Genomic DNA, 72089 nt, shown 5'->3' with positions numbered 1-72089 from the left:
TACCCCTACCCCAGCTACAATATATTATGCATTCCTATTTGTTATATTCATGGTGTTTCTTACCGTAGAACAACTGCTGCCTGAGAATCTGTCAGAATCACCCACTAACTCTTCTATAGTTTCATCATTCTCAGTCTGTTAAATAAAGACAGAATACATGTAATAACGTTCTATCTATTTTTTTTTTTTTTGGGGGGGGTGGGGGTGGGGGCTGGATGTTATCACTAGAAAACATTACAGACAACTTCCAATCAATTTGTGAATATAACTCATGCAAAACTAATGACTGGATACTTACCAAAGGCACCTCTGATAAAGCAATATTATGTTTTCTTTCATGCAGCCACAGTGTTGAGCGAAGCCTGTAATTTTCTACTCCAGGTTCTAAATATCTTTTATATTTTGAGGCCTTTCCATTTTTTAATTCTGCTGAAACATATACAATATTTTCGTTTACTTTCACTGAACAATTATTATTTTATGATAAAAATACTTAAGGATTAAATACTCTGACAAAACTACAAACAAAAGGGTATTTAAGGTATTATGTTTTAATACACTGTATACTTTTGTTAAGTATTGTGACTAGTTTTTGGTTTATACCTTTTTGAAGTTTTTCAAAACCGCTGGCTCCTCTTGTCTCTGTCGTCATTTCCTGTAGTCAGTTAATGGTTATTACACGCGCGTTACTGATGCAGCTTTACAGTTACAGTAAAATTTGAACAGCAGCGTGAGAAGTCTTGACATTTTCAGACCAGTTCATCTTCACTAAAAGCTAGAAGGTAAGTTGTGTTATCTCTATTTAATGGTATTTAAAAATGATGCAACTATTATTGTGAAAACGGTAATTTGACTTTTTTTTTTTTTTTTTTTTTTTTTTGGTAATTTAGGATGTCAAAAATATTGGAAATAAAAAAAGGCACCAAGGAAAAGAAATCCTCTATTCAGAGAGCCGAAGCGAACGAAAAAGGATTATGTGGAGGAAATAGCATCCAGCAGCTCTGACGACTCGAACACAGACGTTGTACCGTCCAAACCGTTTAAAGAAATGAGAGAAAAATATAATGTAACAGAAAAAAGTATGAAATCTTAAAAAACTAAAAGAGAAGAAATGTCACTGTTGAGAAAAGAAAATCAATTGCTAAATACTGAAAACAAAACCCTGAGGGATCTCAACATTAAGTTGCAGAGCAACTTCCTTAGCAGATTGTCAAGATGTAAGAATTATTTTAATGTTTACAGTTTAATTTATTTCATCTAACTCTCCTGATTTCCACTACATGAGAGTAGATGTTAAACTTCATGCTGATTTCAACTTGGCACTCACCAAGATAAGCACCAACTAATACATAGCTTTGCAGTAAACTAATGTGATCGCATCTCCATCCATTTGCGTTGTTTTCCATCTGATGATGTAGATATCCTTCTGTCTGGTGTTGATGGCTGAAGTGTAATGATGGCTCCAGGTATCAGCTTATTTTGCCTCTCCAGCGAATCAGCTCACATAACGGCTGTGATGCTGGCTCCAGGGATCAACCACAGTGCGGTCTCCCCAGCACATCAGCATGACAACCGTCTGGATTGAGCTAAGTAGGGTACATCTCTGGGGTCTTCAAGTGGGAACCTTCCATCCTCGGTGTTTCGTTGACTAGCCCACGACACCTCTAGAAGGCTCAACAGTGATCTGGCATCCCAGCATCATCCCCCTCCATCCCCCACTCAGCTCAGCCCAGCTTACCAGCTCTCCATCCTTGCTGTTCCGCTTCAGCAGCTAGTTGAGCATACCAGTTTCTTCCTCTCATATGCCTCATCCACAGCATCCTCCCATGGCACTGTTAACTTTACCAGATGAACAAGGCGTGTGATCTAGACCACAAGAAAATGTCTGGTTGAAGGTTAGTGGTGGCAATTTCATGTGGAAAAATAAGCCGTTGACCAACATCTGCCAGCATCTTCCATTCTCTAGCAGCTTCTAGTTGTCCTGGGCGAGGCTTGGTTTTAACACTTTTTCTTGGTGGCTGCTCTCCTGGATGGAGGAATATTGTCTGTTGTGTGTAATGCTTTGATGGAACTGGTGGCATCTTATTGGTCAGATTACGCTTGTCTTCCAATGCTAAGCCCAAACATTGCAGCACCTGGTCATGGCGAAAATAGCACCTAGTCATTCGCCAAAATAAATAGACAAACAAAAACGGACTAACACTACACAAAACAGGGTGAGCAGATATTTTAACTATTATCCTTACAATTTATCACTATTACCTCCGTCTCCATTCCCATTGTCCACTCACCGAACACACAACCCCGAGTGGGTGAAAACATGTAGTTTTTATGTAGCTGTACCAAGACTCGATTGCTAATCAATCATTCAATTGGAGTCTCGGTACAACTGCATGTGAATTAATAAAGTGCTATTCCCCGATCTCACATATTATTACTTTTTATTTGCATGTGAAGTACTGTGCAATCCTCGTGCCTAAATACAAATATACATTTTAAACACTCGTGTTGCACAGACCCATTTATATCCCGTGTGCCAATGACTATACACCAACATTAAAACACACAACAGATAACACAAAATACACACAGGGGCGGGCACTTTGCCACAGCAACACAGAGAGGTCTTACAGTACCAATCGTGTGAAGCGAAAGAGAGCGAATCTCCCCTGCATGACAGTTAAGTACCCTGGGGAGGCGGGATCGAGGGGGTCACCGAGGGGAGAGGGCCTATCGGCAGCTTTGATAGAAAGAGCTCAGTGACACCTACCAATAGGCAGGAGTGTATCCCATAACGATGTTTTGGCAGCCATCTTCTCTTTCAGGGATCCAGGTTTACGGTAGGTAAACTAACGTTTTGTTAAAGAGCTGTGTGGGATTAGTTTACATCGCAGTGCTCACGGGGCTCAACCAAAGACTCCCTACTATTCAAGCCCCTCACCCGGAAATTCTATGAGATATAAGAACACAGCAGACTGTTGATTTTATTTTTTAATAGTGTTATTTATTTCTCATTAATATCAGAAGTAGGCCTACCGGTATACATGCTTGATCTGCATTCTATGCCATTGCCTGCACTGTGCCATGTTATGGGCAGGGGGCATGGTGAGTTAGTGCAGTTGGAAGGGGGAGACTTTCAACAGGAAAATGATTAAGGGATACACATGCAGATCAGAGCTTCCAAATGGATGACTGTTTTCGGCATTGTTGATTTGTTTTACAGGCTATACTTCTATAAATATGTGTACTGTATAGTGTTGACAGCCACGACAACAGGTTAGTGTTTGTAAGCAGAGTAATTCTAAGCTACTAAAAAAGCCGACTCCTTCTTGTGACATATTTTATTAGCAAGTAGCTACAATATATTTGTATAAATACTGTATTCTAATGCTGCAGTTCGGTGGTGCCAATGCTACTGTTATATGTTGAGGTTTGATTCTGAATTCCGTGTGCAGGTTACATTTATGTGGAGAATAGGTGGATATTACATACTGTACACTATGATAGCAGCTTGTCTGGGTAATGGTAACGGTCCATCGTTCTGCATTCTCATTTGACTGTTGTGTCCAGTTGCTATATTGGTAGTGAATGCGCAGACAGTTTTGTGAGGAACAAACAGATTTGCGTGGCACAAGCAGATTTGCGAATTGCTCAAAAAACTGCTATATTCCAATGTAGCACAACTGCTTTGTGCCGTATTGGAATATCTCTCTTTTTGTGCCAAGCGGTATTTTTTTGCGAGGCACAAATTTTGTGAGGGGATTGCGTGAAGATCGAAGATCAGGCCCCATATCTCTTCAGAAAAGACCATATCCATGTCCTTTGCCTTTCTTGGCTATGGTTTCACTTGAATGAGTGTATCATTTGCATGCACCCATTTTCCAGTAGCACCCACAGCAAGAAGAGACACACACGCACAGAAAAAGAACATGCTGTCCAGTGGCCACGCCCCCCTGCTCGCGCCACAGTTCTGACAGGTCTCAGCTGTCAGTCTCACTTGCAGGAACACACAGAGTGTGAGTGGAGCAGTGCGTGTCAGTTGTATATGCAGTGGGGGAGCAGAGCAGTGTAGTTCATTGAGCTGACATTTCCGGCTGCTCCTTTACAGCACTGAGAAATTTTATTTGTCTTAAATATATGTTCGGCCGTGGATTTTGGACAAAAGAGTTATATATATAAAAAAAAAAAGGACAAATACAGATGCAGTCACTTTACAGTATTTTCCATCATGCCTGTGCATGGTAACCATTCATTTTCTAGTTTCAAACCACAATTAGGCACTTATGTTTTGCATTGACTTGAGAATTGCATTTTTTTTTTTTTTTAAAAGGTTTTATTTTTCTTTTATATTCAATGTGATTGATGTGGCACTTTATTAATTATGAGATATCATTGATCTACAATAGACACTAATGAAAAAAAACAAATATGTTATTTATATATATATATATATATATATATATATATATATATATATATATATATATATATATATATACACACACACACACACACTCACATAAATGTTTAATCCCATACAAATAAAAGTCCCATAAGACTAGATTAAGTAAAATCAAAGCTGAGCTGCAAAATCAATTTATTCATATTCTTATTTATAATCAAAAGTGGTATTCATGAAATCACAGTTACCTCAGATACCCAAAGTAAAAAAAAAAAAAAACATTTTATAACCATGAGAGGGTTATTCCAAACACTAGTACAGTATTGGAAATGAAATGGAAATAATACATAGATTTGCAAATTAAGCATGTGAACTAATATTGCGGGTATTTTACATTTTGGAGAAAGGCAAAAAGTCCAACATTGGTCCAGTTTACATGAGTGCTTTTTCTCACGAGAATTGGCATCGTGCACGTTGACTGGAAAAACTTGTCAAAACTGGCCCAAAAACTAGTATTAAACCAGGAATAGTCTTGAATCTCAAGTGAAATTTGGACTTTCATGGTTAAATACTTGGTCCATATTTTGGGCCAGTTTCACGAGTTTTCCCAGCCAACGTGCACGTGCAATGCCGATTATCGTGACAAAAAGCACCCATATAAACTGGCCCATTGAAGCAAGGGCAAATGCACAAAGAGCAATAACATTTATGGACATAAAACAATTAAGACAAAGTTTTATTATAAAAAAGTTTAATAATCTGGTGTATTTTTTCCTTTTAATTTGCCTTTCCATTTGCTTAAAATAGGTAAATGCTCTTTGGGCTTGTCAGGTTTGACTCCTTTCATTACAATTTTTGTCATCAAACTGGGCTATATTCACATATTGTCATCAATATTTGCATTTTAGAAATATGGTAATATATACATAATTCTTATTCATTCATTCAGTAACGAGTTGGGGTTAGATATTGGAATCTTTAACCAAACCTTAGCACTATTCTTATCAGAATATGCAAGATTTACGTGTCTCTTAATATTATGTAATTTGTTTGCAGCCTGATATAAATTGGGCTTAAAGAATTACGCTTTATGTTTAACAACTAATACTAATGAAAAGCAGATCTGTTTAACAGTACTAACCTTAATAATAACTTTAGTGGATTAACCCTACAGTAGTTGATTAAACTTTATAATAGTCTGTTGCTCATGTTATTGAGTTCGCTGATCAATATACCTATTGCCATATCTTTAGTAGTTTCTTTACTTAGTCTTTTCTTGTCAAAAAATCTATAGTTTGTTTCACTTGAGATTTCAATGCTGTATTTTGATTGTTCTGGCAGAAATTACAGTCCAACGTAGTCGATCGAACCACAGTTGAGGTATTTGTTAATTAAATAAACAGTCTAAAATCATACCTAAACATAAATCACTGCATATCCATCATAGTTTAGTGTGAATATGTTGGAGATTTCCATTTTATGGACCAGAAACTACTTAACCCTGTGAGAGAATGCCAAAATATCTGTTTAATTTTGATTTGCTATTTTAGGATTACCTAAAATATGACTGATTATTATAGTTAATTGCATTTGCAATCTAGGTGAAACATTACAGTTAGTTACACTTATAGGTAGGTCTGTAATATACAAACCACATTTTAATCACAAGCTTATGGAATTAAGCTTATGGGATTAACATGTAATAGAAAGGATAATCTTTGACTTTAATTTTACTGGAAATTAAGTAATATTTTCAAGTGTTTCACATCTTGTCAGTATTCAGTCTTAGTGTATCCCCAGTCCCCCCTGCTATTTCTGACATTCCATGTGAAATGTTAATTACAAATCTGTACTGTTAATAAAAAAAAAAAAAAAAAAAAAACAGAAATACATACACAACCATTATTATTATCGCAGAGATTTAGCAGATGCCTTTAAGCAAGGCCACTTACAGCGTTAATCAAACAATATAATCTCTTTTACAATGTAGCAATCTCAACATCACTATAACAAGCTTAGCTATAAACAACAGTGAACATTAAAAAGTATAGATGTAATAAATTGATATAACAGAGCATATAAAAATATGTGAGCAGGTTAAAAAGGACGGATCAGAGCAAAAGTAGAAGATAAGTTTTGCTGGATCTACAGGTGGAGTCTGAACAGCGGGTGATTAATTTATACCTGTTAAATTTTGTGAGCCAATTCAAAGTCTGCTACATTGTATACTTTTGGTGCTACAGACTGAAGTCCATAGTCCCAACACAGTACATCTCCCAGTCAAGCATGGTGGTGGCAGCATCATGCTATGGGGATGCTTCTCCATAGCAGGGACTGCAAAGCTTGTTAGGATTGAAGGAAAAATGGATGCAGCAAAGTATAGGCAAATACTAGAGAAAAACTTGTTTCAGTCTGCTAAAGACTTAAAACTGGGGCGAAAATTTACCTTTCAGCAGGACAATGATTCAAAGCACAAGGCCAATGCTACACAGGAGTGGATTAAGTATAAGAAAGTAAATGTCCTTGAGTGGAACAGTCAAAGTCCTGGCTTGAATCCTATTGAGAATCTGTGGAAAGACTTGAAAACTGCTGTCCATAAGCAATCCCCAAGCAACTTGAGAGAACTTGAGCAAATCTGCCTAGAAGAATGGACACAAACTGCACCAAGCCGGTGTGCAAAGTTGGTAGAGACTTACCCAAAAAGACTTGCAACTGTAATCACTGTCAAAGGTGCTTCCACCAAATATTGAGTTGACGGGTCTGAATACTTAAGCAATCAACATATTTCTGTTTTTTCTCTTTAGTTTTAGCTGACATTTACTGTAACTTATCTTACCCTTAGTGGTATTCAGTTTGAGCATTCAAGTTTTTAATAAAATATTAAGTTTAAAAAAATGTGTATCCATGTGACAAAGAGCAAATGAATCTGAATCAACAATCTCCCTCTCGACCTGTGAGAGCACTGCACAGCAGGAATTACGTGCCCCGTACTGAATGGTTGGTCAGTTTATTCCGGGGGCTGTAAGAAGCTGGCCATTCAGGAAAGGGACGGCGTCACGGTACCAGGAGTCATCGCCCTAGTATGGTGAGCGAAGTTTCATTCATGAATTGGAGGAGACGTGATTGAACTAGCTATCGAAGGGGGCGTGGCTATGGGTACTTTAGGGGGAAGTGACATCGTGATCAGTTCCTTCTGTTGTGGTTGATGAGAGTAAACGTGGACTGTTTGGAAGCAGAGTTAAATGTTTTGTCATGTTTTGCAAACGTGTGTTTTGTGTTGTTATTCTGATCGAGCATAGAGCTGGGAGTTGCAGCCTTGGGCTAGCAATTCACCCAGACTTCACCAGCACCTGCACTTAACCAGCATCACTGTAACAGCACCGCACCTGCACTTAACCAGCATCACTGTTACAGCACCACACCTGCATTTAACCAGCATCACTGTTACAGCACCGCACCTGCACTTAACCAGCATCACTGTTACAGCACCGCACCTGCACTTAACCAGCATCACTGTTACAGCACCGCACCTGCATTTAACCAGCATCACTGTTACAGCACCGCACCTGCATTTAACCAGCATCACTGTTACAGCACCGCACCTGCACTTAACCAGCATCACTGTTACAGCACCGCACCTGCACTTAACCAGCATCACTGTTACAGCACCGCACCTGCACTTAACCAGCATCACTGTTACAGCACCGCACCTGCACTTAACCAGCATCACTGTTCCAGCACAGCACCTGCACTTAACCAGCATCACTGTTACAGCACCGCACCTGCACTTAACCAGCATCACTGTTACAGCACCGCACCTGCACTTAACCAGCATCACTGTTACAGCACCGCACCTGCACTTAACCAGCATCACTGTTACAGCACCGCACCTGCACATCACTGTTACAGCACCACACCTGCATTGTAACACAGCACCACACCTGCACTTAACCAGCATCACTGTTCCAGCACAGCACCTGCACTTAACCAGCATCACTGTTACAGCACCGCACCTGCACTTAATCAGCATCACTGTTACAGCTCCGCACCTGCACTTAACCAGCATCACTGTTACAGCACCACACCTGCACTTAACCAACATCACTGTTCCAGCACAGCACCTGCACTAAGAGCAAGCACTGGCCAGGGATGTGTCTGTGTTTGCATTGTGTCTGTACTTTTTGTAATTATTATTTTGGGACTGCAACCCTTTGTTTTGACACTGGCAATACCCATTGGTGGGTAGAGCCAGCTTTATTATTTAAACCCGGTCAAGGAGACCAAAAGGAAATTCAAAGAAATAACTTGAACTGTGAACTTTGTGTTTTGTCCTTGTTTGGAGCACCTGCATCACCCTTTCATAATGCACAGCAACCCACAAGTTCACAATCCATCATTTTGTAATTTCACAAAATGGGACACCATAGGAAGTGTCTGAATACTTTTGCAAAGCACTGTAAATGTAGGTTACACTTGCAGCTTTTATTGCTATAAAAAACTGAAATGCTTATTTTAAAATGTTCAGTTTAGCTTTGTGTGACATACTAAAATACTACTGGAAAGAAAAATGACATACATATTGGTCTTCCAGGCTAGTTCGAATAGCCAAATTAATATCGTCATGTTGTGTCCACTGCACATAGTTTCTGCAACAAGTATCTGATAATTCTTGAGAATTAACATCAATAGGAAGAATCATTTCTGGCTGTGGTTGTTCATTGCATGTATCACTGTCAATAGATATGACTTATCAAAGAAACATGTACTTTGTATGGCATCAATTTCTGAACAGAGAGAGAAGTTCAAGTTTCATTCAGATGCAGCTGATAAACTTCAGGCAAGTTGCCACTACCATGTGTGATTGATGTCAAAGTGATACAATCCTGTGTTAAAGTTCCTTGAGGATTGCAGTCATCATCAGGAATATTGACCACCTCACTAATGTTGTGACTAAAACCCCAAGACTTGCTTTCACAATGTCCCTCTCTGCTTGTGAATTGTGTGCTTGTACTTATCTGTGGTTGTGGACTTGTTGAGGCATCTTCATCTTCTGTGTTACAAATTTAACATAATACAAATACAAATTTAATATAATTTATTTATTTGAAGTAGGCTTCATGTTACTAACTATTAAGAAGTCCCGCCCCTAGCATTGATATGTTATCATTTCACACTATGTTTTGAGATTATCAATGAGGAACACAATGTTCTCAATTACTGGTATTTAAATGTGTCACTTTTGTCAATGCATTTAGATTATTGTATGTTAATGCTTTTATATTTAAACATAAAATTAATCAATTTAAAGATCATGGCGCTTACTTTCACCTTAGTATACATTGGAAAAACAGTAAAGTGTTTATTACTTTGTTTATATGTAACATGAAATTGCCTCCTACAAAACATAGGAAGTGAAAAACTGCAGTAAACTCAAAATATACCCCAGTATTAAAATGTGTTAATTTGATCTGGAAAGTCATTTTTAAATATCTTGGCAGCTACAGTGGATAAAAGGTTTATTTCCACAGGTGACTTTTTGAGGTGGACTACTTTTTTGTACTTAAAATCGGTGTCCTTGATGGTCGTAGGTAGACAGCTTTTTTTATTAAAATACTTTGTGAATCATCAAGCCAGTTAAATCTTGTTTTTCTGATCATTTAGGACCAGTTTGTTGCCACAAGCCATCAACATTTGAAAACTTAAATTCAAAAACAATACGCACAACTGATTATACTCAGAATATAACATGTAGTAGTCAAAATATTTATTACTCATTACTCCTCTAAAGGTTTGTTGTTTTAAAAATTCACAATCATTTACTGAATATAACCTCATTCAAAGACCATTATAAATTAGAATATTGTACTTGACTAAGAAATAAGCTTCACTTTAGCTGCACCATCCTCATAAAGTACGTACAGTATGTATTTTTCATGTTTCAAAAACTGAAATGCGCTCACTATATAACATCTTTGTTTTTTTTCCCTGTTTCATGACTTTATCCTCCTTCGGATTTGGCAGTAGTATAACATATTTATGAAAAAACAGGGTGGGAAACATTGGGTGTCTTTGGCCTGCAATAAAATTTTCACAATAAATATGTTTCTGATGCTATCAATGTCATTTTTATACAATTATTAAATTAATACAGTGTCTCCAACCCTGGTTCTAGAGTGTCCCAAACCAGTTTGTTAAGTTTGTTAAATTTGAAAAACATTCATATATAACCCTGGAGCGTACCTTCAGGGGACTTTACATTGAGTACACTACATTTTATTATACCTTAGCTATTATGGGAACATGGTGTTTTGTCCCCCTAGGGTATGTTCCAGGTGTGTGTGTGTGTATATAGACAGAAGATAAAGATGAAAAATACAGTAAAAATGTATCTAGTCCATATTTTAATGGCTATAATACAAAATTAATCTTGTTGACACATCGTATTTTTTTCCTGCAATATTTACTGTACCGTAAATGTTTCCTCACACCCTGACCAAAGTATTTTCTCAGTGCATAACGAGGAGGTGGCAGAGGACACAGTGTCCACTGACTCTCCTAATGTGTTTATAGGGGAAGCTTGGAAAACTTCCAGTTGGCTCACTTCCTCCCTGATAGTTCTATTGACAGGCCTGCTTCTTTGTGCCTCTGCCCTGCTCTCTGATCTAACTGAAGTTAAGGCCTCACTGAGAACTTTGAGGAAATTGGGTTGGTCTAATATTTCCGTCACTAAATCTTCTGCATTCCTGGCCATTTTTTTTTTTTCATTTTTTCTTTTAATTTAATCATCTCTAATTTTTTACCCTGGTTTTCTCCCCAATTTAGTGTGCCCAATTATCTGTATCCTCGGCTCAACCCTCACAACCCCTGCGCCGACTCGGGGAACGGAGGCTGGAGCACACTTCTTCTGAAACGTACTCCTTCCACGGAATAATTTTTTGCACTTTGGATCCACAGTGAGGCCACCAGACCAATAGTGTCAGAGAACAACACAGATCTGGAGGCTCCACTGCAGAACCACAGATGCCCTATTGGCTACAGGGGTTGCTGATGCATGGTGAGCTGTGGATTCCCCTGCTGACCTAAGCCCTCCCTACCTGGGCAGCGATTGGCCAATTGTGCACCGCCCCTAGGAACTCCCGGGTCACAGTTGGCTGTGACATAGCCTGGACTCGAACCTGCGATCCCCAGGGTATAGGACATGTCCACGTGGAGCGCCTTTGCTGGATGTGCCACTCGGGAGCCCCCATTCCTATGGAAATAAATAACAATATGTACATATGAATAATAGTATTTAAAACAACTCAACTGTATGTAAAAAAAAAAACTTATATACTTCCTTAATTGATGTACAGGCAAATACAAAATATATATTACAGCATACTTTAAGTACTTCAGTACCAACTGTGCTAAACTGCAATTAAATCTAGAAGAACCACAATACACAGGGCAGTATTGATAAACTTACCTTGAATAATCGTTGGGCGTCGGCAGTAAGTTCAAACAGTGCACTCCTCTATTCCAGGCGTCAAAAAACGCCCAGTATGGTTGCCTCAATTAGTGCTTTTGAATATCCCTTTTGCAAATGAATGTACTTTTAATGTTTTATTTTCTCCTGCTGTAAACCAGCACTGAAAATTCACCACAAATTTTCTAAACAGTGTTACGGACAGAACTTGTTCTCTTTATACATCAGCAATCAGAGTATGTAGAGTCCTCCGAAGTTAAGAAGGTTTTTAATTCCTCTCTCAGTTTGTACAAACGTGATAAAACTTTTCCACAGGAAAGACAGCTTATGTCAGTGTGCTAAAGCACAGTGTGATGTTCTGCTCCCATATCCTCATACAACAAGGAGAAAAGGTGACTTTTCAAAGGGTGTGCTTTTATGAAGTTTGCAATCTTTATTGCTCCATCCAACACTAAAGTGAATTTTTTGGGCAATGTTTTGGACAAAAGTGCTTCCTGGCACAGAAAACTGCAGGTCACCAACACAACTGTGTTTTGTTCTTTGACCCTGCTTACAAATCCTTTCACCTTTCCCGTCATTGAAGCAGCCCCATCTGTGCAAACACTCAGGCATTTTTTCCAGTGCAGTTCTTCCTGCTCAAGATAGGCCATTGTCACCCTGAATATTTTTTCTCCAGAGCATTATGGCAAACACCTCTAAATAATAAATGTTGGAGTGATACAGCGGCGTGTATCACTCGTAACTGTAATCCCCGGGTTTGACCCGTAAACCAACAAGTCCAGGGTTTACACACACACACCCACACTAAACACACAACATAAACACTGTTAACCCTCCTATTAGGTTTCGGGTCTATTTGACCCGACTCTAGTTTCCAATTAGCTTAAATGCTATTTTTCTTTTCATTTTCTGTATAATGTTTTATGACTTTTCCTAAGTTGGGGTCAAGAACTTATACACAGAAAACAGAACCTTTGAGATGTCTAGTTTACGTATACAAATAAGATGTTTTGGGTCACTGTGACCGGTGGCATTTATCTATGTAGATTTGTGTGCAGGAATAAAACAAACTTCTTTAATTTGTTATTTTATTACTATTATATTTGTATTATTATTTCTGGAAATGGCTGCACCTGTCTGGAGATATTTATAAACAAAAAAACAAACAATATATATCTACAAGGCAGAGCCTAATATTCTCTGTCAGTATTGCAACAGCATCTCACTGGTAAAGACATTCCAAAATGAGGAGCTCCCAGGTTGGCAGTCAAATAAGTTGTATCACAGCTCCTGGACTAAAAGAGCATACAAGAGTAAAACCTTTGCAAATACAAACATTTAATCAATTTAAGGCTGTTTAAATTGGTTTGAAATTGCATCGCGTCAATATGACACAAAATTTAACATATGTACCTAAATTCTGAAACATACTATGAGAGTTAATAGTGAGTGATATTAGGTGCTAGTGGTGTAAATACAGTTCTCCATGAAAGGTAGTGGTGAAAGTGATGTCTGGGTTGATGCTGACTTGTGCTACGGCTCCCAATCGTGTTACTGGCAGACTATTGAGACAAACAACAATTACAGCTGACACTAACAAACACAAGACAAACACTCACATTTTTTTTCAGCAATACGGCTTTCCTTTTAGGTCAATTCCAACCATTTACAAAGGAACAGATTACTTGCTACGGCCCCTATTTATACCGTCCCTCATGACCCCTTGGTTAATGAGTGCATCCGCTTCTCCAATCCGTGGATGCCACGGTATTTCCCATCCGGGTCATTGAGTTCGGGTACCGTAGCTCCGCCCTTTCTAGTTTCCACCTACCCATGGGAATAAATTGTCATGCCTTGTAGTCCAGGGTACTCTGTTCCCTTTACATAGAGTCCTCACAGGTCGGGAGAGAGATGTAACACCAAGCATCATGCGATCTCTATCACACCCCTGCACCACAGAGATAACACGGGCATAAACAAAGAAGATAGCTGCTTGTGCACTCAAAGAATATCACAGACATTTGCAGAGCTTTTTGAGATGTTATAGTAACAAAATAATGACTTGGATCGCATTATTGAGGAGTTTGGTGATAAAACAAGTGATCAGAAGAGGATTTATCAGTATGCACGACTATGAAGAGGTATGCGAAAAATACAGCAAACCAGGGGTGGGGTTTGGCTGGAGATGCTGGAGTGTCCTTTGGTATGCATTGCCTTTTAAACCTGTTTTCCTCTGAAAAAAAAAAAATTAAACAGCGCATGTAAAATAAACAGCACGTGTGCAAATAAATTGGACTTGATGTGCCTGACAAGCGCTGAATAAATGGACTGCTAAGGGTTAAATAATAATAATTGAAAAAAACTCCCTGCCTGCTACGCAGCACATACGTTTTCAGAGTAAGCGTGAAAAAAATAAAAATAAAAATCTAGAGAAGAGATTACAGATATAGGCCACATTTCAGGATCATATTTTGCTAGTTAAACTGTCAATTTAATTTAATTTAAAATAATGCTGTCAGACATTTGGAAGATTTTCACAAAAGAACAAAATGGAAAGGTAAAATGCACTGTTTCTGGAGTTTTAATGAGCTTCTCTGGCAACACTACCAACCTGCGGGATCATTTAATAAGACAGCACCCAACAAAATAGTGGGAACACAAATAAAAAACAAAAGGAAGCAACACCTTCAGTGACAGCTTATTTTGGAAAGAAAGTTGATCCAAAAAGCATCAGAGCAAAAGAAATAACAGGCCTGATAGTGGATGTTGTCACTCAAGATATCAGACCTGCTAGTATAGTAGAGGGAGCTGCGTTTAAAAATCTGATTGTGAATCTTGCTCCGGGCTATGAAATGCCCTGTCGAAAGATAATCTCTGGTTACGAACATGACGGTATAAGTAGGGGTCGAAGCGATATAATCTGTTTTCTTTCATTTTGGTTTATGAACAAGAACCCGGAAGGACCTATGCTTTGTGTATCCATATTGTGAGTGTTTGTTTGTTTTGTCTGTTTGTTGCTTGTTGTTATTAGAGAGCTGACACATTCCGGAGCTGTCACCAGAGGCCAGCACAAACCCGGAACAGCACTGCACTTGTATCACAAATAACTATTCACACCACAAGCACTAATTCATGCTCTAACGGACTTGTGTATGTGTTTTGTGTTTCATGTGGGGGTACAATAAACAGGACTATTATTTCAGGACCAACCAGGGAATTATAAAGTAAGTAATACACACCGCTGTATTACTTACCATCATTATTGTTTATTTTGCCGTCAAGCACAGGACATAAAAATCATTAAACAAACTTTGCACCTGGATTATAATTGTTTGTCTTTTCATTGATCACCTGCACCTACACACTATTAACCATTTTGCCACAGTACTACATACCCATGTTCAATTGAAGTGATAGAGCCCATTGATGCGGGCTCTTCCGTGTGATAGATGCCCGCGACTGGAGTTATGTGTCCCGAGCCGAAAGCGAGGGTGCTAACGAAAGTCAAGGTAATATACCGCACGGTAGCGCCCGCATTGAGACGGCTCTACCACTATTAGAAAAAGATTTATTTATTTATTTTCTCTTACAAAAAAACTTTAAAACCTATATTTACCTTGAACTTCTGATATTTCACCAGTTAACATTCCACAGAGAAAAATAGTCCCTAACATAATTAGAATAGAAAAACGACATACACGTAGAGAAAACATTATTAGTATTAAAATTATTATTATTGCTAACATATTTATTTATTGGGGTCTCGCTCTTTCTTACTATAATTTATCTGGACATGTACAATTGTTGAATAATCTGTGTAGTATTGAGTCTGACTCAGGCGGGAGGCGGGGCTTCATTCAAACAGACCGGGAGAGGATTGGCTGGTGCTGAAAGAACTGAAACAGGGTTGGGAGTTGACTGGCTATTTTTGATGGAGGGTGTTGTTTAGAGCCAGCCGATGACAGAATTATGGACCAATTGTGTCTTCCCTGTTGATCTGCTGTCCAATAGCTGCGAATTGAGCCTTCATTACGGTGTCCTGTCACAGACATGATTTCCCTTGTCTCTTGACCAACATCAGAAAGTATGTTTAAGTAGTTTTTTTATGTTATCAGATTAGTTGTACATTAGAATGTTAAGGGAAAAAGCCAGTATTGCGCAGATTTGTGAGGATTGTAAAAACTTCATGATACTGAGAAAGTGGTTTCTGCTCATCACCTCTTTGCAAAAGGCAGGGGGGCCCCGCATCAATAGGTGTTGTGACAAGTATGCAGACATCCGTGGCATTTGTTTATGCCCATCAGAAACACATCCACATCCTGCCATGTCAAGCCATTTCCTGTTTGCAGCTGGCTTACCTGTAAAGTAGCTGCGTGCTCTTTTGTTTGTACAGTCACAAAGGTAAATGATTAGCTTTTCGGGAACAAAAGCCAAAAAGCACTCCAACGGAGAATGCAAACTCTTAAGTTCCACGGCTGGGTGGACATCTGTGTAAACAGGTGCAAAATCAAATGATGGAGGACTGGCATCATGGTAGGGATGTAATAAACACCCAGTCCCCTTCTGTTCTTGGCTTCACATCCTCTTCATCATCATCGTGAGTGATAAGTCAGCATCACTGTCGCTGGTATCAAAATCCTCCGAACCAACTTCGAAATATTTATCACTCCCATTGTCAGTCTCCACGTACGTTACCATGTTTAGCTTTCACTAAAAAACATAAACTACAACTAAACAAGTAAAACTAATAATAAAACAAAAAAAAAAATAATATAAAACACTTATATACTGTATACTTGTAAAAGTTGAATGGCTTCCTGCAATATAGCTCAGTGTTCCACAAGTAGATTGGAATCTCTACACAACATGCAATTGGATACAAATGTCACCTGACCCTCCCGCGACTTTCATTGCACATTCCACAGTACTAGCACTGCATTAGGAAATGAAACGCTAGACTGAAAAACCGATTATAGAATAGAATGGGAAACTTGACGTATGTACGTACGGCATGGTACTGGAAGTGGGCTTTCATTTGACGTACTGTACGTGCGTACGTCATGGTGTGGAAATGGTTAACAAACACAGAAGAAGCACCACTCAAGTTAACACAGGACGTACAAACAAGGTGGAACACGGTTTATTATGTTTCCACGCCTTCTTGAATTAAAATGGCCAGGTATTGCTGTTTTGTCAAACCCAGATTTTACCAAAAAGTCTGACGCAGCTACTTTAATCTCATGACTGAGCAGTGGAAGCTAATGGCTGAGATACTACCTCTACTACAGCCATTCGAACTGGATACAGTACTTTTGAGTGTAGAGAAAAACATTACGGCTAGTTCTTTGTACCCACTTGTAACAGGGATAAAACACAGACTGACTGAAGTTCCTGATGAAAAGGAGACACCGTCTTCTTCAAATTTAACTGATTTGCTAATTCCAGTTACACAGAGTTTGAGAGATAAGCTAGTGTGTAGTTTGTCTCAGCGACTTTGTTTACATCAGCTGAATGATGCAAGTAATGAGGTTATGCCACTGCTTTTTGTGTCATTTCTTGAACCCACAATTTTGCCATCTGGATTTCCTATCCAAACAGGCCAAAGCCTGCATGTTTAAAGCACTGTCTTCCGAACTAGTGAGGCTGGTGGAGGACAACTTCGAAAATGACAGAAATCGCGCCTGTACAAGTGAGTGCCTCACAGAGGACTTACCTGTTAAAAAGAAAATAAAGACTGAACAAGCAATGGAATTGTTACTTCGTGGATGGCAACAAACACACTACTTACAAGGAAACCTTAATCCAATGAGATGACAATTTATGCTTTTGAAACTCCATTAAACATCAGCGAAGATCCTCTGATTTGGTGGGAAAATAACAAGACACATTTTACCAACCTAGCAGCCTTGGGAAAGAGCATGTTAAGTATCCCTGCAACATCGCTTCTGAGTGATCGTGTGTTCAGCAAAGCAAGGATGCTTGTGAACAAACTCTGTTCTTTGAAACCGGAGAATGGGGATGCCATAATATTTCTGAACAAAAACAAAAAATAAGCTCTGGAGAGAGCACAGACAAAATAATTTGAATAGACAGAGGGCTGACTAAAGTCTAAATATTTGACAATCACATTTACCTGTAGACAATTAAATTCAATTAGAACCTATAAGGTAAGTTAGCCGTCACTACCATAAATAGCAGACTCCCTCACTATCTTGTAAAAGTGTTTTGTGATGGTGTCCACTATGAAAGACGCTATATAAAAAAAAAAAAAAAATCTGCATTACTACTAATATAAGGTGGGCATTACTTTTATTAAAAAGTAATTTAGAATCAACTTTCTAAGAAGTCGGGTCTTTTAAAGTTGATATTTTACTTATTTTTTAATTGTTGATTTTCTACCATCCCCTATCCCTCATCTTAAGCATTTTAGCTTTGACTTTCTACACCCCTCCCCCTCCCAAAACCTTCCCCTTGCAACTTGATTGAATATAAAAGTAAAACACAGCAGATACCTGCTGCTCAAAAGGGAGAGACAGTGCGACGCCAAAGTTACAATAGGCAGCTCATATTACAAGACAACATTCACTGGGCTCACTGATCTTATCACAGTTTAATACAATGCCTGCAGATTCACGATTGATAAATAAAAAGAAATTAAATGAAACACTGCACAGTGAAAGGTAATTACTACAGATAACTAGAAAAAGTCCTACTATATATGTGGAGTAAATTAATCGTGCTTGTGAGCGATATAGTTGTCGTCAAAGGTTTACATACTGCAATGTATGGAAATTTGCATATATTTATTGTAGTCCTAACCATCAATTATACCTCTTGTAAAGGTAATGAACACTCATTAATTTAGCAAATGATAGTTAAAAATCTGGTGAATTAATTTAAACCGACACAGAGATTATATACTGTGTGCGTGTATGTATGTATGTGTATATATATATATATATATATATATATATATATATATATATATATATATATATATATATATATATATATAAAAATTCTACACATTGCGCTACAGGTGTTCTCCAAAACATTTAGATTATTTGTATCTTCATTTAGGTGCTGCCAAACAGAGCAAACATATAAGACCACATTCACACTTGCGGTTTAGGCTGGCCCGGGCCTGGTGAAATTTAAACCAGCTTTTTGATGCGGCCTAAAGTAGGCAATACCGTCTCAGGGCCGGCCTATCTGTATGTGTGAACCCAACGCAGGCCCTGGGCCGGCCTTAACGCGTCAATGCGGTGATGTAGCTCAAACCACTTCCGTACTAGGTTGAGCGTACTAGATCAAACAATGTCGGTTTTAGGAGGTAGCAGCTGGGACAATGCAGAAATTAACACTTAGTGGTCCATTTATTTAGCGCTTGTGAGGCTTGTCAGGTCTAATTTATTTTCACACGCGCTGTTAATTTTACACTCACTGTTTTAAATATATATTTTTTCAGAGTAGCACAGGTTTAAAAGGTATTGAATCGTAAAAGGACAGTCCTGCATCTCCAGCCAAGCCCCACCCCTTGTTTGCTGTATTTTTCACATACCTCTTTATAGATGTAGATACTGATAAATTCTCTCGCAATCACAACACGTCCTTGTCTGCTGCATTTACACATGATCCAACACGATCACTTCTTTCCACAGTAACCGACTGCACTGTCATCACACGCTTTTATCGTATCTTATGCAATAAGTACAGTACCAACAGTTTAATTGCCATGTTTACGTTTGCAAATTTCCCAGCTCAATCTCTTATGTTGACTTCCGGGAATGCAGTGTTTACATCACTGTTTACATTCTCGACAAGCACTTCACCGCAATTTAGGCTTCCTTTTGAGCCACATATGTGAACGCACTTAGGCCCCCTAAAACCTCTACTGTGAACGGAAATTTTGAGGTGGCCCAAGGCCGACTCAATAAGTGTGAACGGGGTCTAAGCTGTTCTGGACTTGCATTAAGTTTTTAGTGCCACCTAGTGGTAATTCACATTATTCTCCAGCAAAGCAACTACTGCCAGTGTTATGTTAGGTGAGAACCAAGAAGTTCAGACATTTACAATTTATACATGAGGCTAGTGTTGTGCAATGTTTGGCAACAATCCTGTGTAATACTCACTGTATAGTTTTTAAGAGGGCAGTATCTGTAAGTACTTATTATTTATTATTATTTAGTACTTATTATGTTATTATTTACACGGATATCTTTGATATTATTATATTATTTCTGCATGAAGTCATTATTTTTGATATGATTTAAGAAGTTTATCATTGATGTTATTTAGCATGTAAGCTTCATCTGATAAGCAGCTAGTTAGCTAGCTCGCTATTTAGTACTAGCTATTTGTATCTACTGCAATACTTACCTTACACTCATTTGTTTTATGTGTAGTTTCATGCTGTTATTTTACTGCACTTAGGCAGCGTCATCTGAATATTACTTACATTGTTGTGAATATGTATACTTATTCGAGTACGCATTTGTGATTTGTATTTGCATTTTCATGCTTTTATCCAAGTAAAGCCTTTAAAGATACACCCTGTCTCTTGGAGAATCATTTAGTGTTTAGCTGACTGGATAGTTGGATAGTGGTTACATTTAGCGAGGCCAGTACATAAGCCATTTGACTTTTTGCAATTGCAAAGAACAAATTTATGGCACACACAATATAGTGTATTCAATATGCTTTATTGCATTAAAAAAATATATAAAAGTCTACCGGTTTCAGCACCACAGTGCCTTCATCAGGATGCGTCCTAATGAAGGCACTGTGGTGCCAAACCCGGTAGATTTTTATATCTTGCGGACCCTGTGACATACATTTCTTTACTTCGGGTTACAAACGTAGCACTTTGTAAAAGGCACAGTCTGGTAACAGGTGTTACTGCAAATGAAAATTTGTTCTTAAGGGTTTTTCTTGATTAAAGAAAAGGAATGATTGATTTGTGTGATTCGTATCAGCGTTATTCCGCAATTAAAAGGCTAAATTTGAGTGCTCCCCGTGTAATATTATAAGATAAGCACACAGTACTATTGGATAACAGTTAGTTTTTACAGGAAGCATTAATTGGTACTCTTTCAAATTCGAGGGAAGTTCCACAAACTCACCAGAGTGCCATCAATCAATAATAAACAAACGTAGGCCTACCATTTTACTTTACACATTACAAATAGTATCTATATTAGTTTATCTCAAGTTAATCTTTGTCATCTGAATATATATATATATATATATATATATATATATATATATATATATATATATATATATATATATATATATATATATATATGATATATATGATGTATCCACTTATTAAGAGGCCGTTTATTTACTTTAACACACGCAATTAATACATTAGGTCACATTTTGATATGTTATAAACAAAATATGACCCTTTAAAAAAACTCCTACGCTTTGCTGCAGTACGGACTGCAGCTGCTCAGTGAGTACCTCACATTTTTAGAGTTTTTAGAGGCACCTGTGCAACCCAGCGATTTGATATTTTTATATAAATTAAAAAAAAAAAAAAAAAAAAAGGTATCACACTTATTTATTTTTATTGAATTGTGATGGTATTTTAATATAACCGTTTTTATTTATTTTTTTAATTATTAAAATTTAAAGTTAGTTCATTGTTCACAGTAAAGCCAAGATGGACTTCTGGTTAAATAATACGCGATTTTTGCGCATAAAAATATATTTTTTAGTGGTTTAAAACAAACAAAAAAAGTTTTTGTTTCAGATATCTTTGTTAGATTAAAACTGATTAATAAAATCAATTTAAATTTGTCTCTTAAAAAAAAAAAAAAAGTTTGACCAACCTATATACAGGAGGACTGCACTAACTGATGCCAATGCCATGCAGTTTTTGTTCTGCATACTTTAGGTTAAACAGTGCTAACAAGATAAAGCACACACCCCTGAATTTCTTCTAAAATGAAGTAGGCTTGTGTAATCATGTGTACTGGTTATGAATCCAGTTTCACGAAAGTCTAAACTCTCAAGAAACTCGAAATAATATTTAGCTGCTTAGCAAAATTAGGAGGGGTGGGAGCGGAAGTGCGTTTGGTAATTTTAAACTTGATATTTCATATCATATTTCAGTCACAGTGTACAATTTAACATTATAATTGTACTACGCTTAGAGCAGGACAATAGTGTATAGAAAAAACATTGAATGCACATTGATATATATTATATGTGAACTTATATATTATATATATTATTTATATATATATATATATATATATATATATATATGATATATATAGATAATATTATATTGGTATAGGCGTGTTGTTCGATAAGTGTAGCCCGTTAGTCCGAATTGCACATAAGGTAATATAGGACCACAATGGCAAATGCAGGCAAGTTTCCTGTGTTTCGGGTAAAGAGGTAATAGCACAGGTCTCGGTTACCATTTGAGGTCATTATTTGATCGTGGAAGCGTGGTACTGCGTGTAGATTATTACCGGGCTCAGTATAGTGTGTGTAGGTCTGTAAGAGCAATTTGTTAAATCCACATATTTAATCTGTTTTATGTTTTGCCTTTTAATGAAAAAAAAAAGATAATTTTTAGATTACAATTCTTTATTTCAGAATATTGCAAATACGAACTGCCATTCACACATTAAAACCTCAGCCTCTGCACTCCTCCTGCAGGTTTGCCAAGAAAGAACTGACACTCAGTGCACATGCTCAGTGCGTCTCCGCTGGCTCGGTGCTGAAGTTGGGCGGACGGAAGAAAAACACCCCTTCGAGAAATTAAACATCAGCATACTGTACTGTACTATACAAAAACAACAAGACATCCAAAATAAAGCGGTAAGAAAATAATGTTCCTCAATTGCTTGACCTAATGTCTCTGTAGTTATTTGTATATAATATCATTTTGTATGAATAACAGAATATAGTTTTATTGGTAGTTTCATCGTTTACATTCTGAATGCATTGCTTAAAGAGAAATGCTAGTATGCATTTCGTGAAAATTGTAGAAATGCATAGAAACTGCTATTGTGCTAACAGCTATACGTATATAGTTTGTGATACCCTACCATAGTGAGAGCGGTGTTGTGCATGTACAAACCTGTAAAATCATAGCGCTGCAACGGTAACGAGTCGGGAATGCCACTGAACAACAAAACATGAGAAAATATTATTAGTGTGTTGTGTAGGTCTTATTGATCGAATTCCTTGCATTGTTGTTTAGTTTGTTTGTCCTGTAAGCCCGGTTTTGTTTTTATTGCATTATTTGTTTCTTTTAAACGGGTTTGGTGTTGAGAGTAATGTAGCCAAAGACATTTTGTCACCTTATGCACGCTGTATTTATTGCTGCGGGTTAGGAAACACGACATAAAACGCCCACGGTATATGTTGCACTGATATGTACAGTACATTACAGTAAATCCCGAACATTCAATAAAAATACTGTTTCTTGTATGTGTTAATCCTGGAAATTACATTTAATCTTTTTTTTTTTTTTTTTTTTTCTATTCGGGTGGTTTGCACAGTGTTGATCAAAGCACACCAATATTGAAGTTTTTTTTTTTTTTTTTTTTTTCCGAAATAAAACATTTTTCTTGAACATGTGATAGTCATATGCTACCTAAATATGAATCACGACAGTTTTGGGAGATATTTTTAGATAAACCAGTTTATTAACGACATATCTACAATCACTCAGTCACATCCAGCATTCTCACCATAGTTTAGATATGTTTCAACATGTTTTATGTGTGACCACTGTTGATCTGAAAAATGTATCATCTTTCAGTGGCTATTTGGCTTTTTCTTGACTGTTTTGCACCTGACCAAAGCAGTTTCCTCCTACTAAAACGGTTGGAATAAATGGTCAGTTCAGTTGTAACATGTGACATCATGACAAAGTTAAAAGATAAAGATAAAAATATGAAACATAATAAAGTTAATTTATCATCTATTTTAATAACAGTACAAGTTATTGAAAAGGTGATCCAGGTAGCTGGTAGTGTGTCTTGATTAATTGGGTCATTTTACATTAGATCTTTCATGAGCTTTAAAAAAAAAAAAAAAAAGAAAGTAGTATTTGGCCATTTCTATACTATAATGTATTTTTGCACATGGCCAGGTTAACAAAGCTGCAATTACTCCTTGCCCCCATAGACCATAAATGTAATATATAATTTAAAATTAGAAGAAAAACTAATATGTGTTGATTTTTATAATGCATTTCTGCTGTAGTTCATGTCTCACTAGTATTAATGAAAATCCACCTTCATTTTCAAGAAGACAAAGAACAATAAGATTTTTTCCCATTGATATTAGAGTGCTGCATGCAATGTTAAGTGTACTGCCTTGACATGAACAATATGTGCCAATAAAAACTGCTGTTTTTGTTTTTCATATGACATTTTAGGAGTAACTAAAATACCTTTGGAACCAGTTTAAAAACAGGCAATACAACATCTCTAAAATTTCAGCAAGCCCTTATGTTGTTTTTTATGGTAGTGAACTGCATATGAACCATTTGCTACATGTTTTAAAAGACACTGATCATTATTAATTCAAGTTGAAAGAATAACAAGTTAATATTATAATAGTAGCAAGAAACTACTTATTTGTAGGAAGGAGCAGATTGTTTTGAGTTTGTTCTTGTTAGTTTCATAACATTAAAATGTTTTTATTTCTTTTATACACAATAATAGGGTAAACTTTGCTTAAGCACTTTAGAGCCAAGCATTTTTGTCGTAAATGTTACCTCACAGCAGAAGAGTTTTTTTTTTTTTTTTTTTTTTTTAACACAATTTAATATGAATTATTGAACCTATAGTTAATATACTCAACATAACTAAACAACTGCAATGAAAATGTCACTAGGTTGTTGAAATTACTTTACAATGAAACATTAACTAGGTTGCATAACAACTACAAGTAATTGATCTATATATAGATATATATATATATATATATATATATATATATATATATATATATATATATAGTACCAGTCAAAAGTTTGAGTACACCTGCTTGAAACAAAGTTTTTCATGACTATCTATGCTTTTAACTGTATAAACTTGTCTATAAACACTTAATATTTCATTATATGATACGTGTACTTATATAAGCTGATAATCATAAGTGAATTGCATTCAAAAATTTAATTTTTAAATTAAAATGTAGATCTTGTAAGTTTTAATGAAATGGTCACCCAAAGTAAGGGGATTTCAGTCTGAAGCCCAAGTCAGTTAAAGTGTGAAGTGTATAACACAGTGTTAGAAGACTGTGCTAAGTATAAAGGTGTCTTTGTTAAATGTTTTCTGAGTTAACTAGCATGTTACTTAATTAACCTTTTGTCACCAATTATTGTCAACAGGTGAGGGTCCATGATTATTATAAATATAGGTAGCATAGGCACAAGTTTGTCATTCCTGAATGTAAGGGAGCAGAAAATGGCAAAATACGCTCAGTTAAGCAAAGAAAAAAGACAGTCTGTAATTACTTTAAGAAATGAAGGTCAATCTTTAAGACAAATCACAAGAACTTTGCAAGTGTCTGTAACTGCTGTGGCCAAGACCATCAAACAATTAGAAGAAACTGGCACTCATGAGGACCGAACAAGGTCAGGCAGGCCAAGGGTGACATCAGAATCAGAGAACAAGTTCATTCGAGTTACAAGTCTGCGAAACCGGCGATTAACTGCCCCTGAAATACAAGCTCAGCTAAATGCTACTACAAGTACAGATGTTTCAACGTCAGCTGTTCAGAGGAGATTCTATGAAGTTGGTCTAACTGGAAGAATTGCTGCAAAGAAACCATTGTTAGGATTGCAGAATAAGAGGAAGAGACTTGCCTGGGCCAAATTGTAAGACTCAGAGAGTGCATGAGTTCTGCATGTGTGGTTCCCACTGTCAAGCATGGAGGAGGCAGAGTCATGGTCTGGGGTTGCTTTGCTGGTGACAGAGTTGGTGAGCTTTACCAAGTCCATGGCAAGCTCAACCAGCATGGCTATCATAGCATACTTCAGAGGCATGCCATTCCATCAGGATTACAGCTAGTTGGGCAGTCCTTCATTCTTCAGCAAGGTAATGACCCGAAACACACCTCAAAGTTGTGCAAGAACTATCTGGCAGAAGAAGAAGGAAAGTGAAGGACAACTCAATCTAATGACCTGGCCTGCCCAGTCTCCAGACCTCAATCCCATAGGACTTGTATGGGACGAACTGGACAGAAGAGTCAAAACAAAGCTACCCACAAGTGCCCTACATCTGTGGGAGTTACTGCAGAAGAGCTGGGAAGACATGTCGGGTGATTTCCTGTTGAAACTTGTTAACCAAATGCCTTGTGTTTGTGAGGCTGTTATTAAGGCAAAGGGTGGCTATTTTGAGGAATCCAATATTTTGAGACAATTTTCAATTTTCTTGAACTTTGCTTTGATACTCCTTATGTTTTGTTTTGTATATTGTAACATGTGTTTTCATTTTCAAGTATTTACAGAAACGTCTACGACGTACATTATTGTTGGCTATGAAAAAAACCTGGTTTCAAGCAGGTGTACTCAAACTTTTGACTGGTACTGTGTATGTATATATATATATATATATATATATATATATATATATATATATATATATATATATATATACACATACACACACACACACACACACACACACACACACAGTGGCTTGCAAAAGTATTCAGACCCCTGACCAATTTTCTCATATTACCAAATTACAAATGGTACATTGAAATTTCGTTCTGTTTGATATTTTATTTTTAAACACTAAAACTCAGAATTAATTATTGTAAGGTGACATTGGTTTTATGTTGGGAAATATTTTTAAGAAAAATAAAAAACTGAAATATCTTGCTTGCATAAGTATTCAACCGCTGTGCTGTGGAAGCTCTCAGTTTGCACCGATGAAAGAAATTGCCGTAACGAGGACACAACTACCTTACCATTGGCCTCCACCTGTGAACCATTAAAGTTGCTGTCACATTTTCTGATAAAAACCCCACTGTTGAAGGATCATTGGTAAGGCTGTGAATCTGAAGGAAAATGAAGACCAAAGAGCATTCTACAGAAGTTAGAGATAAAGTAATACAAATGCATAGATTAGGGAAAGGGTACAAAATAATATCCAAGTGTTTGGATATCCCAGTGAGCACAGTTGGATCAATAATCAGGAAGTGGAAGCTGCATCACACCACCCAGGCACTGCCAAGAAAAGGCCGTCCCTCAAAACTCAGCGCTCAAACAAGAAGGAGACTTGTAAGAGAAGCCACAGAGAGGCCAACAATCACTTTGAAGGAGCTACAGAGTTCAGTGGCTGGGAGTGGAGTAATGGTGCACCAGTCAACCATATCAAGAGCTCTGCATAACACTGGCCTGTATGGGAGGGTGGCAAGAAAGAAGCTGTTACTCAAAAAGTACCATCTGAAAGCACGTCTGGAGTTTGCCAGAAAGCATGATAGTGACCCAGCTGCGATGTGGGAATAGGTTTTGTGGTCAGATGAGACCAAGATAGAGCTTTTTGGCCAAAACTCAAAACGCTATGTGTGGCGCAAACCTAACACTGCCCATGCCTCAAGACACACCATCCCTACAGTGAAGTATGGTGGTGGCAGCATCATGCTGTGGGGATGCTTCTCATCAGCAGGGACTGGGCATCTTGTTACAATTGAAGGAAGAATGGATGGAGCAAAATACAGGAAAATACTGCAAGAGAATCTGCTTCAGTCCGCTAAAAATCTGAAGCTTGGGAGGAAATTCACCTTTCAGCAGGACAATGATCCCAAGCACAAGGCCAAAGCAACATTGGAGTGGCTCAAGAACAAAAAGGTGAATGTCCTACAGTGTCCCAGTCAAAGTCCTGATCTCAATCCCATTGAGAATCTGTGGCACTATTTGCAAATTGCGGTCCACAAGCGTCGCCCAACCAACCTGAACAACCTGGAGCAAATCTGCCAAGAAGAATGGGCCAAAATCACTCTGACACTGTGTGCAAAGCTGGTACATACTTACCCCAAAAGACTTAAAGCTGTTATTGCAGCGAAAGGTGGCTCTACCAAATATTAATGTGTGGGGGTTGAATACTTATGCAAGCAAGATATTTCAGTTTTTTTTTTTTTTCTTAAAAATATTTCCCAACATAAAACCAATGTCACCTTACAATAATTGATTTTGAGTTTCAGTGTTTTAAAATAAAATATCGAACAGAACGAAATTTCAATGTACCATTTGTAATTCAGTAATATGAGAGAATTGGTCAGGGGTCTGAATACTTTTGCAAGGCACTGAATATATATATATATATATATATATATATATATATATATATATATATATATATATATATATATATATATAATATAGATACACACACACACACACACACACAGTTGTAGTCAAATGTTTATATACCCCAATGGAAATGTATAACTTCTAGCAATTTCTCGAAAACAAATAATTTTAGGAAAAATCTTTTGTAGCAAAGGTTTTGCTTTTGTGGATGAGGAAAAAAGTTACAAGAAATAGATGCCTACAGTTATTTATTTCAGCAATTGTTTTTCAAAACTCCGAAAATTATAAAAAAATCTACATCAGAGGAGGAACTGGATGAATTGGCTGCCTTATAGTACACAGAGAATTTATACTACTTCAAGTTACTTGTTTTCTTTTAATAAACAGTTCAGTTCATTGAATTACTTGCTGCTGTCTTTTTTTGGGAAAACACCACAGTGTGGTGTTTGCTTACGAGGCTGACAATGATTGGTATACACTGAGTGTACAAAACATTAGGAATACCTTCCTATTATTGAGTTGCAATAGGGAGTCCCCCTTTTGCCCTCAGAACAGCCTCAATTCATTGGGGCATGGACTATAAGGTGTCGAAAGTGTTCCACAGGGATGCTGGCCCATGCTTCCCACAGTTGTGTCAAGTTGGCTGGTAGTGGATCTCTACTCCAAATAGCTCGTTCCATCTCATCCCACAGATGCTCAATTGGATTGAGATCTGGTGACTGGGCAGGCCACTGTCATGTTCGTGGAACCATTCCTGGACAATCCTAGCCTTGTGGCATGGGGCATTATCCTGCTGAAAAAATACATTAGCAGATGGATAAACACTGCTGACATGAAGGGATGAACCTGGTTGGCAATGATGTTCAGATATCCTGTGGCATGCAAACGTTGCTCCACTTTTATCAAGGGGCCCAAAATGTGCCATGAAAACACACCCCTCACCATCACACCACCACCAGCCTTCAGTGTTGACACGCAGCATGATGGATGCATGTACTGATGTGGTTCACCCTAGTCCTCCCATCAGCGTGAAACAGCAGGAACCGGGATTCATCAGACCAGGCAATGTTTTTCCAATTCTCCAGTGTCCATTGTTTTCATTCCTTAGCCCACTGCAACTGCAGTTTCTTGAGTTTTGTTGAAAGAAGTGGAACTCTGTTAGGTCGTCGGCGGCCATACCCCATTTGTGTCAAGGTACGACGAGCTGTGCATTATTTTATGGGTCTTTTGGCACCAATGTTGTACTGGACTGTCAGTTGATTAACTGTAGCCCGTCTGTTGCTGTGCACAATTCGTGTCAGCCTCCTTTGGCCTTGTGGCAAGGCGTAAGCCCTGCACATGAGGAAATATGTAGTTTATTGTATGTTTTTGGGTTAATTGTTAATATATTGATTTAATTAATTGTTTAGCTGCTGTGGCTCTCCGCCGGGGACGATTACCCGTCTTCGTGGAGCAGCAGCTGAAAGCAATCAGCTGTTCCAGCAGGCGGGTAGGCGTGTCTCAGTGGAGCGTCACTATAAAAGCATGGCGATCGCTGTGATCGGGGCTGCTGCAAGGCTTGCTGTTTTCACGGCACCTTTGATTTATAGTTTGTTGCATTGTGTTTTATTTTTGTACAGCTTGATGTACTAGTCCTCTGTGTTACCATCGCTGGTAACGTCACATGACCACCTTTATTTTACTTTAGTTTTCGTTTGTATTAATAAATCCTGCACACCTGTGCCGTCGTTTCAACATCAACACCATGGCTTTCTCTCTGTGTGCTTGAAGAGCAGCTACCCACACGCGTGACATGAGTAAGTGCCTCTTTCATCAATGAGCCATTTTCGATCACTGGCCTGCCGGTGGCTGGATGTCCTATGGGTGGTGGACCATCCTTGATACACACGGGAAACTGTTGAGTGTGAAAAACCCAGCAGCGTTGCAGTTCTTGACACACTCAAACCGGCACGCCTGGCACCTATTACAGTACCCCGTTCAAAGGCATTTAAATCTTTTGTCTTGCCTATTTACCCTCTGAATGGCACACATACACAATCCATGTCTCAATTGTGTCAAGGGTTAAAAATCCTTCTTTAACCCGTCTCCCCTTCATGTACACTGATTGAAGTGGATTTAACAGGTTACATCAATAAGGGATCATAGCTTTCACCTGGATTCACCTCGTCAGTCTATTTCATGGAAAGAGGAGGTGTTCATAATGTTTTGTACACTCAGTGTATGTAGGGTTTGTTGTATCTTAATATAAAATAAACTTCATTATATTGCAGTTGTATTTTTAGCAGAATTAGCAATAAAAAATATTTCTCAGCGAGCGTACATTATTTTTATTTTAATCCCACGATATTGCGATATGAAAATTATTATTGATATTAATGCCCGCTGCTAATTAAAATATTTAATATATAAAATGTGATACAGTGTTAGTATTTTGTATGTTTGCACTCATAAACAAAAACTAATAAATTATGTTAATATAAAAATAGTTATATAAAATATATATAAAAAAAGTTTCCACTAGTTTTTGATCCACTGATCTTTGGCGTGCAGGCAAACATGCTAACCTCTACACTACAGACTCCAGCTTCATGCCAGCTCCTTATTATTAACCATGGATCCGGTGGTGGTTAATGATTATTGTTTTGGTTTTCGCTGTAAAAACTAAACAAATAAGTTCCATATGCCAGTAGAGGGAGAGGAACAAAATGAGGGGTCTCTTGTCTTTTTAAATCGAACAGAGGCTGAGATATGAGTAATCCAGATGTGAGAGAGGTACCTCACACTGCTGCCCGAGGAAGTGCTGTCTGTCTCAGGTAAACCTCTCCCGAGGACTTGAGGTAGCTGTCCTCAATCATTTTTTGAGAACGAATAACATCACGAAAGAAGATCCCCTCACGACTAAAGAATACAATTCTAAATTCTTTTTTTCTCCAGATTACTTCTATTTCGCCAGAACAGATTCTTTTTTCTTGAGACGCGTGGTGTAATTTGTTTTTAAAAGATAAACACTCCCACTCACAAAATGAAAAGACAATGTTACAGTCAATCGTATGGTCCCAATTATATACAGACATGTCATGGTTTACAAAAGATATATGATTTTCAGGCAGTTTTAGTTTTTTCGAGATCAAACATCTAACTGCAAGAGCAGTACTGAGCATATGCAACCAAAATTTTAAATCCTATTACTCAGGAAAAGATTAATATTTTTTAACCAAAACAGAAAAAAGCCACTATTCTGGGCCGTTCCTTGTACTTTAAAATTGTCAAACAAAAATTCCAAACAGTTTTGGAGCTGGAGACCAGCAAAAATCAGCAATAAACAGAGATTTTTCATTTGTTTTCACTACTGGATCATGGAAACCGCATATCAGAGCAGAACAAAATGGCCCACATCAAGAGACCTAACCAAAGGGACCAACACATCCACATTTTCATGCATATCCATCGAACATGGTCAAAGTTATTAAAGTACAGAAACTGGCGTATAACTTTGAACTCCCCACTCAACCCTAACTATAGTGAGCTTATGTATATGTAAACAAGCTTATATCTGAGAAGTTCCTTAATTATTACACTATATATCCATACACAATACCGCCTTAGAAGTATGAAGAAAAATACTAATCATTTATAGCATCTCCTTCTACTTTCTCAATCAATGAATTTTTATTTTATATAGCGCATTTCATAGTGGACCACCATCACAAAGCGTTTTACAAGACTCAGTAACAACAAGAAAATCCATAATACTTTAAATGCAGAGAAATGCATAATACATGCTATACAGTAAAACAGCGTTTGACATTTATATGTCTGTATAATAAACTAACAAAAAAAATCAAATACGGTTTAGAACAAATGCAGTTACTGTAAAACAAGAAACAAGATTAGATGTTTCCATTTCTTTGAAACAGAAAATTCAAATAGGAAGTTTTTGTTGGGCTGAAAAAAAAAAACTCCATGCAGATGATGTGGGAATGTGGGTCTATGAGAGAGCAACAGCTGCAGCAACAATCAAAGCCAGTATCTTCAAAGCAAGCAGCCACTCAATCAAACTGTGTAAGTTTAATATAGAGACACGTCTGGCAGCTTCAGTAAGGGCTTGACTGTCTCTCTATAAAGTTTGGTGCAGTTTAGTGATGGAGTGCCGTAGTTATAAAGTCGCAGGACACCAAATTGAAAATGGTCGATGGTGACTACCCAAAGTAGGGCAATTAAACATTGCTGATGGAGGCTGCAAAAGGGTTAAAATTATAACTGTGGTTTATTCTAAAATAAGAAGCAATATTTAAAGGGTTGGCTTCATGTTTTATTTACTTTAGAAATAGTTTAGCAAACAAAACCAGTTACATAGAGTAGAGTAAGCATCTGACGAAAAACAGACCTTAGTAGATTTTAAAGCCTAAATACACATGGGGTTGGGGTGTGGAGAAGTGGTCTTAATACCCCCACCTTTATTTTTTTAACAATAATCCAGTTGGTGTTTTCAAAACTTATCAAGATCAGTAAATACAATACAGTGCACAAGGTCTGAAGTAGAGCAAGGTTGCAAGTTTTTAAGGATCATTAAAAAGACTATCATTTAAAATATCATTTAAAAAGACTCCATGGTGTTTTTGCACTGTGGTCTTACACATTAGTTTTTTGTGCAGAGGACTATGTCACTAGTTCAGTTTTGTAACCAAACCAAAAAGGTTTTGGTTAATTCAGTTTTTTATTTATATTTTTCAGATTGTACTGCCTCTGCGACTCCTCTGCGACCCAGAGCCTGCCAATGCTTGCTTCTGATCAGGGATGAGACATGCAGTTGGTGGTTTCGGTTGGTGGCTACAGTTTTATTGTCCTTTCGGAGTGCAGCGGTTTACCTCATCACCATGACTTTCCTGTTTGACATGATCCAGAAACTGTAAATTCAACTCTCAAAACAAACTGGTGATGTTGGAATGCAGGCCCATAAATCTCAGTTACAGAGGGTAACACTCTAGTTGTCTAGTGTGTAGAGCCAATGCATTGTTCATTGTTAAATTTACTAAATTATGAACAAGACAACTGTTCTATAAAACATACTATTATTTAAGAATGTTAAATGAGAATATGACAGGGGGATAAGCATATGGCTAAATGGTATATTCAAATTAAGGAATTTAACAATTAGTATTCATTACCTTTGAAAATCCTGTGAAAAAGTAGGCATGCAAACCAGTAAAGAAAAATGCAGACTTCCATATTGGTTTTTAAGACGCAAAGGCGTACCGTCAGTACATTTTTAACAGGAAAGTATTTTTCATAAAGGCAACGAGGGTGCTCACGCTCGCAAGGTGAGCCATACCTGCCTTACCTCTGGGTTTTTTTCCAGAGGCTCAGGGTCTCCAGGTTCTGTCAACAATCTCTGGGAGAGTTCCAATTTAACTACAGTCCCTCCCTGTTAACACTATCATTGGCTGCTTCAAGCTTTTATTAAAAAATGAAGAGTGATAGGTGGAACCACTCCAGTTCATAAGGTCTTTTTCTTTTAATGGGCACTTGAAACAACCAGTGACAGTGGAGATCTATTAAACGATCTATTGAGAGAAGAAGGATGCAGTTACAGGGAGTGGCATTAAAGTGAGCCGGGGTGAGATGTCGAGGTGTCGATGTTTGAAAGCTGTTACATTTAAATGTGAGTTTAAAAAAATGCATTTAACCATTTTACTTAAATTAATATGTTATTCAGTTACATCCTTTTATAAATACCGTCGTGCCATCAAGCTAACGTATTCATCATCAATAATAAAGGGATGAAGTGTTTGGGTTTCTGCTTTTGAATCCCCAGGTAGGCAATGTGGTGGTAAGGTATCGAAATAAATAGAGAATGCATGATGAGTTGTTAAAAATTGTATGAAACAGCAATACGGACTCCTACTTAAGCATTCAGAAACTATTGTTGTAGCCTTTGACACTATCATCCCAATTGTTGGAGCTAGACAGCGACTTGGATGATGACCCCTAATTTTGGTGCGTACCAAACCATTTCTGCTGGTACTTCCATGAGAACCTAATGATATAAGTTATGTGAACTGCTGAATAAAACAAATAGCAGGCTATACCCATGATTCAGGTTCTGTCCTGAGAGATATATATATATATATATATATATATATATATATATATATATATATATATAGTTTAAAACTGATGTAAGTTACATGCAATTATAACTCTACCCTAGTTCCTCATAAACAAACAAGAAACAAACATTTAGTTGTGATTCTTAAAAAGCAATGCTTTGTTCCTGAAATGTCTGATTCCGTATATAAGATATGTCAGTACTATAGCATGTGACAAAGTACCTATAGTATTACATATAAGACCTTCTATAAAATTACTTTGCAGTGAATATCCTGAGGTACTAAAATTACAATAGGCACTCTTTCATAGTTTCCTAAGGACAAATCAAAATATTGAATGCAGTCAGATTAAAAAAAAAGTACCTTAATTATTTCTAGAACGGCTTTTAATCTAACATTTATATGGTAAGATATTTGTTATCTAATCACATGGCTCATCTCTCTTTAGGTGGCCTTAATAAGCATTCATTTTATGTAATACTTGCGTGAAGTGTCTGTATAGTAACTCCTTTTACGTAAAACAGTAAGGACTTAAGGTTTCTCTGAGGACCAGTTTGAAGGCTGTGATGTAACAATAACAGCTTGCAAGCCATTTTGAACATGAAGTTTAGTGGCTTCAGCTCTTGGGTTTTATGTGGTCTGGAACTAAGGGGGCTAGAGGAAGTTTCTAATTGGCTAGTTCATGTCAGAGTTGACAGTTCCTAGACTAAAGTTGTTAAGCACTGTCTCCTTTGGTACTATGAATTTTAGAATGTTTTTCTTAATCAGTGCTTAAAATGGAAATACAACAGGTCATAGATCATTTCAGGTGGATCAGGGCTTTAATTTAGTTAATTTTAGTTAATGTTATTTACTACTGACTTTTTTGATGTGGGATACTTTTATCTAGTTTTCTTAATTTCTATTAAGTTTCCTTATTACTTATTTAGTTTGAAATCTTAAAATTTTCCTAAATGTCTTTTCTATTTACTATGATCCTATTAGCCCTTTCAAGACCTTTGAGGGACCAGGGAGTCTGAATTATTATCAGGTTTGCCAAGAGGTCTTTGAAGCGAAGGTGTTAAGGTTTACTGCTTACACTGGTGTTGCTTTCAATTAGTTTCTCAATAAACTACCTTGATTAAGGAGTCTTTTGTTGGAAGACTAGTCAGTGTCTCTGGATTTTTAGTCTTAAAGTAATTACTTAGATTGCTTATTGGTCTGTGTTGTTAAAATAAGGCAATATGACCTACAATACAGTACGTGAACTTAGTATTATTGTTTTGGTGTAATAAACTATAAACATATAGTTACATGGAAACTGTTTGAGTATTAGGTAATTCATAAAAAGTTGCAATGTGTAGTAACCAAGGTTTAAAAATGTATTAAACATAAAAGCTGCTTGTTTTCTCTCCCCATAAACTTCCTGTGGTGCAGGTAACAAGGCCACACTTGACATCATATAGTCTCAAGTGAGAAGTAAATGTAATGTATATGGTTGTGTCAAAAAAAATTATCTGCTTCATTTAACTAAAAATATATGTGGGAAAGAGATTAACAGCAAAACAATAAGGGAATGTTTTTATGCTTATTTGAAGAATACACATTTTGAAGCCTTGGTTAATACACCATTACATCTTTAAATGTATGCATGGTATTATAACAATTTATCTATGGTTTTATCATCTTGTGCACAAATGCCTAAATACGAGATCAAACCAAAAGGCATGCTTGTGAATTTTGCAGATCAAACGTATTCGTATATTTAAAGTGGTGTATGGAGCTGATCACATGGTAATATAGCAAACAACCTTTTTCAATATAAACAGTTTTTCCAAACTGTAGGTCTGCTAGACCTTTAAGTCATAACTGAAACAGAATATTTTCTATTCATTTCTATTACTAGTGGACTGTCAGATTTGTACTCGGATATGTTCACTGCCTGGCTAAAGTAATTGCAGTATACAAAAGAGCAGTGGAAGTTCCATGAAATCTTTAATACAAGATTAAAGTTCACTAAAAAACATTCATAGTGTTCATGTTAATGCTTTTGTTCTTTTTTACAAAAAATGGGTTGACATGTGTGTACTACCACTGCAATGATGACTGCCTGGACTAGTACATCATTTAGTGCCATTGTAGAAACCTTTTTTTTTTTTTGCTTAAAGAAGAACAAACATCCCACCCAGTTCATCAATCCTCAACTCAGGGATACCAAAATACTTAAGTGAGTTGGGTTAATGGGCATTATGCTTGGGCTGTGGCTGTTCGGGATCCTCCCTCTTGGGCGTTGGCGGAATCTAGTCTCTCACCCAGAACCACTCTGCCGCATCCCCAGCCAGGCCCTGGTTCCAGGCCTCCTCATATTGGGGATCGCCATAAGGGCAGTCCTCCCGAACATGCCCAAACTCACCACAGGCTCCACACATGGGGGCCCCTTCAGCCCTCCATTCTTCCTGCTCGGCTGCCCAGTCCAGAGGTCCAAACCGAGTTGGAGCCTGGGTCCACCACCTCTTCTGCTGCTGCGGTTGCCTCTGCTGCTGCTTCTTGCAGCTCCTCCTCTTCCCTCTCATCCTTCCTTCCTCTTCACTCCAAAAATAACGATTAGTTGAAAAAAAACAAAAACAAAACTGCAGTACCCATCTGCAGTACCTCTTCTGGTCTCTGAATGGAGGCGTGGGCTCAAATCCCACTCTCACACCATATGTGACAGGGTCTTACTCGTGTCACGTGTGTGGGTCACCGCTGTTCAAGCACACAGAGAGACAGACGTGGTGTTGATGTTGAAACACCGGCACAAGCGCGCGGGTTTTATTAAACAAACAGAAAACGAATGTAAATAATGAATTAAGGTCCGGCTGGGCAGTAGCCTTCAAGGATCCTTATATTCTTTTAAATTTAGTTTCTCCTCTCTCACTTCTCGCTCGCTCTCTTCCTCCTCTGAACACCCACCCTGAGTGCAGAGAGCTGCAGATATTTATATAGGTGACCCATCTCCCAATTTGCAACAAATTAGTCACTTAACTAATTTGGGAGGTGGCCACCTTCTGCATGAGTTTTATAATGTGGATGAGGCTTCCCATCCACGCTGCAAAACAATAACAAAACTAAAAGCACAGCTACGCTGTCATACAAAATAATAAATAAACAAAACACATGGCGGTTCGTCGTCATCTATAAACAAAAAAATAATACAATAAACAAATACAAAATAACATATGGGCGGAGGGGGAGACCCCGTTCTAAAAATAAACAAACAATTCAAATAAACAGCTGGGCTTTCCTACTGCCATGCTACAGGGTGGTACACCAAAACAAACTTGCATCACTACACACTACAATTCTATGAGCATATAAAAAAAGAAATCAATTTAAAATTATGCTTTCACTTTACCTGTACTGATGTCCTATGTAGTCCTGCATAGCATCGTTTCCTGGTTTTTTGAAATTTTTATAAATAAAATAATATTGAAATTAACATTCACCTTTAGTCTGGCAGAATTAAAGCACAGCGCTGCTGGGAAATTGACGTAAGACTTTATGTAAGAAGCTGTCAAGGAAAATAATATTCTGCCCAATAAACTCATCTGGGATAAAGTCATCTCCAAAATAATAATAATATAAATTATGTTTTCTAGCTAAGACTAAATAATATGTTATATAATTGTCAGTATACATATTTTTTCAGATCAAACAGCTTCAGTTATTGTTTACAGCATGATACAGTGCCACATGATTTGAAATGAGTAAAAAAAGAGTTTCTGTGGCAACTGAGCGGTAACCCACAGTACTCTACTGTATCAGCTTCTGCATCTCACTTCGTTTCATACATGGAAAGATGTTTATACAATTGGTATAACTTAGTACGGTATTTGTGTTATTAAGCATAAATAATTGGGAGTATCAGATTGAGAGTTTTACAATATGGGGATATATGAAGGTGCGTGTGATAGATATGTCATACTGTCTTGGAAATCTCTTTGGGAAACTTGTCATTTCATAGGAGGTCTATGAAGTATTTTGTTGTCTTGGACTGTTTATTATTCTTTGTCCATCTTCTTTTTTGTTTCACTGTTTTGTAATCATTTCATATATTCCTTTATGTTTTGATATATGTTTCCCTTGCTTACCTATTGTTTATGTCACTGTGGTTTGCAGTGCTCAGGTTTAGTAGTGATGTGATTAGTAAACAGAAGACAGACAACAAAGTTCATGATCCAATCAGGTTTTATTATTGTAATCCTGGTCTGGCGACCACAAAGAATAATCCCAGCCAATACTCAGCAATGTGTATTGCACTGTTTCAAAACAATGGGCTGCAGTCCCGAAATAATAAGACACAGTTTGTAAATAATAATCACAATAGAACAGACACCAAGACACACATTCACAAGTCCAGAGCGAGTGCTGTAGTGTTCATATTGAAATAGAATTTATCCATGCACAATGGTGCAGTGCTGGCCTTTAGCGACAGGTCCGGATGTTGTTTTGTACCGTCAGTCATCCCCCTCTTGGTTAGCTAGTGCAACCGTGTCTCCTCCAATCTGCGGTTGCCACATCGCTTCCCTTCCGGGTCGATGACTTGGTGTATCGTAGCTCCGCCCCCTTTCTAGTTGGCCGCCTTCCACCTGACCCTGGGAATGAATTGTCAGGCCATCCAGTCCAGGGCACTCTGTTCCCTTTACACAGCGCCCTCACAGGTCGAGAGGGAGATTAATAACCCAAGATTCATTCTTTCTTAGTCACAGTCACTTAAGGTTTTTTTTTCTACAAACCAAATAATTAGGGCTGTGCATGTTTGGATTTAGATGATTTTACCTCAGTTTTCCCCCTTAGCAGTCAATTTATTCAGCGCCTGTCAGGTGCGTCAGGTCCAATTTATTTTCACACGCGCTGTTTATTTTACAAGCCCGCTGTTTAATTATTTATTTTTTTTTTTACAGTAAAACAGGTTTAAAAGGCCCTGCATATCAACAGGACAGTCAGTACTGCATCTTCAGCCAAGCCCCACCCCTTGTTCTCTGTATTTATCACATACCTCTTCATCGTTGTGAATACTGATAAATCATTTGATCACTCGTCTTATCACCAAACTCCTTAATAATGCGATCCAAGTCATTATTTTATTATTATAACATCTCAAAAAGCTCTGCATGTCTGTGATATTCTTTGAGCTCTGGATGCAGAAGCAGCTGTCTTCTTTTTTTATGTCTGTGTTATCTCAGTGGTGCAGGGGCTATGTGTATTGCTCAGATCCGCCCTTTTTTTTGGTCTCACTCGGCCATTGAAAGGTTTTCTCTGCTTTCTCCAGAGAAAAAAGACTAGAGACCTGTGTTTGACGTCTTTTTGATGATGTCGGACATTGGTTAAATAAGTACATTTACGCCAGACGCCCACAGAAAAACAGTAACACAGTATATTTTACGTTACATGACCCTCCAACCCCCCACACAAAAGTTTTTATAACGGAAGAAAAAAAGATGAGGACATTATTATGTTGTTTATTTAAATACAAAAGATTAGTTAACAATTTTTTTTTTTTCTAAATAAGATACTATTCAGGGTTATCCCCAGGAATTCTGTACAGCTGGGCGGCAGAACATTATAGCCAGGAGCACTTTTAACAGAAAAATAAACTTGCCTTGCCTTAAACATATAATACGACAAAGAATTTGTTCTACAAAAATCTAACCTTTTCACTTCCTTTTTAGCTTAATTAATGAACTTACTGCTTCATTTAAATTGTTTTCTTTATGTTAAGTTTTCAGGGCATTTTGTTAATGCACGTCTATTTTAGTTTTTCGCAATTTTTTGAATGCAACTGTTCATTTTAACAGTTTTTTCAACACAGTACTCACAACAGTACTCACACACGTTTGGTCACCATCAGAACTGTTGCGTGAAACCGCAGTGTAATAATCCAGCACCTCACACTTAAGCATTTGTATGTCTCAGCTGATATCCCATCATGCATTTGTTCTTAAAGCTGTACAGCCTTTATAAATGAACTCCCAATATCTCTCACAAGCACCTGGGTACATAGTGTTATGATATCACAACAAAAGGAATACACTTTTTTTGGTGCGTATGTATAGCTATTATGTACTATATATCATCTCACAGTACAGTAATATGACAAAAAATGGACTTAATACCTGATAATAATCCTAATATTTTTTTTAATAAAGTAGCCGGCGCAAATATAGTATTAGGTGATGGATTGCTCCGATCACCGGCTTATTTTGACCCCCTGCATTCATTGTCACTATTTTTGCTTTGAAAATTTTTTTTTTTTTAGAAGTCATTTTTAACGTTTTAGCCTCTTGAAGTGCTTAGCACAAAAAACCCGCCGCTTCAGCTCTGTGATTGGCTAAATGTTGTCTCAAGATGTAACACAGCTGTCATGTTGTTCTATGTCATTAGTTTTTTTTTAACCCAGCAACGTGCAACTGATCTAGTCTGCTAGAAGCGCAATCAATCCTTATTGTTAAAGGCACCATAGCATCTGCAAGACGGGCGGATCAGGTTTTTTCAGCCGGGTGGCAAGAGCCACTTTGCCGGGCGACACACCCAGCTGATAAAGCCTGGGGAGAACCCTGCTATAGAATATTATAGTACCTGAGCTTCTAAATTTGCAGGACCTGTGTGGTTTTGTATAGTGCAAATAAGTAGATTTTTCTTTGCAACATTCAAATTCAATATAAAAGAAAACAATAAATGTAGCAATGCCATAATATTTGATATAGACACTATACTTTTAAATCCTAATCTACAAAACTAACTTTTAACAGTGGTGCCATTATCCAAATACAGAGAAAACAAGAGTGCTTGCATACGTAAAGTTTTGTGTTATGTTAATTATAATTGTGTTATATCACATTCAGCAATAAAATTTAAGTGAGTTGACAAGACAGAGAGAGTTTAGCTGCATGTGCAGTTCAGAGGGTTGCAGCTCATGCTTTTCAGGTGACCAGTCAATTTGATAGACTGTTTGGCTCTGTTCTGACCTATACTCATGAATACTGTAACGGGAATGTTACAGACGTAGGTTGTCACTGAACAGTACTGAGGAAGACATAGCATTGGGTGTTGACACACCGCACAAAATCAAAGTTTGCCACACAAGGTGAGCGCTAGTCCCTCTAAAAGGAACGTCCTGCCTCAGGAACCTACTACTCTATGTAAACCCTCTTTATGCACTGTTTGTGATGAACTCCTGTAAACTTATCTACTTTTAGGCTCCTGGAGTCCCAGCCTTCTCACAATGACTCCTGCCTCTTCATATGGCCTCAGCTGGGAAATGCCTTCATGAGCACCGTCTTGGGTTGTGGTCTCGTGTGCAGGGGTAGATGCTGTTAATGCTGGCTCCATAGCTTCAGCTCCCAGATTGATATAAGTCTGCGACACAGCACAAAACAAAACACAGCAATCTTTCGCTCAGCGCCCATCTGTATGGCTATGGCCGTGCAGTAGCCTTGATCCAGACCTACCTGCTCAATTACTTCCTTAGCAACGCATCTCCTGTTGCGTGTCCCAGCTGCTCCCATAAAGCACATATGCACCCAAGAAACAGCGACATGCTGTCCCTGTCATAATATGCATTTGAACTTCTATTAATGTAATTGGCCAGCTGCAAGGCTCCTTGTAAACTACAGCCATATGAACTTGACATAACCATCAACTCAACTACCAGTGTCAGTCATGCACTTTCTGAAATAAACCTTGAATTGTCTCTCCCAGTTGCTTCAAATGCAAAAGTCAGATGCTTCTAAATACACCAGAAAGACTATTTAGGGTTTCTTGTTTTTGTTTTTTATTTCTGAGCTCTCCGTCTGTCTTTAATGATGTAATTAGCTTCATTAAACCATCTCAGTTTCTTAATTTAATCGTGGAAAAATGATATTGACAAAATAAGCTCAACTATTTTTCTACATAAACCACTGTGATGATCGTTTTACCCTCATTGCTTGGAGGTTGTAGATAACACTAAATGTTTCATAAAACAAAGACTTCACCCTTGCAAACTCGTCAAATAAAATTAATAATAATTGTGGCAATTAATTTTATTCCACTGCCTTTATTTTGCACGTTATCTGCTGGAGTAGAAGGAAGTCTTAGTTAATAGGCTCGTTCCACTTCTGTAATAAAAGTAGTCAGCAAAAAACAGGTACATTGGTCAGAAAAAAAAGAAAACAGAAATTCTGCACACTGCTTGACACAGAACGGCCATTTTACGACCATTTTACATGGCACTGCAGAAGGCCCTACATCTATAAGGCATATTTATGTATAAGTTACAGTGTCCATCGGGGGCAAGCCCCCAACCCCCTACCTAAAATTATGTAATAATATTCACAACCAAGGTTCTCTAAACTGTTGTGTAGAATTGTTCAAATGTGCATAAACTGGGTTTGCTAAACTGCAGTTTACAATCCGCTTCCACTAAGGGGTTTAGAATTGGAATACTCATTAGCTGGGTTTGCTAAACTGCAGACGACCAAGGGAATTTATTATTCCTTATTATTGGGCTGATATTTGCTTCAGTCTAATCAACATTATTACTTTGCCTTATCTTGTAATGAAAGTCACTAATAAGCCTTGATCGTTTCAAAGCCATTAGAACATGTTTAACTGACACGGCTATGGTGGTATGAACTGAACTGTATGGTAATGCTGTAGAGATTTTGAAGCACACAGAAGCTGTAGCTATCTGCAGGACAATATATGTTAATATGTGCACACAACAAGTGATGAAATGCATTTTATTTTGTGGCAAAGCAATGTGTAAAAGGGGCTACATAAATAATTATTAGTATGATTTTAACCAAGACCCATGCCTCGGGTGCCTCATAGCTGGCTACGGCCTTGCAGACAGTTCAGTGCTGCGTACTACTTATATACAGAGCTACTGTTACCCACAGACGTAGGCCTGTCATATTGGGTAATGGATGATAATATGATTATCGATAAATGTTCAATGCAATAAAATAATCAAGAGGGAGATAAGTGCTCAGTTTTCAAAATTCAAGTGATTCATGTTAGCGTATATTTTAAGTGTCAACTTATTCTACTATAACACTTCTCTTACAATGTATTGTACACTAGGGGTTAAAGCTTGCTGAAGAGCCAGGAAAGATGCCACTGAGTACTATGTTTGCCTAAAGGAACCAGATAAAAAAACTGCTGACATTCTGACAAAGGCCTTGTCGGCAAAGTATGTTTATATGTGCATGTGACGGTGCAGTGGGTGTGGGTGTGGAGCAGACGTCACAGAATCACTTGTGAATTTGCAAAGTTCCAACAGAGAGAGTCCCTCTCAGCTCCTTGGGTGCACTCCTGGGGTGGTGAAAAGTGCAGGTGCTCAGGTGCTTAAGTGTCCAGTTCTGTTGTCCGGGGTGTGTGGTGTCCAAGGTGAAAAGTGCTGGCAGTGGTGCGGCAGCTCCCTGGCGTCAGGGATCACTCTGACAATAAACACAAACACGTAGCACAAAAATAACCAAATAAACAAACACACAGCTCAGGAACCTAGCTCCAGTATTACCTCAACAAGCCTCGCACTTACAAAATGACAGCCCTTATATACCAGGGGACTCCGCCCCATGATCAGCGCGACTCAGCACACCTGCCAGTTGCCTAATGCAACACAGCTGATCACAGTGATCATGTCCCCTAATATGGTCATTCCTCCCTGCACCAAGATGGCCGACTTCATTTTCTGCCCCTCTCTCCAAGCCGGCCCATCTCTAAACAGGCATGCAGGTACCTCTGCTTAGTGCCTTCTTGGGTCGGGAGGGGGATTTGCAGCTCAGATCCTCACGCTCCCTGCCACAGTGCAGTTTTAATTTGTGAGACATGGAAAGTAAGTTATTTTCTAATAATGGTTTAAATGTGTTACTTTGTGATATAACAAGGACATTAAAATCCCCAAGAACATACACAAAATGAGCACATGTCTATCACAGGCCACAGGTGTGAATCCTATCCCCTGCCCAAAAAAAGATATCTACCTACTTCAGCCACATCAGTTCAGCATGTTTTAAAATAAAGTAGTAGCAGACTACAGTACCTACCCACTGATGATGATGAAAAATGAATCAGCAGCTGGCTTCCACAGCATTCCTCAGCTGCTGTATCACCTGACTTGAGCACTGCCCTCGCAACACAATGGAGCAAGAAAAAATATGCACACTCCAACAACAGAGACCCCTGCTGCACAAAAATTGCAATTCCCAGATCCCCTACATGCATATTATAACATAACTTGGCAACATACAGTTCACTGTGTAGAATTAGTAAAAAATATATATATATATATATATTATATATATATATATAAATATATATATATATATATATATATATATAATCATTAGATCTTTGATGATTTATCTTTTTGAAAAAGATAAATTTAAATTTAAATTCGCATAAAAATTCTTATATAAATAAAATAACGGGGTCTTTTCACATAAAAAAAGTATATTTTATGAATATATGTCAGTAAGTCATATTTTACGTCAACAGCACACTGGTATGTTAAAGGCACTTGGCTTTGCCTCGTACTTTACCACACACCAGATGCATGAATATTACACGATGACCAAACACCTTGTCATGTGCTATTGCTTACTTTACAGTGTCTGTCCATTATAAATAGGGCTTCTGTTTTCAGTGTCTATTCATTTTATTTTTTGGTGCTTATTTTTAGCTATTTTCAGGGATTTCATTTTTTATATGCTCTATGAAATTAGTCTTTTTGGCTACTTTCCAAAATGCTTAAGATTTTTTTTTTCTGTCAAAATATGCATAGTAGTAACTCAACAGTACTTGCACACTTAAGTTGCACCGTCTTTCCTTTGCTGTGTTCCACAGTAAAATCCTTATGGTCACGGGCACATTCTTCTGGGGTTTATGTCTGTAGGCATTTCTTTTACATTTCACCACAATTTGCAGTTTTATTTTAAATCCTCCATATCTTAACTTAAATCCTGCTAATTGTAATCTCATTTTAAATCTCGCAAGCAGAGTCTCCAATAGAGTCTACAATAGAAATGTAGGAACGTTCTGTCACGCAGTACTTGGAGCGGGTTTAAATTATTCAGAGCGCATCAATGACGGATACAAGGCAGGAAAGCGGGACATTGCCCAGCTGTGCTGGGAATTGTATTTGTTTTTATTTGTAGTAGGTTTTATTTTTTAATGGGAAAGGGGTGGTTTCTGGTGTTTATTGGCTATCCACCGATTACATTTTTTTTTTTCTATCGGGGTGTGTTTTATCATTTTTTGTCGGTTAAAACCAAAAATCAGAAGCCCTAATTGGAAATGAATCCTTTCACTGCTGTATTGCTTTAACTTGTCCATATCAATGATAAAGGTTTGCTTTGACATAGGGTCTTTATAGTTGTTTCACAATTGCATTCTATGATTCACTCAATGCAGTTACTTTACAGGTGGTATCCAGAGAAAATGAAACTTTTCACTGCCCCATCATTTTTAACCTCTGGATATCTTTTTTTCACATTTCCATATCACTTCATGCTTACAAACCATTCGATCTGATATGGCATGCCTTTAGATTATGCTACTAGGGATGCTTTATTTTCTGTTCTTAGAAGTAAAATATTGTTTTCTTAAACTGTTCCAGGCTGTTTTTGGCTTTTTTAAAACATAAATACCAAACATTATTGATAAAAACAGGCTTTAAACAACATTCTTTAAATAAAGACCTTTACTAGTGTTTGAACTTTCTTCTTTCTATGCACTACCCTTCAAAAAGTATTGGAACAGATGAATAAATGCTAGTATTGCACCAACCCACATTAGGGTTTCTGCTATGGTGACTGCCAAGACTGGTATCATATTGAATATACAGTACACATTTGAACTGGAAGGTTACATGATGGTTAGTATGCTGTATGAGGTGTATTAAGCAGCTATGTCAGTTTCACTGGATAACATATCTAAAAGCAAACAAGGGCATTGTCAATTAATTGTTCAAACCTATTTATTACATCTATTCCTTTGTGCTAACCCTTAAAAGATCCAAGGCTCTTGCCCTCAAAACAGTGCAGCTGAAAAGCAGACTAGACCGTACAAGAAGCAACAACTGACTGATACGTGAACTGGGTTGGTAGGGGAGAGCTGAAAGTCAAGTTAGAAATCATAGCTATGCGATATTGTAGTCTTGTTTTGTATGAAACAAAACGATAAATGACAGGTATGATTTGCAAGTATAAAAAGAAGGAAATTAGTTCAAAACTATGGCCAAGCTTAAATATGAAAAGCTTTAAAATTAGATTGAAAGATATGACATTGAAAAATAACATAATTAGATGAGACAACTGTAAATTAGATATTTCACTAAAGTAGAAGTAGATTCCTGAACCTGAAAACCATCTTCAGCTTTGTCTAATTAGGAAGTCTTTATGGAACAGCAGCAACATAACTATCATGTTCAGGGTTTTTTGGTACCATTCAGGTATCACAGTTACTGTTCCCTGTTCAGCATGTTATTAATTGGCTGTCTTTACAAAGGTAACACGAAATTCTCCTGTCAGGACACTGCACTCTGATTGGCTAGCATATTATTGTTAATAAAACAATGAATAATCCTCTCCCTGCACTGAAACCCTAACCTTAAGGTTAGTATCCTGTACTGCAGCCATTAAAGTAGTTCATGTTTGGAAGTGAATAAGTGTTTTTGTTACTTTAAAAAAAAAGTGACCGGAGGTGCTGACTTCCCCCGTTGTCCTGACAAGGACATTTCGCTGTACCTTTGTGTGACGAAATGCCCGCCTCTGTGTGTATTTTCTGTTATATGTTGCGTGTTGCGTGTTCGGTGAGTGGAGAACAGGATTGGAGACGGTGGTAATAATAAGAATAAGAAGAAGAGTAATAATCATTAAATCAGCTCACTGTGTTTGTCTGTATAGTCCGTTTTGTTTGTCTCTTTTGTTTTGGCGAATGTGCCGTGTCCTGTGTTTTTTGTTTATTACAACCATTTATTTTCTGTTCTGTTTATTTATTAAATGCTGAGCGCAAGGAAGCGCTCAGCTCCACCAAACTCCACCTCTCGTATGTTTCCTGTTTCTGGTCTGACGTCACCCACTCCGGCCGTCTTTGTGACACTTTGTCAGAACTGCTATTAATTGACTTCAGGCACTTGAGAAAGTTTAGTACAGTCGCAACAAACACAATAATCATGCACAGCACCTCATATATAGTTGACACTGTTGTGACGGAGTGAAAACAAATGAGAGATGCACTCCATCACTACGGTCGTACATCATTGTATGACAGAAGGACATTAAGACAAATTGCTATGAAAAGATACAGTAAGAGTTAGTTCTGAGACCACTGCTGTAACTGTTTTTGTGTTTGGTAATGAATAGGTGCTTGTATGATTTACAAGGACACAGTGTGTTACTAGTGAGTTGCTAAAGTTTGTTTTAAAGCTCAGACTTTCTTTTAGTTAAAGAAGAGAAGTGAAAGTAGTTGTTAATATTTGTAAAATGTATTTTGTGTTTTGAATCAATGCAAACATACTGGCAAGCTGGTGTAGCTCTGGGTGCCTGGGGAGAGGCTAGTGAAAAGGGAGGGTATAGGTACCATAGAGTTCATTGTAGGGGGCACTAGATTTGAGACTCCAGTGAGGCTGGATGACTGAGTAGCTGTGTACTCGGTGTATAATATTTGTGTTAAATACAGGCTTGCTGATTTGTTTTTGTGAAATGATTAATGTTTTGTATTAACGTATTTCACTTGTGACCTAAAAAAAGCTCACTTTTAGCATTTTAATCTCGCCCTCTGACTGTTTCCTGCCACCTGCAATAGCCACTTGACCACGATACTTTACAACCGGTGCCACTTGCTGTCAACCATTATTGTACATTTGTTTTTTGTTCTGGGTTTCTTCATTCTGTAAATGTACCAAGATTAAATTAACACTTTATAATTACTTTATATGATTCTATTGTGCCTTTATATTTCCCACAGTGAGTGTTGTGGTTTAAAAAGTTGTGGCATAGAGTGCTGCAGAAGTCCAGTATCCCTGGGTGGAGTGTGGCTGTCCCCTCTTGTATTCACCATCCCATTGGGACACGCTCTGGTCACCTTAGGGGACATGGCATCAGCTGCATCCTCGTAGGCTTTGGCCAGCCTGACCATGTCCTCCACATTGGTGGACTGACGACGTCCGAGGCACTCACTGACTGGATCTGCAGCAGTTGCTCTCTGTGACCTGGTCGGTGGTCCGGGTCTAGTTCCATCCTTCTTCTGCACAGATGTTGAAGCACTGATCAAAGTCTGTAGATGCAGAAGCTTTTAGAGCCTGGAATGCTGCTTGAGCCTCCCCAGGTAGACATGGCGAAACTTTGGGCCACTCCATTCCTTCCACCATCTTCTCGAAGGTGACCAGGAAGGCCTCTGGATTGTCTTCCAGGGTCATCTTCATTATCTTGGGCTGGACTGCTATTAGCTGCACCCCTGAAGCTCCTGGGTTGCCTGTGGTGGTGCTGGCCATTTTCTCTGCCAGCTGGCCGAATAGTCCAGTCCATTGAAGCTGCCGCTGCACTTCCTGCACATCTTGACGGCATTCCTGCTCCTGTGCGGGGTACATTTTTTCCTGCTTGCTATAATATGCAATTGTAATGAAATACAACTAAAAGTAACACTTGGTATAAATGCTATTTTTGGAAGCGTTTATTAATGACACCTAACACTTTACAGGCAACTATAATTTAACAATTTGACAATAAATGAAAATGTTTACTTGCATGTAATCTGAAGGTAGCTGAAGCAAGTCTTTTAATATAATACATAAACTGCTTTGCCATGCATTACTGTAAATTAGCAACGGTACTACAACTAATACAACTACAACGGTACTAATACTGTTTTGGATGTGTTGAGCCATTTTTTTTGTATAAACTTTAAAATAACGGGTAATTTATTTAATTGAGTGCTATTTATTTTAATTTGGTTAAGACTTGGACTTAAGCTAGAGCTGTAAATGCACTGCTATGGTACAGATTTAAACAAATAGAATACATTGTAAAAAAGTAAAATGAACTTACTTGCGACTCAGATAATAAGGTAAACGCATAGTACTCCCGTGAAAGGAAAGCCCCTAAGAGCAAATCTTGCAAGTTATCTTTTTTCCTTTTTTCTGAGCCAGTGGTTCCCAAACTTTTTGTGCTGTGCCCCCCTTCAAAGATTTTTTTTTTGCTCCCTATCCGCCCTTCTAATAAGCAGTAAAATATAGTTATAATATATATTATAGATGAATTCACCTTATTGCAATCCCTGTTTGTAATTTTATTAACACAGTACAAAAAACTAGTCACTTAAATGTTGCGCTCTCGTTTTCTCGTTCTTCATTCCACTTGAAAAAGTAAGGACATGTGGGATTTAAAAGCACAGCAAAACTCTAAATGAAACTGATTGTACTATTATGATTATTATGATTATTATGATTATTATTATTATTATTACAGTATTGTTATTACAGTATACCTGTGGCTAGCCTTTAAATAATGTTAGTGCAGTTAGAATAGTAATTGTAATGTTTGTCCCGCTTGCTTTTTTTATTATAACTTTATTAAAGTTTTTATTAGAGATTTGTTTAATAAAATGTTGTATCCTTGTTTGCTCGTTTTCTACATTCGGCACGCAGCAAATCACATAAATTAAACTAAATGCTAAAATACCCCCGCCCCCATTTATAAACTGAAGCAGTGTCTAAATCTAGATTTTTATTTAATTTTATCTGTGAACAAAATGTATCTATTAACCCTTTGTGGTCCATTTATTCAGCGTTTGTCAGGCACATCGGGTCCAATTTATTTTCACACGCGCTGTTTATTTTATACACGCTGTTTAAAATATTTTTATTTCCAAGTAAAACCAGTTTAAAGGGCATTGCACTGCTAAGCGACATCAGTACTGCATCTCCAGCCAAGCCCCACCCAGTATACGCTGTATTTTTCACATACCTCTTTATAGACATGCATACTGATAAATCCTCTCCTGATCACTCGTTTTATCAACAAACTCCTCAATAATGTGATCCAAGTCATCATTTTATTACTATAACATCTCAAAAACGTCTGCAAATGCCTGTGATATTCTTTGAGCGCTGGATGCGGAAACAGCTGCTAGGGCTATTGCTCACAGCCCCCCCCCCCTGGTTTCATTCGGCTCCCATCAGTCTCACTCAGCCATTGAAAGGTTTTCTCTGCTTTTTCCGTAGAAAAAACGACCAGAGACCTGTGCTTTACGTCTTTTCGATAATGTCGGACAGGGTCCGACATTGGACTGGAAAAGGAAAATCGTAATGTCGGACCTGGTCAGACATTGAACCGCAAAGAGTTAAAACCTGCCACCGCTATGCTTTCAATGATGTAGGGCTGGGCGTTAGAGGCGCGGAGCTACAATAGGTCTGAAATGACACAAGCTCTGTGGACTGGGGGGTTGGTCAGATTAAACGTGATCCCTGTTTGGGTAGTTGATTGAGTCAGTCATCGTTGGAGACACAGTGAGTTTACCATGGAGCTTTTACAAATCGCCAGGAAGTCAGAAAAGAAAAAAAAAAAAATTTTCAAAGTTTTGGCGTCCCCCTAATAACATATGAAAAACACTGTTCTGAGCTATGGCAAAATGTTGGTACTCTGCCATCTTTTTATATTTCTTTCTCACACATTGTTTTTTTTGCTACAGCATGTGGGTAGACTTGATTAATCAATCAATGATTTTTAAATCGATTAACACCCACATGCATTATTAATGGATTAATCTTTAAGCGCTCCTCCCCGTTGGTTAACACAGTTCCTTTTATGCTCGAAGCCACGCTCTGTCAGTCCTTCATGACTAATCGCTAGTCAGTTGTGTCCACTAAAAAACAGTGGCTTTGACAGATGCACAACTTGAATCACCTGTGTGATTGTCCTTCCCAAGATAGCCGATGCAAGCCGACTGTTAACTTAAGATATAAGAACATAAGAAAGTTTACAAACGAGAGGAGGCCATTCGGCCCATCTTGCTCATTTGATTGTTAGTAACTTACTGATTCCAGAATCTCATCAAGCAGCTTCTTGAAGGATCCCAGGGTGTCAGCTTCAACAACATTACTGGGGAGTTGGTTCCAGACTCCCACAATTCTCTGTGTAAAAAAGTGCCTCCTATTTTCTGTTCTGAATGCCCCTTTATTTAATCTCCATTTGTGACCCCTGGTCCTTATTTGTTTTTTCAGGTCAAAAAAGTCCATGGGTCGACATTGTCAATACCTTTTAGAATTTTGAATGCTTGAATCAGGTTGTCTTCTTTGTTCAAGACCGAATAGATTAAATTTTTTTAGCCTGTCTGGATATGACATGCCTTTTAAACCAGGAATAATTCTGGTCACTGTTCTTTGCACTCTTTCTAGAGCAGCAATATCCTTTTTGTAGTGAGGTGACCAGAACTGAACATGATATTCTAGATGAGGTCTTACTAATGCATTGTAAAGTTTTAATATTACTTCCCTTGATTTAAATTCAACACTTCGTTATATGTCCAAGCATTTTGATGGCCTTTTTTATAGCTTCCCCACATTGTCTAAGACATTTCTGAGTCAACATAAACTCCTAGGTATTTTTCATAGATTCCTTCTTCAATTTCAGTATCTCCCATATAATGAAAATTTTTATTGCCTGTGTGCAGTACTTTACACTTTTCTCTATTAAATGTCATCTGCCTTGTATCTGCCCAGTTCTGAATGCTGTCTAGATCATTTCGAATGACGTCTGCTGCTGTAATGGTGTTTGCCACTCCTCCTCTTTTTGTGTCATCTGCAAATCTAACAAGTTTGGTTACTATACCAGAATCTGAGTCATTAATGTAGATTAGGAATAACAGAGGACCTAATACTGATCCCTGTGGTACTCCACTAGTTATCTTTTGAGGTTTCTCTAATCAGTACTTTCTGTTTTCTACATGTTAACCACTTCCTAATCCATATGTATTCATTTCCTTGAAACCGTACTGCATTCTGGTTGAGAATTAATATTTGATGCAGGACTTTGTTAAAAGCTTTCTGGAAATCTTAGTAAACCATGCCATACGCTTTGCCATTATCCTTGGTCGATGTTTCATCCCCAAAACAATCAAGCAGTTTAGTTAGACACAATCTTCCTTTCCTAAAACTATGCTGTCTGTCTCCCACGATATTGTTACCATATAGGTAATTTTCTATTTTGGGTCTTATTATAGTTTCTGTAAGTTTACATATCATAGAAGTCAGGCTTTTTGGCCTGAGTTACATGGTTCGGTTTGGTCTGCCTTTTCGTGGATCGGTATTACGTTTGCAATTCTCCAGTCTGTCGGTACAACCCCTGTGTCAAGAGACTTGGTTAGTGGTTTGTAAATAACTTATTTCATTTCTTTGAGTGCTATTGGGAGGATCTAATTTGGTCCAGGGGATTTGTTTATTTTAAGAGCTCCTAGTCCCTTTAACGCTTCTGCCTCTGTTATGCTAAAGTTATTTAAAAACAATAGGGATATATATAATATATATATATATATATATATATATATATATATATATATATATATATATATATATATAGTGCCTATAGAAAGTCTACACCCCCTTTCAAAATGTTCACCTTTTGTTGCCTTATAGCCTGGAATTAAAATGCATTAAAAAAAAAAAAAATCATTTATCTACACATCCTACCCCACAACTTCCAAGTGAAAAAATATATTCTAGAAATTTGTAGAAAATTAATTAAAAATAAAAACTGAAATAGCTTGGTTGGATAAGTATCCACCCCCCCTTGTAATAGCAATCCTAAATTAGCTCAGGCGTAACCGCCTTCAAAATCACACACCAAGTTGCCTCCACCTGTGTTAAATTGTAGTGATTCACATGATTTCAGGATATATTCAGCAGTTCCTGTTGGTTCCCCCTGCTGGGTAGTGCATTTCAAAGCAAAGATTCAACCATGAGCACCAAGGCACTTTCAAAAGAACTCTGGGAAAAAAAGTTGCTGAAAGACACAGATAAAGGGATGGGTGTAAAAAAATATCAAAGGCCTTGAATATCCCTTGGCGCACGCTGAAGATGATTATTAAGAAATGGAAGGTGTATGGCACCACCAAGACTGCCTCGATCATGCAGTCCCTTCAACCTGGTTGATCGAGCAAGATGGAGACTGATCTTAGAGGCTACCAAGAGGCTAATGGCAACTTTGCAAGAGCTACAGGCTTTTATGGCCAACACTGGTCAAATTGTACATGTGACAACAATATCCTAAGCACTCCACAAATCTGTCCTTTATAGTAGGGTCGCAAGAAGGAAGCCATTACTCAAGAAAGACCACTTTGAATCCTGTTTGAAGTATGCAAAAAAATGCTCAAGATATTCTGTATCCATGTGGCAAAAAGTTTTGTGTTCTGACAAAACTAAAGTGGAACTTTTTGGCCTAAATGCAAAGTGTTATGCTTGGCGCAAACCCAACACAGCGCATCACCCAAAGAACACCATCCCTACTGTGAAGCATGGTGGTGGCAGCATCATGTTATGGGGATGTTTCTCATTGGCAGGGACTGGGGCACTTGTCAGGATAGAAGGTGAAATGAATGGAGCAAAGTACAGAGAAGTCCTTGAGGATAACCTGCTGCCCTCTGCAAGAAAACTGAAACTGGGATGGAAGTTCACCTTTCAGCATGACAACGACCCAAAGCACACAGCCAAAGCTACACTGGAGTGGCTAAGGAACAAAAAGGTAAATGTCCTTGACTGGCCCAGTCAGAGCCCCGACCTAAATCCAATCGAAAATTTGAAGATTGCTGTCCATCAACGCTCCCCAAGGAACTTGAACAGTTTTGTAAAGATGAATGTTCAAATATTTCCAAATCTAGTTGTGCAAAGTTGGTAAAGACCTATCCTAGCAGACTCACAGCTGTAATTGCTGCCAAAGGTGCTTCCAACAAGTATTAACTCAGGGGGCTGGAGACCTTTCCAATTATGATCTTTCAGTTTTGTATTTTTAATATGTAATTTATATAGTTAATATGTAGTTTATATAGTTTTTAGCGAAAGCTAAACATGGCAGTGTACTTGGTCTTTCTATAATGAGCAACAGGAGTGAAGTTGGTTCAGAGGATTACGATACCAGCGACAGTGATGCTGACTTATCACTCAGCGATGAGAATGTGAAAGCTGTTTCGTTTGAAATGGCAGTGCTGTAATAAAATACTATCAAAACACAACATTAGGTACAGGCAATAAAGCAGGCGTCTGTGGCAGCCAGATCCATCACAATTCCTGCGCAAAGTAGCTGTGTACACACATTTGTGACGATCCCTCCAACACAAGGGAAGCAGAGACCACAAAAAAGGTGCAGGGTCTGCTACATAAATGAAGACAAAAAAAAAGGACACAAGAAAAATGTGCAGTAATTGCGAAGGCAACCCTGGGTTCTGTTGTATTGAACATTTCAATAAACGGCACAGAGCAAATCGATAATGGCACACTGTGACAGAGATCGAATGACGCTTGGTGTTTGACCTCTACTCACCTGAGAGGGTACTAGATAAAGGGAGCAGAATACCCTGGACTAAAAGGCATGACACTTTATTCCCGTGGGTAGGTGGAAGTCGGCCAGCTAGAAAAGGGACTGAGCTATGGTACCTGAACTCAATGACCTGAACCGGCGTGGCATCTGCGGATTGGAGAAGCGGATGCGCACGTTAACCAAGGGGTCATGAGCGAGGGTTTAAAATAGGAATGTAGCAAAGTAAATGGTTAGAAAACAACCTCAAAGGAGTCCCAGCATTTAAAAGAAACCGTGACTGTTCTGTTAGTCTGTCTTGTAAATGTTGTTTGTTTGTTTCGTGTGTTTTCAAGATCACTAGTACGATCCAGAGCTGCAGCCACAGGCCAGCATTAAACCCGGACACCAGCACTTCACTTTCCACTAGGAACTGTCTTTTCACTACAAGCACTTAATTCACGCACCTTACTGTCTGTGTCTGTTTCTTTGTGTTTTGTGTCAGTGATAAAACTGGACTTTTGGTTGCGGGTCAAACCTGTAGGATTATACAAACTGAAGTGATACACGCCGCTGTGTCGCTTCCATCATTTATTATTTACAGGTATTCGCCATAAGGCTCTGGACATTGTAAACCATTTCAGTAAACACCCTTGCACCTGTTTGTAATTGTCTGTGTGATTTGTACCTGCACTGCACTCACCTGTATCTACTCACCACTTTGCCACACACACGTTTTGATGCTGTTTGATTTTTATTTGATAATTACTGTTTACTGATTATTATTGTTATTAGCATTATTAGCAGCATTTTTGTTTTCATTGTTAAAAAAAAAAGGAAAAAAGTGTTTTTATCTCTATACTGAACATGGGTATGTACTAAACAGGAGCATAACGGGTTAATGAAAAAAAACAGTTTAGGCCATTTATTTGTGTTTTATTCATCATATGTTAACCTTTTTAAAGCAATTACAGGTTTGGAAACATTATTATTATTTTCAATAATCTGGTACCAGGGGATGGGTTTCATTTTTACATCTGGAGTTGACATGGTTAAATGCACCGTGTGTGCAACACATATCAAATAGGCTACATATATAATATTTATTTTTTTTGTTTTGTTTGTTTTTGTTTTTTTGACTTTTATTGTTTGGGACTATTAAGTACTTTTATTGCTAATATTTTTTAGCATCTGGATCATTTCAGACAACTGTCAGCAATTTGTGGGATATAGCACCCCACGTTTTCCCGGTGTTTATAGTAGATACTAAATGCCCAGTTGAAATGTACTGGGAAGTATATCTATTATCCCAGAGAGCCAAATGCTCGCCATGGCATAAAAGTGGCCTTTTACGAAGTGTCTGGCATTCCAAATGTATTGGGGGCTATTGATTGCACCCACATAGTATTGTCACCACCCCAGGATATACAGCATATCATCATCTTCAGCCTTTTTCACTCCACTGCTGAATGAAGGCCTCCCCAAAATTCTTCCACGAAAGCCTGTCTGCTGCATCCCTCATCCAAGTTGGTCTGGCATGTTTCCTGATTTCATCTTGCCATCTTGCTGGAGGTCTTCTTGGTTGCTTTTTATCTCTTGGGAGCCAGTCTAGTATCTCCTTGGTCTAGTGGTGGTCTGTTCTTCTTGCTACATATCAGGCCCGCTGCCATTTCAGTTTTTTCACTCTTATAATAACATTGCATTCTTTTGTTTGCACGCTTATCCATTCCTTCCTTTTCCTGTCTTATTCCCAGCATGCATCTTTCCATACTCTGTTGAGTAGTTTGTAATTTTTGAGCCATTTTTGCACTGAGGGTCCAGGTCTCGCATCCGTAAAGTTAACACTGGCAGCACGCATTGGTCTAAGACTTTCCTCTTGAGGCATAAGGGTAGTTTCCCTTTCAGAACTATGCTTAATCTTCCAAAGGTACTCCAGCCCATGTTTGCTTTTCTGAAATTAACTGTCCTAAGTATACGTAGTTATTGACTTCTTCAAGCTTGATCCCATTGACTGCAATTGCCTGTGGTGTGCTATATTTATTGAACGTGACTTGAGTCTTCTTCAGGTTCATTTTCGAACCTGCTTTGATGCTTGCCTTGTGTAGTAGTTGTTGTATTTTTTTTTTGTAATTCTTCTGTGCACGTTGTAAATATGAGGATGTCATCAGCAAATTGCAGGTAATTCAAGTAGGCTCCATTGATCTTCAGCCTCTTTTTTCCCAATCCAGTGTTTTGAATGCCTTCTAGGGTGGCCGTGAAGAGCTTTGGAGAAATTGTGTCTCCTTGACAAACTCCTTTTTTATTTTTGATTTTGTTGCTGTTTTTATGGAGTCTTACTGTGGATGCTGCATTCTTGTATATGGTGCTGATCAAGGCTCTGTACGTTTTCTCAATTCCTTGAGTTTTCAGCGAGCTTAATACAATTCTTGTGTAAACAGAGTCAAAGGCTTTTTCATAGTCTATGAATACCATGCAAAGTGGTAGTTTGTACTCGTTGCTGGTTTGAATCACTTGCCGTACAACTTGAAGATGATCCATTGTGCTAAATCCACTGCTGAGTCCTGCTTGCTCATTTGATTATGCCGAGTCAAATTTATCTTGTCTGTTGATGAGTATCTTGGAAAACATTTTGTAGATTATAGGAAGAAAGCTAATAGAGCTGTAGTTCTTGAGGTCTTTATCTACTTAAAAGTATCACCAATGCATTGTTACAGTTGTTTAGCACTGTCTTTTGCTTAATACAATCTGAAAAAATATGCAACAGTATCTTTGTCAATTCCTCACCTCCTTCTTTCACGATGCTAATCGTTGTGCTGCCTTCTCCGGGTACCTTTCCTGTCTTTCCGTGTTTGATAGCATGTTTCACTTCTTCCAGTAGAATGTCTGAAACTTCTTCCTCGGATTGCATTTTTTCCGTCTCATCTTTGTCATCTACTGTTGCTCTTTTCATCTTGATATAATTTTCTGTAAAAGTCTTCAACTCTCTTCAAAATCAATTTGTGGATCTTGATGGCAGTCCCTGTTGAAATAAGAAATTAAAGAAGAAAGAAAAGAGAAGTCTTTTCGAGTACAGATTTTCGAGTCCAGATAAGTGTAGTTTATTGAAGATAAAATTCTGAGTTCCAAAGTTACAACCAGACATCTTAAGGTTACATGGTGACAACAGTTTGCAGGTATCCTCTTTCCTAGCACGGATCAGAGCAATACAAAGAACTTCTCAGTATTTTCAGTTTAAATGCAGTCTCTCAGTGACATCATGACTTTTCCTCAGAAAAAGACACAAATCTCTTATCACTTGGTTAATTGTCCATTTGTCTTAACCCTAGCTTCAAAGCATCTGGTTCAATCCAGTTCCTTTTTCAAGTAGCTAGTTTTTATAACCCTCATAAAATCGACTGCAGTTTCCTAAGAAAACCTGTTTTATTTCTAGTTTGTAAAGACGTTTAACAATATGTTGGTACATCTAACACAAAAATAATGATCCATCCTAAATGGCAGATGTCTTTCATTTTAGAACTGGACATCAAAGGAGAGTCCAAAACCTATTTCAAAATGCCTTGGAGGCCAGCCTTGGATATTTATCAACTTACTGTCTAAGTAGGAATTTAATCAGAATCTGACTTAATCTTTAACCCATTCTGTGAGTTGTATTCGAAGACCAAAAATGCATTTATAGCTAAATACTCAAGAGATTCTGTATCCATGTGGCAAAAAGTTTTGTGGTATGACGAAACTAAAATGGAACTTTTGGGCCTAAATGCAAAGTGTTATGTTTGGCGCAAACCCAACACAGCGTATCACCCAAAGAACACCATCCCTACTGTGAAGCATGATGGTGGCAGCATCATGTTATGGGGATGTTTCTCATTGGCAGGGACTGGGGCACTTGTCAGGATAGAAGGGGAAATGAATGGAGCAAAGTACAGAGAAGTCCTTGAGGATAACCTGCTGCCCTCTGCAAGAAAGCTGAAACTGGGATGGAAGTTCACCTTTCAGCATGACAACGACCCAAAGCACACAGCCAAAGCTACACTGGAGTGGCTAAGGAACAAAAAGGTAAATGTCCTTGAGTGGCCCAGTCAGAGCCCCGACCTAAATCCAATCGAAAATTTGAAGATTGCTGTCCATCAACGCTCCCCAAGGAACTTGAACAGTTTTGTAAAGATGAATGTTCAAATATTTCCAAATCTAGTTGTGCAAAGTTGGTAAAGACCTATCCTAGCAGACTCACAGCTGTAATTGCTGCCAAAGGTGCTTCCACCAAGTATCAACTCAGGGGGTGGAGACTTTTCCAATTATGATCTTTCAGTTTTGTATTTTTAATATATATATATATTTTTTCTCAATAAAACCTTTTTTCCCCTTAACAATGTGGATTATGGTGTGTAGATAAGTGGAAAAAAAATCCTCATTTAAATGCATGAAGCTCTGAGGCACTCACACAACAAAATGTGATAAAAGTTCAAGGGGTTGCAGACTTTCTATAGGCAATGTATATATATTTTGTAGTTTATTAAAGATAAAATTCTGAGTTGCAAAGTTACAACCAGGCATCTTAAAGGTTACACAGTAACAACAGTTTGCAGGTATCCTCTTTCCAAGCACGGATCAGAGCAATACAAAGAACATTCCAGTATTCTCAGTTTAAATGCAGTCTCTCAGTGACATTATGACTTTTCCTTAAACCAATCAGAAAAAGACACAAATCTCATATCACTTGGTTAATTATCCGTTTGTCTTAACCGTGGCTTGAAAGCATCTGGTTCAATCCAGTTTCTTTTTCAAGTAACTAGTTTTTATAACCCTCAAAAAATCGACTGCAATTTCCTAAGAAAACCTCTTTTATGTCTAGTTTGTAAAGACATTTAACAATATGTTGGTACACCTAACACAAAAATAACGATCCACCCTAAATGGCAGATGTCTTTCATTTTAGAACTGGACATTAAAGGAGAAGCCAACACCTATTTCAAAATGCCTTGGAGGTCAGCCTTGGCCTAGCAAGGACAAAGTGACCAACAGGATATCAACTTACTGTCTATGTAAATGCATTTATAGCTAAATAACATTTTCCAACAGTCCTGCCCTGTTATCTGATTGTTAAAATCTGCCCCCCCCCCCCCCCCCCCCTGTCTTTGTTTTGCTTTCTTCATGCTTTGGTTGTTTTCAATAGTTTTTTCTACCAATCTACAGTTGAACAACCATATATCCTCGGTAATGCACTTTCTTACTATCTTGCAGAGCTCAAAGTATTCAATAGCTGTCTCTGCAGTTACTTGCGTCACTTCTTCATAGATTTTGTTCATCTCGATTGCTTCATCTTTTTGCAGATCTTGAATAGCACTGAATCTATTCTTCAGTTCCAGTTAAAACACCAGGCTTTGCTTCTGGAGCATTTATACGTTGATTGTGTTGGATTTCGTCATGAGTTGTGCTCTCACCAGTGTTGTGTTTAGGTATATTTTGCAGCTTATAAGTCTGTGGTCACTTCCTGTGTTAAAATTGTTTAGTACTGAGACATCTTGTACGGGGCGAGTATGTAGTCAATTACGTTCTTCACTCCATTGGGTCCTCTCCATGTCCATTTCCTGATGGGTTTCTTCTGGAAGAAGGTCTTCATGATGAATAAGTTCTTGTTCTCTGCAGATTTGACTAGTCTGTTGCCCCTCTCGTTCCTGTCGCCATGTCCAAATTTGAAGACCGAATTTTAGTCTCCTTGCTGGGCTCCTGTTTTGGCGTTGAAGTCGGTGATGAACTTATAGTGGCTCTTCCCAATTTCGTGTAGTTCTTGTAGTTCTTCATAAAAATCTTCAACTTCTTCATCTGAATAGCTTGTCGTTGATGCATATACTTGGATGACCTGAAGTTCTTACTTCCTTGCAACCTTCACTATCAGTCTTGTGGACCTCTGACGTGCTGTCAATCTCTGCTACATTGATTCTCTTGTGGACATTAAATCTGACGTTGTGTTCATCCTTCAGTAGTGCCTCGGTAGAAGAGAAGATGTCCTCTCTTGAGTTCTAGCAGTCCTTCATCTTTTCGCTGTACTTCGCTTAGTTCTACGATGTCCCACTTGATTCTTCCAAGTTCCTCCAACTCTTGAAGTCTTGCTTCAACTGAAAGAGATCTTCAGTTGTACGTGGTCAGGGTCAGTGTTCTGTGGCCATAGCTTACTACTTACTACCGGGAATTGTTATCATGTAAGTGTTCTTATAGATCTCATGCTTTCCAAAGTTTTGCATTATTTGTAAAACACATCTATATGTCAGAGCGGCACAGTGGTGCAGTGGTTAGTGCTGCTGCCTCACAGCTCCACGGTTCAATTCTGGCCACAGGGTGTCTGTCTGTGTGGAGTTTGTATGTTCTCCACAGTGGAATTGGGTGTTGCATAACTTTGGTTAATAAATAAATGAAATAAGTATCAACATGTAGTGTTATTTGTTCACTCAGGGTCCGTTTTATCTAGTATTAGATTTTGGTTGAAGATCGGATAACATTCAGGGTGTCAAAAATATGCAAAAATGCAGAAAATCATACAGAGGGCAAATACTTTTTCACGGCACTGTATCTGACCACATTCCTGACCTTTTGTCCTCTGCTAACAAAAGCAGCCTGAGGCACCTGGGTGGGGGGAGGGCAAAGGTGTAGCATCCAAACGATCTGCAAGAAACTTGATCTCTTGAATACATCTTTGAAAAACTGCATTTTGTCGGCCCAATATTGTTTTATGCCCATTTTTACATTGTGTCACATTCAGCTGAACACCAAAAAATGCCTTCATCTCTGCTAACGTAACAGGCATCCAGGAGTTCCAAATAGAATTATGACGCAGCGGTCCTGTCAGTTTTACACTCGCATGTCTATTGGTTTCATTTACAATTTTATTAAACTAAGCATTTCTGAAAAAAAGTTGAAAAAACTCCAGTGCAGTCCTCAAAGTAGCACTCCCTTGATATCCCTTATTTACCACAGTAAATGAGAGTTTTGTGAAAGCATCTGCATTTACCGATGCGCGTCTCCATTCACCATCCGGCAACGCGTCTGGTTCGTAGTCACTTTCCTCAGAGTCCTCAGTAAGTGAAATATTTACTTCCTTGTCACTAGATTGATCAAAATCATCATCCAAACTGCTTTCGTTTGTACTTTCTGCCTCATCCATCATCTGCAAGTTCTTCAAGCTGCCTTGACTTTCTCTGCCTTCTCTGTGCCATTCTCACTCTGCGTCTCAGTCTCTGTCTGTTCAATTCGGCTTTCTCAGCCTGTGTGGTCTCCACATTCTTTCCAATCAGAGACGATTAGGGAACGCCTAGTCTTGACTTTTTTTCGGCTTAAGTACAACACATGCTGTAGATCATGGTTTTCGGCAATGTCGGGTAGAGTCTGACAAGGGACTGGAAAGCGATTTTCGCGATGTCGGGCCGAGTTCGACATAGGACCACAAAGGGTTAAATAACAATTAAGCATTTCTACTTGTTGGTATTCTTTTCCATTTCTGTGTTTTTGTTTTTAGTTTAGTTTTATTTTGTTACTTGAGCAGTTTTTTCTGGTTTTATCAATGAAAGATTGCATTTTCCTTGAACCTTATAGGGACCATTATAGGGGCATCAGTAGAATGCTCCCCCAGGCACAGGGATTTTCAGTAGAATGCTCCCCCAGGCACAGGGTTTTTCAGCAGGATGCTCCCCCAGGCACAGGGATTTTCAGTAGGATGCTCCCCCAGGCACAGGGTTTTTCAGTAGGATGCTCCCCCAGGCACAGGGATTTTCAGTAGGATGCTCCCCCAGGCACAGGGATGCTCCCCCAGGCATAGGGTTTTTCAGTAGGATGCTCTCCCAGCCACAGGGATTTTCAGCAGGATGCTCCGCCAGGCACAGGGTTTTTCAGTAGGATGCTCCCCCAGGCACAGGGTTTTTCAGTAGGATGCTCCTCCAGGCACAGGGTTTTTCAGTAGGATGCTCCCCCAGGCACAGGGATTTTCAGGGGGATGCTCCCCCAGGCACAGGGATTTTCAATGGGATGCACCCCCAGGGTCAGGTTTTTTTTTAGTGACATACTCCCCCAGGGCCAGGGTTTTTTGTCGCCTGTATTTGACACCGTATTAAATTCACAACAATTCACTACCTTTTTATTTTTTTTATTACTGTGTATTCTGCTTAGAAATATATGTATAAAAATGTGCTATGACCTGAGGGACTTTACAATACTTTCTGAAAGTTTTGTTGAAAAATATTGATGTTTCGGCAGAGTACTAGACATTATTTCACCTGAGTGATTGCAATGACATAATAAATGTTTATTCTCAGGGTCCTTTAGAGGTAGGGGTCTACTTAAATCTCTGTAAATTTACATATTTTTCGCAGGTAGGTTATGGAATAAAATTAGGATTTTGCGGATCTGTTTAACATTAAATAAACCTAAGTAGACAATATTTCAGAGCACTAGCAAAGCCTAAAGATAGTGGTACTTGCTTCCTTACTAAAACAGAGTGCTGTATTTTGTTAAAGGCAAGCATGCAGCATCCCCCTGCAGTTGGTGCTGACATTCTTTGTCTGGTGTGGACTTGCCCATACATTGAGACTGCACGTTCTGCATCGACTGAATTATTTGTAAGGCAAACCTTTGCCAAGTTATACAGATGTGGAAATCGATTAAAAACAGTTCCAAAACTCAGTTACCCAAGGGAATCTGGCATATTTTAATAAAGGCAACATGTGCAGCACGTTCGTTGTCACGTTATTTGGCCAATCCAATAATTGATTTTATTAGTTCCGATTCGAAACAAAGAAAACATGCCTACTTAGGTCTAAAATTCTAACTGCGTTTAAAAAGTAAACAGCAGGTTGTTTGAAGCGAGGTGGCTGTGCTAGACTGTTCCTGTAGTACTGATTTAACTTGGCTACAATTGACAGGACTACTTTTTGTCTGTGCTGACTTTCCAGTTTGTTTTCTGAAAGCTGTTTGTTTTACGTTCTGTTCAGCAGCCTCTGTAGTAGCCTTTCGTTTAATGTGTGATTCTGAAGCTAAATAGCGATTAATCATATTTTCTTCAGACACATTACAAGATGTGCAAAACACTTCCATCTGTGTACAGTTTCTTGGGAAATATCTTTCCACTATCATAAGCTGAAATATACTTGAAGAAGGAATCTATGAAAAAGACCTAGGAGTTTTTGTTGACTCAGAAATGTCTTCATCTAGACAATGTGGGGAAGCTATAAAAAAGGCTAACAAGATGCTCGGATACATTGTGAAAATTGTTGAATTTAAATCAAGGGAAGTAATGTTAAAACTGTACAATGCACTAGTAAGACCTCATCGTGAATATTGTGTGCAGTTCTGGTCACCTCGCTATAAAAAAGATATTGCTGCTCTAGAAAGAGTGCAAAGAAGAGTGACCAGAATTATGGCATGGCATAGGCATGTCATATGCAGACAGGCTAAAAGAATTGAATCTGTTTAGTCTTGAACAAAGAAGACTACGTGGCGACCTAATTCAAGCATTCAAAATTCTAAAAGGTATTGACAGTGTCGACCCAAGGGAATTTTTCAGCCTGAAAAAAGAAACAAGGACCAGGGGTCACAAATGGAGATTAGACAAAGGGGCATTCAGAACAGAAAATAGGAGGCACTTTTTTACACAGAGAATTGTGAGGGTCTGGAATCAACTCCCCAGTAATGTTGTTGAAGCTGACACCCTGGGATCCTTCAAGAAGCTGCTTGATGAGATTTTGGGATCAATAAGCTACTAACAACCAAACGAGCAAGATGGGCCGAATGGCCTCCTCTCGTTTGTAAACTTTCTTATGTTCTTATGTCCATTTCTGGTATTTTACATCCAATGCTGAAAACTAGATTTTAGCAACCTAAATCAAAACAATGCAGCACTGACCATGTCCCACCCCCTGTGTTACAGTACAGGTCACAGAAACATTGTAAATGTTATTTGTCTAAGGACGTTTATTTATTTATTTTTTTGCCTAAGTGAAAGGCACACAGGACAGTGAAAAAATAAACATTTTTTTTTTTTACAATTTTGTATGTATTTATTTCATAGTTTATGTATGTATTTATTTGTTTACATATTGATTTCTTTATTTTACCTCAAGAGGTCAAAGCTCATTCTGTTTATGGCCTTATTATTGGAGAACTGTTTTTATTTCTCTTCACATTTTGACTTTTACATTAACTCCACCCCTTGGTGTCTTTACATTTTGGTTAACAGAGGTCAATAGTTATTTAAAGTCATAGGTACACACTTCATAGTGACGTGAATACATAAATAGTTATTGAAATATGTTAGTAATTTTACTTTGTAATTGCTGAGTCTTTTATATTCCAGCATGTTTTGAATTATGTAAGTAGTTACTGGAAAAAAATCTTATGGAGACAAATAACTACCCTATCTCATGTGGGGACATTCCTTTATCTGTCGCACCATATTTTGGGACTTGAAACACTGAAATGGGATAGTAGGAGGATAAATTGTTTTTGGAAACTTTTTTAAGAAATGTTTTTAACTTTTATCTGCCAGTTCTATACCTTTTATATTTCACCATGATCTGAATTCTGTAAAGTTTGAAAGTAATATTTTTAAAGTGCTAAGCTTTTTACCCGTTCAGGACCAGGCATTTTTCAGTGGGATGCTCCCCCAGGACCAGCAGTTTTTTGGCTGTATTTGTCTCTCTTCCTATAAAAATTCATTACAAATCTTTTTACAGCAGCATCTTGGAAATTATGTCCTTTTTTAGAAAACTCTGGGTAACATTATAAATAGGCGTGCTACTATTCAATTTTTATTTTTTGGTCAAATTGACGATTAATATTGACATTTATTTTAGAAAGAATTTACCATTTTTTCGATCTTTATTTTTCAATTCAAGCAGAGAATGGGTGAAATCGACCTTTATGAATTTATTTCAGTCGAACTCGAGCTTTACCGATTAATATCAAAGTAGCAAGCCCAATTAGAACTGCAGAAACCATACAAACTTTTCGCTTTTTTTTCAACATAATATTTCGTTTTATCTATTTATTTTATTTTATTTATTTTTAAGTGAAGTATTTATTATGAATGCTGCTTAGAGATACATGAATACAAACATGTTATTCTATGGCCTGAGGGACCTTACAATACTTCCTGAAAGTTTTGTTGAAAAATATTGATGTTTGGGCAAATAATACATTGTTTCACCATAATCCATGTTTATTCTCAGAATCTTTCTAAGCAATAATGGAAACTACTCTAGATTTATTTTCTCAAAAAAAATATTTGTAAATAAAAGATTAGTTATTCATTCCATTATTATCAGTAATAAATAGAAAAAAAAAATAAACGTACCTGATTCATTTAGTTCATGAAATAGTATCTGCTTTTATCCAAATATTTAAAATATTAGTTAGTTCATTCCATTATTATCAGTAATAAGAAAGAAAAAAAAAAACCTACCTGATACATTTAGTTCATGAAATAGTATCTGCTTAGATCCACTCATTTCTTGATATTTATAATTGTTGTAAAAACATATATATATATATATATATATATATATATTATATATATATATATATATATTAAAAACATGAGACAGAATAAATGTTCTAATATAAGTATAAGTCAAATACATCAGATTAGCAGATTTTCCCTTTTTTTATTAGCTCTGAACAAGTTCATGTGATGTTTCTGCTTTTGTCTCTGCCTGTGGCTAGATCATCAGTAGTTCATAAATCATAGACATGCACGAGATCCACAGGAGACAAGCAGCAGTAAAAAAGTGCAGATGTTTTGGTCAGTGCAGTTCCATCCTCAGAGTTAACAGGTGAAAATGCCCAAATATTTAAACCATCCACATGATTAGGGTAATGTTAAACACATACAAAAGGAGCTTAAATGTCAGGGTTCAATTACTGTAATTAAAAGCTAATTGTACTAGGACCAATATCCTATGTCAATATATTCTAATTAAGAGGACAGAGTTAATATCAACAAATCAATGGAAATTAATAGAATGCATATCGCAAGTTAGTTGTTACAAAAAATATGACAATCCAAGTTCTTCATTAATCCCCTCAGCTTGTACCGTTCTACGATAGAAAATCCATTTCGATTCACACTGTAATGATTTATGATCCCGGTCTCCACTATGAGCTTGGCATCATTTTTGTATGGCACAAAATGTAACAAGTGAGACAGAATGTATACAAAATGTCTAGCCAAAGGTGAGTGATCATCCCTTCATCGAATGTAACTTTTATGGTAATTCATAATGATAATTCCTTTGGTTTCACAAATATATTTTAAGTTCACATAATATTTTTTGCTATATCTATAAAAGACTCTTTGATTTCTGATTTCTTCCCTTATAGTAAGTAAATAAGAGTAAAGTATCAACAATCTTACTGTCTGTAGTGTGGGCAAATAAAACATGCACAATCAAAATGAGAATTTGCCTTTTATTGCAACTGTGATACCATGTAGTAAAGCGAAAATTGTAAAGGGGTATTTGAGCTGAAACTTTCAAACAAAGGGGTACAGTTTTTAAAAAAAAGGCTGAAAACCACTGATCTAAAACACTAAAAAAGAAGGAACATGCAAGAACCAGCTTTTGTAAAGATCTGTTCAAGTTTGTGAAGAACTTATTCACAAGCGAAAAGAATGGTATACTTACAGCAACTAAGCCTGAATTGGAGATATTTCTTGAAAAGACGCACTGATCCAAGAAGAGGGGAGCCTATGTCGATTCACTCTGATATTACACCTATTACTCCCCCAGAATATCAAATAGACTGCTCCTAATTGGAATGAGGTGGCGAAAACAGTGAAGAAACACTTTATCATCGTCTGGGCCTAATGGTGTACCATACCAAGTTTACAAGATTGCACCTGGGATTCTAAGAATCTTGTGGAGGTTAATGAAGGTAACATGGGTAAAAAAATGTGAATGACTGGCTTCTGGCATGTGGTTACCACCACTTAGAGCATAAATAGATGACATGGCTACTATGGAAGCCTCCAGTAATCGGTTACTTGGCAAACAAGCCGATAACATCAGATGGGCACATACGCAGTTCAAGTCTACCAAATCGAGAAGCATCTCCATCATCAAAGGCAAAGTGGTGGATAAGGTATTCTATATTGATGGCGAGGCCGTTCCAACAATGTCAGAAAAGCCCCCCCCCCCCCCCCCCCCATGGCAGCGTTTTTTGACCTTTTTTTTCTAATCATGTCTTATCCATAATATCAATACCATGTCAATATTGAATAAAACCCAATCAGTCTAGGTTTAGTGTTTATCACCACCAGGCTACTGCTTTCACAGGGGCTAACTTAACATTGTAGGCAAATTACACATGGGACACAATGAAGTAGGTGTTGATAAATTGCAAATGAGCACAGAAACTGTTAACGCCCCCATAGGGATGTAAACACCTTGATAAATTGAGCCCATTGTGTACTATAATTTATTTTGCATTCACTGTAACTGCTTCCTTCTAGTTTAACAGGAATGGTTTGGCCGTCCTGTAAACTTACGTTACAAACAACAGATTCTGAAATTAGATGAAAAATACATTTAGATTTTTCTTTTTCATTTTTACAGTTTACAAGTGCTAAAGAAGCTGAAATGAGGAAAAGGCAGCAACCAATCAACGATGGAAATCCTCAAGCACCAGGCAACCAGAGGCAGGACACTTGTTTTTTTTTGTCTTGTTGCTGCAGCTGTTCATGGTATGTTATACAGTCCTTTTGGTACAGTATTCTTCAGTCAAATAGTTGGGCTTAAAAAAGTTATTGCTAATTCATTGTAGTCCCATTTAACTAACGAAAAGCAGGAATAGGGCCCATGGAGCAGGGACAATTGTACTTACTGTATAAAGATTATTAAAAATACATGTTACAAACTTTAGGACTACACCCAAACTGTTTTGGTATATACTGAATGGAGATAATATTGCAGGTTTATGTTTACTTACATTTGAATTGCAGACTTATTTTTGTTTTGGGTGTAATGCTATATTGCCTCATACATATTAATCAGAAGCTTCACAAAATGGCATTATATGTTGTCAAATAATGTAGTTTTGTTGCAATGTCATTTTAGAATATAGTTGGAATGACAGCCACCAATAATATTTTAATTTGAATAGTGTCATTTCATAATAATAGCATTCTGGAATGGCAGGGCTGCTTCCTGTAAACTGCCTTGTGTTCAGTTTTTTTGTTATGTAGCCTTAATCTGCAAAGAATATACAGTACTGTATATCTGAAAACTGTACAGTTTAGATGGTAAACAGAAACAGATAGTGTTTTAACAATCGGGTTATCAGAGGCATATATTTCATAAATTAAGTTTTACTACGACAAAACAATTATTCCAGTCTATGAATTCCAGTAATTTCCAATTACATATACATTATATTAAGGGATATTTAGCCTCAGCTAATCAGGGGGAAAACTTGACTTTAATGATGCATGATAGCATGATGTTATTTAATTTTATCATAACTTATTTGGTTGATTGACTGTACAGCAGTATTGTCTAACATTTGCACTAGCAAGTGCTTATGTGATGCATTTTAGACTTTCATAATCAGTTTAGGATAGAAAATTATGAACTGCTAAAACTGAGCCGATTCCAATGTGAAGGTACTCTTCAGGTTGTTCTATAACTGTGCCAGTCACTTGTAATTTCACAGCTATATATTTTTTATGTAATTTTGAAGTCAGAAACACCACAGCTAAGGTTGTGCCGACATTGTAATTTTCATACTGTGACGACGATATAAAAAATATTGCGATATTCGATAATACCATCATTTTTGAGGCCCCAGTGCCACATATAGATTTGGCAAAGTAAGGCTTGACAGTAACAGACAGAACTGTTAGATATGAACAGTCGTTTTTTACAATGTGGATATTCTAAAAAGTGGTTGGATGCAGCCATGTTAAAGTTAAAGATACAGATACGTCTGATCTTTTTAAATCTTATGGTAAACATAAGAAAACATTTTTAGTTGTATACTCTTCTACACACAGCACACATAATAAAATTCTACAAGACACTGTTCGTAAACATTGGGATATTTTGTCTCCGGATACACGTTTGGGTTCAACATTCAGGGATCCGCCACTGTTTTCTTTTAAAAGTGGCTATGTGGCAGAGTGTCCCGCACCTTTATGTTTATTAAGTGTTTTATGTTGTATGTAGTGTCTTAATGATTTATGTATAAAATATATGGGATGTAAATATGGGTTACGAGCACAAGTGTTTAAAATGTATATTTGTATTTAGGCAAGAGGATTGCACAACACTTCACGTGCAGGTAAAATGTAATATGTGAGCACGGGGAACTACACTTAATTCACGTGCAGTTGTACTGAGACTCCAATTGATTGATTAGCAATCGACTTTCAGTACAGCTGCATAAAAACAGCATGTTTTCACTCACTCAGGGTTGTGTGTTCGTGAGTGGAGAACGGGAGAGAGAACGGGAGTGAAAAATAACAATTGCTACAGCGTACTGGAAGTGCCAGCACTGTACTTGTTTGTTGGGTTCGTCCACTGTCCTGTTTAGTGTTGTCCGTTTTGTTTGTTTGGCCAACGTGCCCTTTATTTTCAGTTGTGTGTTTTGTTTAAACCTTTTTGTTTGTTATTATTTTCCAATAAAACTGGAAGACGTAGCGTCACAGATTCACCGCCATTCCTCATTGTTTGGAGTCTCTATTTCTGTCTGAGGCCTGGGAACAACAACACCACCCAGCATCCCTCCCAGACATCGCAGCCATGTTGCTCAACTACCTGGCTGCGGATATGGGAGGGGCCTCGCTATCTCCAGTGCAAGAGGGAGAAGCTCCACTATCTCCAGTGCAAGAGGGAGAGGCCTCGCTATCACCAGTGCAAGAGGGGGAAGCCCTGTTATCTCCAGCACCAAAGAGAGGGGCCATCTCTGCTGTCTCCATTATCAGAGGGAGAGGAGCCATCACTGCTGTCTCCACCAGCAGAGGGAGAATACTTGCTGGTTGTACCACCACCCTCACGAGGAAAGGAACAGGAGCTGCCACTGCCTCCATCCCTACCACGCGGGGAAGACAACCAGGAGCTGCTGCCACAGAGCCAGCACTACCCCCTGAGCACTATCTTCCCTGCACAACACAGCACAGGCACAAGCACCACATTCCCGGGGTTAAAGGAAGAGCCGCACCAGTCCCCTGCAAGTGAGGGAGGGCCGCACCAGTCCCCTACAACAGTGGGAGACTACACGCCGTTCCACCTCCATCGCTGGGAGACTACATGCCGCTCCCACCTCCGTCGCCAGGAGACTACACCCTTCCTCTGTCTCCTCCACCTCCACCGCCAGGAGCAGAGCAGCAGGAGCTGCCACCGCCACCTCCACCGTCAGGAGAAGAGCAACAGGAGCTGTCTCTGCTTCTGCCACTACCATGGGAGGACTGCTTGCAACTCCCACCTCCACCAGCAGAGGGTGAATTCCTGTTGGTTCTGCCTCCACCACAATGGGAGGACTGCTTGCAGTCGTCGCCCGGGGTCGCCAGAACTGCTTTGCCTAGGGTTAGTGTCAGCCCTGCTTCTGCGCAGGAAATATTGTGGCCGGACCCCAACAAGGGGGAGCTGCTGGCTATAAAGAAGGGGGGAGAGGTCAGGAGACCACGTCTCCCCGCAGCAAATTAGCTGCAGGGAATTTGGTGGTCGTAGCCCCACAAGTGGGAGCTGCCAGCCACAGAGAAGGGGGAGAAGGTCAGGAGACCACCCACACAGACAGCTGGGCGGTGGCCAGGATTGCCTTGGCCGGAGGAGCCAGCCTGTGTACAGTCGGCCTGGCCGCTACAGCTGTTGGGGTGGGAGGAGGACCTCCCACCCTGGCCGCCACCTTTGGCTCGTTGCTGCCCCTGTTTCTGGACCGGGACTATAAACCGGGACTTTGGGACTGAGGGGGGAAGTGACCATTGAGACCAGGTGTGCTGCACACAAAGGGGGGCATATGTGGCGGAGTGTCCCGCACCTTCATGTTTATTAAGTGTTTTATGTTGTATGTAGTGTGTTAATGTTAGTGTTTATGTATAAAGTACACGAGATGTAAATATGGGTTACAAGCACAAGTGTTTAAAATGTAAATTTGTATTTAGGCACGAGGATTGCACAACGCTTCACGTGCAGGTGAAATGTAATATGTGAGCATGGGGAATTACACTTAATTCACGTGCAGTTGTACCGAGACTTCAATTGAATGATTGATTAGCAATTGAGTCTCGGTACAGCTGCATAAAAACAGCATGTTTTCACTCACTCTG

General features: G+C 38.1%; 1 long non-coding RNA gene across 1 annotated transcript; it reads left to right on the top strand.

Annotated features, from left to right (window-relative positions):
* Positions 1–22554: 22554 nt before the first annotated feature.
* LOC121316048 lies at positions 22555–70552 on the top strand. Its single transcript, XR_005950357.1, has 4 exons — positions 22555–22709; positions 32905–32992; positions 68383–68510; positions 70459–70552. It is a non-coding gene; the product is annotated as an uncharacterized LOC121316048 (long non-coding RNA).
* The last annotated feature ends 1537 nt before the right edge of the window (positions 70553–72089 follow it).

The sequence above is a fragment of the Polyodon spathula genome, chromosome 5, assembly GCF_017654505.1.
Source record: "Polyodon spathula isolate WHYD16114869_AA chromosome 5, ASM1765450v1, whole genome shotgun sequence".
NCBI lineage: Eukaryota > Metazoa > Chordata > Actinopteri > Acipenseriformes > Polyodontidae > Polyodon > Polyodon spathula.
Note: the sequence above shows the minus strand (reverse complement) of the source record. Positions and strands in the feature narration are given on the sequence as shown.